The 57,948-nt window shown below is 41.8% G+C and overlaps 1 protein-coding gene and 1 pseudogene across 3 annotated transcripts; one reads left to right on the top strand and one right to left on the bottom strand.

The window, feature by feature from the left end:
* Window positions 1–344: 344 nt before the first annotated feature.
* Window positions 345–15,721, top strand: bsnd (barttin CLCNK type accessory subunit beta). 3 transcript variants are annotated; one of them, XM_041208695.1, is made up of 4 exons: window positions 345–757; window positions 11,255–11,358; window positions 13,214–13,318; window positions 15,384–15,721. In XM_041208695.1, exons 1-4 carry the CDS (start codon window positions 581–583, stop codon window positions 15,385–15,387), a joined length of 390 nt encoding a protein of 129 aa, XP_041064629.1. In that variant the 5' UTR covers window positions 345–580; the 3' UTR covers window positions 15,388–15,721. The 3 variants fall into 3 exon arrangements, 2 of the variants coding, with proteins under 2 accessions (XP_041064629.1, XP_041064628.1); XM_041208694.1 differs by lacking the exon at window positions 15,384–15,721 and having other exon boundaries at window positions 13,214–14,795; XR_005945545.1 differs by lacking the exons at window positions 345–757; window positions 11,255–11,358 and adding an exon at window positions 12,546–12,650.
* Window positions 15,722–35,878: 20,157 nt separating this feature from the next.
* On the bottom strand, window positions 35,879–50,873 carry LOC121288964 (annotated as a pseudogene).
* Between the last annotated feature and the right edge of the window lie 7,075 nt (window positions 50,874–57,948).

The raw sequence follows: 57,948 nt of genomic DNA, 5'->3' as shown, positions 1-57,948 counted from the left end.
GAAAGATTAAATATTTTGAATACAAATAGCTAATTAGAGACGTCAAGTTATTTATGTTCCTGAACACTATGCCCATTTTTCCTTTTAAATGTTTCACTCATTCCTGAAATGAATATATCCATAAACGCAGTGGTAAATACCACCTATTTTTTAAAATCTACCTGAAATCTGTGTTTGTGTAAACTAGAAAGTATTCATTTGAATGCTGCCATTTTATCTTTGTTATTATAATATGGAGAGTTATTGAATACATTCCTAATGGCTGAATGCCTGGAGGGAAGGTTATAGCTAACGGCTATAAAGCTGCAGTGATACGTGAGTTTATGGAGCTGTTTGTGTTCATTAAGTTCATTGGAGCTGACTGGAACAAACCTGAGCAAGACTGAACTGTGTTTAATCTAAATTAGAAACACAACAGATTTAAAGGAGGCAAATATCTGTCTACTGATGAAATTGCAGCAGGGCAGATCATACTAACTGATCTTAAACACAGAAGGAAGCAGGCTTTTCTGTGCATGTGAGGAAAAAATACATCGTCCCTTGAAGGGTTTCTGAAAGCATACCAAGTGGCCAGTTGGCGATGGAAGAGGACAAGACATTTCGCTATGGTCTCATTGTTCTGGGATTCTTTCTGATAATGGTTGGAATGTTCATCATGAATGTGGATAAGCCTGAGGTCTTTGCAACTTTCTGTTCCATCGGGATTCTGATGATCGTTGTGGGGATTATCTGGAGCATTTGTCAGTGCTATCCTAAGGTACAGGAAAGAAATTATCCTTAAGAGACAGGGATGTGTTTTTAAGGGAATAGGCAGGAGGGAGTGGGAGCATTTTCAGCACAAGAGGGGATAAATTTTGGAGAGAAAATGAATGAGAAGAGATGCAAAAAGAATGGGTTAAAAGACAAAAGCAGTAAGAAAATAGTGGATGCAAGGTTTTGTCATATTTATTTGACAGATAGGAAATTGCTACTGTTATGACAATTGATCTTATTGACACTATTTTTCATAGCTAAGGAGGGACTTTAAAAATGTTACTTATTGTTACCCCAAAGAAGTGAGACCAGCATTTATGATTTTTTTTAAAGGTGGTTCTCTTAAAGCGCTTTGAGATCTCTCATGGAGTTGCTCACGGTAATGACAGTGTGTAATTCAACTGCTAAAATGGATCCTTGTTTAGCCTAACCTGTCCCTTTAGGGCAACAAAGTTCAATTGCAAACACATTCTGGTAAGGGAACCTGGAAGAGTACCTTGCAGATGTAAAGTTTCTGGGCAAAATAAAAGGGAAGTAACTGCTTTGTTTTTTTAAAATACATTTTAGACCCTAAAATGTGACAAAAGATAGCACCTTTAATGTCACAAAACATTCCATGGTGTTTATGTTAAGTGCGTGTTGAATAGTCAATAGTGCGATCAATAGTCTCAAAGCTTTCCTATAGATATCAGTAATGCAAATAAATGTAAAGTACATAAGAAGCAACTATGTATACTTCATGAATGATGTTTAAAAACTGAAAATAAATCAATGCACAGCTTGTCCAAACAATACACAGCAGCAATCAACAAAGTTAATGTGATGTGAACTATATGGCCAAAACAATTGAATGCAAGTCAGAAGAAGTTCTGATGAAAGTATTCACTGCTCTCATAAGGCCAAACTTCAAATGCTGCAATTGGGGTGTTGGAGGGAAAGGGGGGGAACGGAGGGAGTGTTGGGTTTTTTTTGAATAGATGAATGAAAATGGACCAAATTACCTTTCTCATCCCGTAAGTATTTTGTCATCTTGCAAAATCTCACATGGCCCTGCTTAGTTGGAATAACACTAACACATTCCAGATCTTTTTGTTACAAGAGTTGTTACAAGAATTTTGTGTCCAGGTCTGTTTGCTGAGAAAGAAGAGAGATATTCAAATACTGGGGGCAGTATAGGAAAGAGCCACAAGGCTGATTCCCTAGGGCAGAACTTGCACTCCAATGTGGGCAAAAATGGCGGTGGGTGGGCATTTAATTTTGTGCAACCAGCATGCAAGCCAATTTGCCGGCACCATAAGGCCCCAGCCATTTTAGGGAAGGCCAAGTCAGGGGCAGAATGGCCTCCTGCCTGCAAGTGGCAAGTAACCAATTAAGGCCTTGGATCAGAGATGGATGGAATGTTTCAGTCAGCCTACAGGCTGGTGTAGAAGTGTGACAGCTGCCTAGAGGCAGCCTCTTAGCAGCAGACCAGGCGGCCAATTCTCCAGGCAGACTCTGAGACCACCTCTTTACACTGCCACCTGCCTACCTGGCCACAGCTATGGGTGTCAGCCGTTCTGTGACTATTTTATATCAATTTTTTTACTGTTGCTGAAAGGGTGCCTCAATTGAGGTGCCCTCTTTTTCCCTTACCTGCATCAGCAAGCTGCAGCTCCTTCCCTGCTGGTGGGTGTCCTATCTGTCCCTCCAGCTACAAGGGCCCGCTTGCCATCATTAATTGATTGGTGAGTGTGCCCTCAGGCCACAAATTGGCTAATCAAGACAAAATCACTGTCAGTGATTGTTTCCAAGACAGTATGGGGTCAAGACCTGCATTTCACCTGACTTTGAGGTCCCGACCCAAAACACAAAGTCCTGGTCCAGGTTTCGGCTCTGGGGTTGGGTGCATAGAGACAGGAGAGTTCCTGGCTCCACGCACCCGACCTTTAAAAATGGCTGTCCAGATGTCAGATTTTGGTCCTAGGGATTGGGAGGCCGGGGGTGCGGGGGGTGGGGGTGGGGGGGGTGGTTGGTGGGGGTGGTGGTGGTGCGGAGGGAGGGGGGAGAGAGTGAATCTGAAGTTGGGGAGAACAGAGGAGGATATGGATGTTGTCTGGGCAAATGGCCTGCCTTGAGGCTCCAACACTGTGTCCAAAGTTTAAAAATTAAAATTAAAACATGAAGCATCCCTCCAGCCCTCACCCCCTCCATCCCCAACAAACTCCCCATGCCCCTATCATGCCAACCAATGCTCACCACTCAACCCCATGGCCCTCTATAGCCCCATGCCAACTTAGTACTGACCTCAGCCTTCATATCCTATTTCTTCATCAATACTCCTATCTTCCAAGTGTTGAATAAACCGAACTCGACCGAAGCGGCAGATTGCTACAAGCTCAAACCAGCTCGGATCCTTAAAGAACGTCCCTTTCGCACTCAGGCAGGTTAGAGCTTCTCAAAGTAGCTTTGGGACCTACTACTTACTGAAATTTGACAGCTAGTGCACTGAAAAGAGGCAACTCATGCCCCCCCCCCCCCCGCCCCAATACACACACACCATCCTTTGCCCTTACACCTATCATGCCAAGTCACCTAATATCCACCAGATTTCAGGGCCCATGCAGCAATGAGATAAAATAAAATGTTATGAAATAAAGTTCTAAGTGTCTATTGCGGACTTCACTATAATGACAAAAAAATAACTCTTTCATAAAACCCATTTACTACATTTACATTCCTTCAACTAAATAAAGTCTTATAACAACAAACATTTCATTCAAGTGCACAATCCTTTATAAATACAAGCATTGGAATTCATTGTTCCACATTAGAGTCTATAATCACTTGTAGCTATCAATAAACTGGAAATAGCAGGCACCCTACTGTGATAATGGTTGGTTGTGAAATCAGTCATACAGCATAACCCAGTAAGGGAAACCTTCAGGCTTATGTCAACAGACAGAATGAAATGGCAAGCAAGCAATTTTAACACTCAAGCATTTGTTTCAAAGATTTAATGGGCAGAACTTTTAAAAGCCTTGACAGTTTTAACAGGTCCCTTTAACAGTTTCCTTTGACAGGTGCTTCTGACAGTTTTGACAGTTGATTTTAACAGGTCTGTTAACAGTTTCAATGAGCATGGCAGAAATGCACTTTTTAGTACACATTTATGCCTACTTTTAACAATTCCAAAGGGCACTGATCTACCCCAATGGGCACCTGACCTCTATCAGAGGTGTCCTGGGACCAGATCCAAAGGGCTACCCTGGCTAGCCAACGAATCCACAAAGTTCAGACATACTCTTACCTGGTCTAGTCTTCACAATCTAGGTTTCACGCTCCTGGCCTACCAAAATCCTACTTCAGTGGAGGCAACTGATGCGTTAAATAGCCCGCTGCCTCTGTAAAGTGTGTATGTGCGAAACATGCCCCCACCTCCATTCCTGCCTCCGCAAAAATGGGAAGTGCTATGTTTGGAGGCTTTATGATTTTCAGCCACTTCTGCCACTTTCGCCACAATGGAGAGGCTCTTTGTCATGGCAAAAATCTGGGTTCCTGTCTCTATTGTTAGGGTAGGATTTCCCGGTCAGTGAGCAGGGGGTGGGGGGGCAGGGCCTGCTCGCCGACGGGTAAAATGACACGGGATGACGCCAAACGGAATTCCTGACATCATCCCACATCACTTCAATTTTCAGGTTGACGGGAGCTCAGCAGAATCAGCTGTGTGTCTGCTGACCTGTCAATGGCCAATTGAGGCCATTTAAAAACTTATTAATATCATTAATGAGCCTGCCCATCCAACCTTAAGGTTGGCGAGCAGGCTGGGAGCCCTGGCGGGCTTCAGAAAAAGCATGAAACCTCTTCCAGGGGCGAGATGAGGTTTCATTTAGGTTTTTAAAAATTTAATAAAAGTTTAACTAAAAGAGATGGACATGTCCCAACTCATTCGGAAGAGTGCACTCTTGGTTTAGGAAATTCCCTCCCCCTGCCCACACAGGGAGCACATATCGCTTCCTGGTGGACGTCACGCTGGGTGGGCCTTAATCGGCTGGCCCACGTAAAATGCGGTGCGTCTCCAATTGGGGGTGCCGATCAGAGGCGTGCCTGCACGTGCCCGGTCCTGAACTACCCCCATCCCCAGCAAGGGGAAAATTCTGCCCTTAGTGTTTGTTCCAAGGGAGAAAGGTTACAGCGCCACCTCTGAAGCAAGTAAAAATGACAGGCATTCACATAACACTTTTTTTCAAGTGTGGCGCCACCTCTGGAGAAAGTAAGATCAAGTTTTACCATTACATCATTCCCACTGATTACAATAGAGGGGAAGGGGCAGCATCATCAACTCAAGGGCTGGGTTTTCAAAAGGCCTTGGAATCAGGAGCCTGTGAGGGGGGGGGCCTTTGAAAACTGTAGTTCCTGGAGGTCGTGTTGGGATCCTGATGTCTCAGGGACAGTCTCGAATTTTTAATTGGCCACTGGGGTGGGCTGGGTTGACGAAGTGGGGAAAGTGCTCGTTTCCAATTAACAGGCAGTAAGCTCCTTAAGGTGATTGTTAAGCAGTCCGTCGGAAACGGAATGAGATTTTAAAAACATTTCCTGGCAGCTTCAAACAGTCTTGTGCACATCAGTGCACCAGTGTCGGGTTCGCCCCACAGCTCGGATAACTTGCTTTGCACAACTTTTCAAATTTAATCAGTGGTTCCAACAAGCGCGGACACAAGAGCTGCTCCTGTTCTTCTCACCCATGGCCATTTTTAACTGCGTTCCACCTCATGAAGCTGACTGCTCTAATTGGCAAGGCTGTGGCAGCCCTCAACATAGCTGCTCCTGCCTTTGTCATTGGTATCAGCCAAGCAGTTCCCTCTATCTAGAGGTGCTCGGTGCCTCCAATTGGACATCAGGTTTGCCTCCTGGCCAATAACGATCCTGCTTCAAGAGAGACACAGCTCCAGAGGATTGTTGGGATCCAGACTTTGCTACCTTGTCAGAAAACAAATTGCTGGATGAGTACCTACAACTTTCTGGTGCGCTGCCTGTCCTTGGCGAATTTAGATCTGTACTTCCTTTGCTTTTGGATCGCTATGTGTGAAATACGACATCAGCGTAAAAGGGTAGTTTAAAATCCATCTTTCAAACTTCAATCAATGTTCTGTCAGCCACTAGGACCATATGTAACAGCAGCATGGTAGCTGACTCCTTTATGGGAAATACCAGGTTTCTGCATAGTGTCTTCCACATCTGGGATCAGATGTTCAGGACGTTTGGGAATATTTTAACTTCCAGTATGTTGGTAGATAACTGTCACTTTTCATACAGAATGAGACTCATTTTACCACAAGTAAAACTGAGCAACAGAGGGCACAAAGCTTATGTGGCCAAAGAAAGAAATTTATGTAGACCGCGTTCACTCCATTTTTCAAATTGAGCTGTCAGCTACAGAGTCCTAGCATATGTCCAAATGTTTACTCAATTTTTTTGATGTAGTAACAGCCACCCACTACAAAAAGTAATTCCCTTTGTGAAACATTTCAGGATTTATCAATAGGATGGGAATGCTGTACAAATATAAGTAACATATTAATTCTTCAAGCTTGAACAAAATAATTGCTGCATTCTGTGAGACGTTATCACTGGGGAAGGCTGTCGTTTGCAGGGCAACTTTCTTGTCCAGTTAAATAAATGGGGAAATTATGAGCTGGTGAATGTACAAGCGGAAAATTCCCCAAACAGAGGTACAGTGATATGTCAATTGATCAGGTCAGTGGAGAGATGGGGTATTTCGTGAAAGATCACTAGGAAGTCTAAACAGCGCTCAAAGTATTCATCATGGTTTGTTATTATTATTACAACAAGAACAAGCTGTTATTTGAACAATGTGGAAAATAATTAGCACCACTGCATGTCCAAGCACACATGGTATTAGATGGATCTCATATTTCAATAGTCAAGGTAAATGCTAAGTTGAGGAATAATTGACACACATATAAGTCTCTGATATTCAGTAATGATGTGGAACATAAACAATGGAAGACATGCAGCAGTTTGTATTGCAAACAGAGTAAAGTGTACAATCAAGACAAATCACTGAAAGGTTACCAAGGTAAGCTGCACAGAATGACATTTCTACAAATAGTCATGCTCGGTGAGGCAATGACTTCATTAAAGCAAGTGACCAAATAGTCTAAAGTTTAAATTGATATCAAACTGTTATGAAATTCTGGATGTACTGAAGGCTTAGGGTATTTTAAGAGACTTGTTCAGCTGGACCCCACATGCTGCCCTTATTGAACTTTCCCCATCATCACTGCCACATACCAGTTAAGCAATAGAAAGTCACGCTTGTAGTCATCACCCTTCACCCTTTTATCCACTACCTCAAAGTGAACTGACTCCAATTGAAATCAAATTTTGATAAACTGGAAAATTATTACAGTATGTTTGTATTCAATGCCTGTGTTAAATCTGCTTGGTTTGAAGTCTGAAAGCGATCAAATCAAATCATATATGAAATCATCTTCTATAATGGAACTTTGGTTTGTGAAAGTAAATTGCATTATCTAAATATATTTTCAATACGCATTGACACAAATCCTCAAACTCTCATGATTGTTTTCAACATAAAAATCGTATAGTCTAGGAGGGATTTGGGATGGAACCCAGTTTCCCTAGATTTTCATTGCTTTCTGGCAGTAATGCAAAATTCCATGGGGAAAGGCATTAAAATACTGGCAAAAGTAGAGTCATACAATGTTTGTTTCTGGACTCTAAGTAGGGTTTCAAGTTCTTATTTTATTTGTTTTTTCCGAAAGTGGCTTGAATCTGCCAATGGAATTAATGACAAATCTATCATGTGTTTTATTTCTCCTTCTATGGTCACAATTCTTCTCCCTCCTCCCCTACCCACCATGCCCCAGCCCACCATCATCCTCATCCATGGTGACAACCTGTAGCTAAAATCTCCCTGCATCTCCACGCCAATGCTAGGAAGGCAGAAAATAATCATCATAAATGGCCCTGCCCACTTGCCACCTTGAAGTTATTAGCCTTCCCTAGCATTTGAGGCGAGACCACTGATGGTCTTGACTGGCAAGTAAATGTTGTGCTTCACCACATATCCATCAGCAAAGCAATACATTGAAACCATAAACCATGAACGCAACTTAAGATCGGTTTCCGTTTAGTTTATGTCCGAAAATCAGGTCTCAGTTCATAGGTACAAACAAATGGATAATTCAGGATTTCTTTTTCAAAAATTGAGACAAAAGTAATCTTTATCGATTAATTGAAATGACAAAGTGCAGGAGCCAGTTTTAAAGAAAACAACTTTAATAAGCTTTTCATTTTGTGAATGGCTTTTAAATTCATTGCATGGCCCAATCTAACACAGAGTTGAATGTCCAGTTGTTCACAGAATGGATGTATCCTTGGTTCATTCCACAGCACATATAGTACTTGCAGAAACAGAAACTTGCCATCATGCTCCAGCACACCCGACAGATAGATTCTTCTCATAACTGCAATGGGGCAGTATTGAATTGGGTATAATATTCACTTAGCAGTTTTCCTTTTGCCGCTAACTTACTATAGATTTGACATATTTGTTGGATTCAGTAATTGTTTAACCATAATAATGTTTGAGTAAGCACTCCCTAAACCACAAAAAAAATACATGTAAAACAGTAAAAGACCAACAAATACAGTAAAAGACCAACAAAAACAAATTAAAGATCAGATCTCTGGGGCTGTGGGTTTCTCTGCCATCAGCAGAGGTCCCTTTTTGAGTTCAGATGGTTAGATAGATTGGTCCTATTCTATATGGTGATACAGCTAACAACATTCTTTTTTTAAATCTTATTTACTGGGGCCTTTTGTCTTTGGATTTTATAAACCAAACCAATATATAATTTAATTAGCAGTACATAAATAATAGTCCAAAATTGAAAGTATTTGCTTTACAATAATAAGACCACATATAGTAAAGATATCCCTGGTTTTGGCCATTGTTAGGACCTTCACCGTTTTTTTTGGTTTGTTGGTTATAGTATAACTAGGGTCAGAAACCAAGAGAAGTGGGGAGCATACATCTGTGCTCCTGAGCATTAGAGATCTAACATCTCATATCAGTGCAAGGAAATCAAGCCAGTCCTTTATTATTCTGTACCAATTATTAGGGAGAGAAAATAATCCTCACTGCGTTTATTTTACTAGTCTAAAATCAATGCAATGTAACATCTTATGTCCCAAGGCCACGCTGAAAAATATTGGACCCAAAATTGTACCTAGTGTCTGGGGCAGCCGATCAAAGCCATCATGAGTCCCTTGCATATGAGAATGAAGAGCTCTAACGTCTATTTAAGAATCCCAGGAGTGAGCGACGTTAGACCTGCTCCCTAGGTGATTAGGATGTGAATGCGACCTAGACAGTGCAGCTAGGAAAGGTATCTGAATATTTTTTTTTAATTTCTGTGCAGTCAGGAGGAGGCAAAGTGTGGGATACCTGAGACCCACAGCCAACAAAAAAAAACTGCATCAGGTGACTTGTGTATGGAGACTTTTCAGGTGTTGCTGCCCACTCTGAGTATTCAGATAAAGCCTGAGAGCAATATTTTTGTAATCCTCACGCTAACACCTTCGGCTGCATGGATCATTCTCTACACACATTTGGCACGTTAAAAATGGCCAACAAGAATTTCTAGGCCTTTTGCCTTCCACACCACAACCACATTTAAATTGAAATTTTCAAAACCTCTTCTCACTCTGCATAATCTTTAAACTTCACCACCCCCCCACCCAACACAACAATCATAATATTTTGCCCTGCCTGTGACTTTTAGTACAAATGGCTCTGCTCTCACTTATAGTGTTATATCCTTTTATACCAAGCTTGTGTTTAACCAAAGGTAATTTTTCCCTCCACAATCTGCTGATAGTGTGTGATCATTCATAGTATGGATTGACACACACCATGGGTTACAATTAGTTCTCCCGTGCTTTAATAGGAGTGTTCTTACAAAATTTGGCCCATGTTCATTGTTCTGCTGCAGGAACCCAGCACATCAAATAGGGATGTGAAATAAATCCAATCAATTAATCAATATTTCAGTTAAAGTATTAGATTTCATCATAACTGCCATTTGACTAAAGTTAATATTATGGCTTAACATTTCTTTAATTCATTCAGTAGTGCAAAAATAAATCCACCCCAATTGCACTAATGGAGGGTTGGTGGCATAAATTAAACAGAAAATCTCTCTTTTCTCATTCATTTTTCTCAGAAAATATGGGTAATGCTGGCAAGCTCCCATTTTTATTTCCTATTACTTGCTCCGTGAAGGCTATGGGCCTTCTCCTTGGAAGTTTGTGCTGATGGTGCTCCTACGATTGTGATAGTCAAGGGAATTCCAGCTTTATGGCATAGTAACAATGAAGGAATAGTGTAATAAAGCAAAATACTGCAGATGCTGGAAAACTGAAACAAAAACAGAAAATGCTGGAAAAGCTCAGCAGATCTGACAGCATCTGGTGAAATATGTCCAAATCAGGTTGGTGTATACCATGCAGAAAAGTTCCACATTGTCAACAAGGCAGGCAAGTTAACACACTGCAGACCGCTTCCTTTTCTTCCATATGCACCCTGGACATTAATACATTCTTCTTCCTTTTACAGAAGTACTTGCACAACTAATCCTTCACAAAGATCTTTAGTTAAGGGGGATTCCAACTCAGCATTTTGCACTATGTCTCCCTTTACAGCAATTACATTTACAACTCTAAATCAAACTTGTATCCACCATGTCTCCCCCATGTCAATTAGTACACCTTCCTTAATGGATAGTCTTACTTTTATTCGCTTTATTATCTTGCAGGACAAAACAGTGCATAATGCCCGCTACAGACCCTCGAAGGGAGCTTCCTCAATCTTAGGTACCTCACCCACTTAAGGAGAATGCTCTGCAGCTTGTGGGAGGCACTCAGCTCTTGCATTGGCCGATGGCAAGATTGGCAGCATTTTGCTGCTGCCAGGGTGCAGCGTAAATACCTGTGTTGTCATTCAGGCATCCCTGAGAAGCACCACACAGCCATAGCCTTCCACCCACTTCTCTGTCTCCTTAATCCCAAGAGGGTGATGATCACCAATTCCTAGCTTCTTTCCTAAGGCCAAGTATGGCAATGGGTGTCACAGGAGGAAGGCGATTTTGGTCAAGAAGATAAAGAGGGCCAAGTCACCCAGGACTGTGAGCTGCATGACATTGTTTTCTCAGGACAGCAGCACATGCTAGGACTTCAGCTGTCCCCCTCATAGAACGAAGCTAACAAGTTTCAAGAAGGGTTCAAGACAGGTCAGTTCACTCTTGTGCTACGTTGGTTAAATTCTGAGATCAGATTAAAAATTGAATGTCCCTGATATTCAGAGTTTTACTTCTACCATGTACTAAAATGTGAATGTTTTCTGATTTAATTGCAGTAATGGTTCACAGTGGATTTTTAAAAATGTGATTTTCTGATAGACAGATTTATTTTGTAGGTCACGCTCGTCCCACCCATCGAGTCAGACACAGAGCACTTGTTTCCACAGAAACATCAGATCTCAGTCTCCATGTCAGAATCTGGGGCTCCTCTCAAATCAAGGTAATCAATCCTGAATGTTGAGTTATGGATGACTGTTGAAATTCTTCAGTGGAGAGGACTTGTTACCTACCGCTTTCTCTACACACCGCTGATCTCATTGAAATTAATCTGGAATTTATGCAAATGAGAAATGTGGATCTTAGGCAAATACATTTTTTACATAGACTTTCAGGTTAAGGCACTTCAAGTAGCAGCACAAACAAAATGGTATGATGTAACAAAGCAGCTCATGGACAGGACTGGGGAGGAGGGATAGGTCATACAAAACTTCCATTGTATTTGAAAAGATTTGTTGATGACTAAAGCATATGATACAGTGAGAAGTTATGTCTATGGAACAAATAATACTGTTGTGTCCAATCTCTAGCCATAGTGTGCATCTGATCTGGAGCTTTGTGCCCAATTCCTGGCTATACTGAGAGTAGGCATTTGATTCCTGTTCTTAGACATTAGAGAAGTTGGAAAATTTAGCTTCGATTTCTGATGCTCTAGCAGCGAACAAGCATCTATGTCCCTGGAGTACTAATGACCTGTGTGAGGTCAATCCTTGGGAATATCCTGATACATAAAATGAGAAGATGGATAAGGATAAGGAAAGGCCATTATAGCTCAGCATTCCAGAAACTTGGCTTGTACTTTACCCGAGATCTATTTCTGATGGTGATTACTTTTTGTGTGAAGAAATCAATGTTAATTTTGCCTTGTCACAATTTTGGCTTGCATCTCTTTTCCTACTATTGTGCTTTAATTTAGATTTAACTTTACTTTTTTATAGTTTACCACTTCATTTACTTCTTTGAGGTCCCTTTTAAATCCTCTCTTTCAAAGCTTAAAGATTTTGTATCCTCATAATGAAAACTCAAATCTCTCACTCTAGCGACCAGTCTTACGACTCTTGTCGCAATACTTCCAGGTCTTAAAAAATCACCCTCGTTGCCTAGTGACCAGGACTGGACATAGTACACTGGGAGATAAACACCACTGAGCCCCTATAACTATTATTATACCTATAAATATAATGTTTATTTTTTCAGCTCCCAGAGTCCGTACACCTCTTGTGCAGAAGCTGAGCAATATGAGAAAACTCTCCTTTCTTATGGGCAAATCCAGCAAAAAGGAAGCAGCGGCAGAGACTCCCCTGGAGTGAAGTCTCCGCCCACCTCACTGCAGTCAGAACACGTGGATGTGGAAGGTCAATTTTCTGTCAAAGCAGAGGTGCTGGTCCATAGAGACTCTGAGAATGGTGGGGAGACCTGTTCCGGCTGCAATGACATAACCCTTTCTGGTGGAACGTGAGCTATCTTTCCTTTTTACATATACCTTAAATTTGATTTCCTCATCCTCTCACCAGATCTCCGATCCGTGCGCGTACAAGTTCCTGACTGGGATTGAGTAAACAATTGAAGGCGAACAGTTCAGAAAGAAAGTTTTTTTTTAACCTTCAAAAAACAAAGGTTATGCATGCACAATTTTCACAATTTAGTCACTCGAAGATTGGGGATTTTTATATACCACACTGATAATACTACTTAAAAGGAATAATTTTGTCAAAGTTTGTTAAAGGTACCTGTTTCAAATTAAGTCTGCCTACCTACTCAGTTTAGTAGCCTCAGTCACTCCCATAAGCAGTTTGTGTACTTTGTTGACTCATATTGACTCATATCGTACGTCTGTGCACGATACTGTAACAAAGAGGTGTGGTTGTGACACTAATACCCTCTGAAACACATAATCATCACGTCTTTCACATGCGTACTTATTTATTTAACTCCTATTGAGTTTATTGCAGCCTTACATAGAAATTGATAAAATCAGTGTTCAGCCTCATTAACCTCCTTTCTCTATCTTTTTGCAGCAAGGGAAGAGGATCCATTGGGGCCCCTCTTGCCACATTCCAGGAAGATTTCAACACAGCAGACAGGCCATCTTCCTCAAACAACCTGTCTCTTCTCAGGCACAGGTCAGTCCTCCCCTCTTGTTCCAGAAACAAAGGCCAGAGCCACCCAGCTAAGAGTGAAATCGTCACCTTCACTGATTCGGTGCCCTCTGACAGTCCAAATCTGTGTAACCAGCTGGCCGCCAGTGCCTCTAAGAGTGAGCAGAGGGATGTCACAAACCTTGCAATTCCACCGCCTTTTAAACTTGAACAATCAGCATCCAGGGAGAGTCAGAAGAAAGAGGGCCAGGTAGAAGGTGATATGTTTTATGGGATATGTGATGAAGTGTATGGAAGAAATCTTTATATTTCTGAGGAATCAGAAAATGTCGAATGCCGCTCTGATGAAATTTCTGTATAAAGTGCGCACCATCTTCAATATGTTATTCAATAATTACACAATGAAGACCTGTAACTCCTCCCTATTGTCTCTGAGTATTGAACCCTCTTACAAAAATACATGTAAAAAAAAATAGCTGACTAGACAGAAAGCTAATTACAATTCCTTGAATCATGACTTTTTTAAAAAAAAGCTGTGCAAATAGTGAGCTTCATTCTTTAAATTATTATTCAAAGATGTTAGGATATTCATTCATAATGCACATTAGATTGTGAACAGCAAAATTTCTACGTCCTCCCTTCTCCCATCCATTTTATTAATATACACAGGGGGTCCCAGCGATTTTTTTTGGGTGCATTTTCTGCCACATTTCTTGGGATTGCAGTGTCTAAAGTGGCAATAAATAGTCTCTAGCACCGCTGTTCCCTCCAGACAATTCCAATGGCTTACCTGGTGATTGCCTCAGTCTCACTCAAGATCTTCAGTGGGAATCTTCATTCCAATCTTCATGGGGCTTCCTTCCTTTTAAGGTCCCATGACTGATCTTCCCATGTCGCTGTGACACTGTCGGGATTCTGCTTCCTCTACTGGTAGGCTCCCTCTTAATGGTCGAGCCAGTTAGGTTTGAGCTGGAGTGGACATGGACGGGTGGCAGAAATACAGAGGCCCCAGATCTCTGCCCCAAAGGGGAGTGTCCAAGCCATGATGTCACTCCATTAGTACCAATTTGAATATTCCCCATCACATTTGGGTGTATCTATTGATCTCCATCATGTCTAGGGGAAAGTTCCAGAGTGATGACAGCCAGCAAGGAAGCGAAATGCATCCATAGCCAATTTTATGCCCTGCCCAACCCTAGACGTGCCCCAAATCAGATGGTATCTGAATAGAAAATTTCAGCTCTTATGTGTATTCTCTATATTCCATCTGTTTTGTATATTTACCACTGTGCTGCATCCTGCAGCTTACTGTATTCTGCTCATATCTTAGAGATAAAATGAAGTCCCCAAGCCAGTTTTATACTTTTTAAAGAATTATGCTGAACAACTAGGAAACATTTGCACACCAGGATAATTAATTTTTTAAAAAGCTATAACCAGGAGATGGTTTTGACATTAAAGAAGCTCTTTATATTTTCATGGTTGTTGTGCTGTAATTGTGCCTCATTAATCTGATAACTGCCTGCAATGGTGTTATTTATAGAAACAAAATTAAATATCAAAGATGTATTATTGACTTATGTATTATTGACTAGTAAAGCAGAATGAACTATTTTTCAGTAAAGCCACCACTTCATGCCAGCTACCAGCTATGCAATGATTGGCAACCAAAAACAACACGAGAGACACAAGATATCCAATTGGTTCCATTAGCCATCTCAATGGACCATATTTTAACCAATATTCACTTTGAGATAGAGGCTTGCTATTTTTCACCATTTTGCTTGAAAGCATTTAGTAGGTCTTCAGCTGAAAGGTAAATAACACATGCAATACCATGGCTATGGTTTCCAGGATGTAAGCAAACCTGTATTGGCAAACTATGAATGAGCAGGACAGCAACCAGATCAAGAAGATAGAGATTTTTAAATCAGACTTTAACGTACAAAGAAATAGCAGAGTAACTATAAATCATAGGAGAGCACAAGAGATTCAAAGACTGGGAAAACTTGACATTGTTCAAAAATAAAATGCATTTTAAAAGCTTTTGCTTTATTCACCTACAATTTTTCTGATGTTTGCTTTGCAGCTAGGGTTTCATACCTTTGGGATGTTCGGTTATGCTCTAAGGAACCATGGAATGTGTGAAAAGTTATGGGAGATCTTGTTCTGCATCTGTAATATAGAAAGAGCAATGCAAGAAAATGAAATCTTGCATTTGAAAATACAAAAATAATGGACAGGAAAAGACCAAATGGTCCATCCAGCCAGTTCCATTCAGAGTTGTTGAAGTCTCAACCTTGCTCTTCTCATTTAAAACCTTCCTTAAAAACTACCCTCTTTAATCAAGCTTTTGGTCATTCCAACTAATAGCTCCTTTTCTCAGCGGTGGTCGGATTACACCTCTGTGAAGAGCTGCAGGATGTCTTTCTGTGTTAAATGCTTTCTATAAAGGCAAGTACTTGCTTTTTTCAGATTTTATGCAGATGCCCCATTACCTTTCCCCCACAGCATTTCTCCCATCCGTATAGATCTTACAGAGCTTATCCACCTAACAGAATATATCTTTCACCATTTTAAAAAATTCAATCATGCCCACTTGAAGTCAACATTCCTCCAATGAAAAGGGTCCTGGTTCTGGGTGCATAGCCGGGTCACTAAGAGACCTAAAGTTAAGTATATTTCTTCTTCCCCTCCTCTGGACCTTCTCCAAGACTTCAAATTCCCTACCATGTGAGGGGACTAAAACTGCACATAGCATTCTGAATGCAGCAGACTATAGCCTTGTTAGGGTACGTATCACATTTGAAGATTTCTATTGAATGGCCCTAGATATAACATCCCAATTTTCTTTTCTTACAGCCTTGTAACATTAGTTGTTGACTGTCAGTATTTGATCTACTATAGCCTAAGCTCTCGCCTCACAACCTTAAGTGGGTATCCTAAATGATGGACATATAAATGCTATTACACTGCTTCACAGCCTGCAACCGTGTTAAACAAAATAACTTCCCTCGAACAGCATGCACTTCAAAAAACAAGATTCCCTTCATACTACTACAGTATTGCACCAAAACAATAAAGGCACCATGGGGAAGAAGTTAGTCCCCTTTGTACTCATTTTCTATGCACAAATCAAGTTGTGAGGACCAATTTGCATGCGCATTCTCCCACATCTGATTCACACTCCCCACCTCCGAGGACTTGACTGGTTCGCCATCTGAGACACTTAACTTTGAGAAAGTCCTGGCTGGTGAGCTGCATTGGAATGCCCAATTGTATCCGTTTGTTGGTTTTATGGAAATAAGGCCTGTGGTCCATTTCTGGGTTGTGTGCTTCTGTCTTTGGGTATGCATTCCTAACATGCTGTCCACATCTCCACTCAAAGCCAATGCATCAGCCTATGAATAATAGCACTGTACCAAAGTTTACCTAAGATAAAGGTGTATGGAATTCCTAGTTTGTGTGCAGTAGTAAAAATAAATAACATATTCAAGGTTGACACGTTCCTTGGTTCTCAATGGTTTTATAAAGCGTTTGAGCTTCACTTACACACTTCTGTATTATTTTCAGTCTTTACATGTGTCGGACGCCCTCAATCAATGGAATATTTAATTACCGCATAATTTCCTTGCTAGATAATCATCAACAAATTACTTACTGATCAGATTGTTTGATTCAGTTGGTAGCATCAGCCCCTCACGAACACCAACTTGCATTTTTATAGCACCTTTAACTATGTAAAACATCCCAAGACACTCAAGTTATAGTTTGGTTCAGTTGGTGGCATTGCTGCCTCTCAGTCAAGGGATTGTGACTTTGAAACCCATTTCAGGAATTTGAACTCAAACTCTAAGCTGACACTTGTGTAATGCTGAGTGAGTGCTGCATTGTCAGAGGTGCTACTGATCAAAAAAAATGTTAAATCTAGGTCTTGTTGGTCTGGTCATTTATTAAATTCCCACAACACTACTCAAAGAGCCAGAATTCTCTTGGGTATACTGGCTAGCATTCCTTTGGCACAAAAGAAAGAAATTAATTGATTGGTCTATTTGTACAATCTTACTGTATGAACACTGCATTTGCCTGCATATCAACAATCTCTACACTTTGAGCTGATTCACTCTATGTGAAGAGCTTTGGGACATTTCTGAGACATGATAAGGTGTTACATAAGTTCCCTTCTTTTTAATGTCATTTTAATTCTTCAGTATATGTGGCACAGAATGCTGCTGACTGTAAGATATGCTTGCAGAAAAATTACTCATTAAAACCAAGTAATGCTATCCCACAAAATTAATAGAGTTTGTGTAACTATTACAGGTGTCATTTAAATATAAAACAAAGTTGTTAATTATAGAAGCAAAGAGCACAGAAAGAGATCATATGGCCCATCATGCCTAAGCCAGCTTTTTGACAGAGCTATCCAACTAGTTCCACTAGTTTTAATTAGTTCATATAGTTCCACTAGATTGTTCTGCAACCAGAAACTCTCTAGTACATTTTCAAAAACCTATGTATGTCTCCTTGAATGCATGGGCACCCATGTCCCCGTGACATTAATGCAATTTACACGTAGCCTCACCTGTGGCAAAAACATGGTGAGTACTAATGTTTATGCAAAGCCAATGAAAACAACATGGAAAGTTCCAACTGTGCCCTTTCACTGGAATTGGAACTGTGACAAAGTTCAGATTTGTTCATGAATTCTAGGGAATTTGCACAGCACAATACATGCAGAAACCTAACAGAAAATGCCAGATTGATATCTCATTTTTGCAGCTGCTAAATTCACCTGAAGGTCAATTGGGAGCCACACATTAAGCTGATTGCTTACCAATTTCTCTAAACAACCTGCTTCAATTGGCTTCCTTTCACTTGGTCACCTGTGAGTTGCATAACAAATTATGCTGTGAACCAAAGTAAACTTCCAGTGCATGTTTGACTCCCTGCAGGCAGGTCTAAGGTCGCAGGTTAATTTGACAATTAAAATGAATTTAGAACAACGTACTTAGTGATTCAGGATTTTTCTAGGCTACAATCCAAATTGTATTTGATGTCTAAGGTTTTATCACTAGTCCTTGTTTTTATTCTGGCAATTCATTTTAATGAGGTATTAATGAAGCATCCCTTCCCAACAGAACTGTGGGAGTTCTTACAACACATGGAATGCAGAAGTTCAAGAAGGCAGCCCACCACTACCTTCTCAAGGGCAACTAGGGATGGGCAATGAATGCTGGCTTAACCAGTGATGCCCACATCCCGTGAACGAATATTTAAAAAATGACCACAGTGCAACCGCCTTCTGGTCAGTGTATCATTGTTTAACAACAAAAACATGATTTAAATGCTTTAAAGCATTGAAGATCCATTCATCCTTTCCTGTTCCGCAATAAGATTAGTGTATGAGAAAAGATTAAGAATCAGTCTCTTTATTATTACTCATAGTAAGCAGCCAGCCTACTTGTTATTGAGTTCCAGACAAATGCTATCGGACATATTGCAGCTGACATAACAACTGACCTGAAGCAATAGCACATTTTCTGGTCCCATTGTTCACTGAGATTCACTGTGGCCTTCATTGCCCTGTTATCTGCTCGCACTTCCAGCAACTTACAAAGCAAAATAAAAACAAGAACAGAAATACCTGGAAAAACTCAGCAGGTCTGGCAGCATCGGTGGAGAAGAGCACAGTTGACGTTTTGAGTCCTCATGACCCATTCTGTTGAAGGAGACCGGCTGAGTTTTTCCAGGTATTTCTGTTTTTGTTTTTGTTTTAGATTTCCAGCATCCGCAGTTCTTTGCTTTTACAAAGCAAAATATGTTGAGCTGAAGGGTGAGGAAAGAAGTCTAATTAATATGGCACACAATGGGATGCCCTGCTCCAGCAAATTTTGGGTTATTTGTGGAGGAAATGTACTATTTGAACTAGAGATGCTGCATAATGCTAAAAGCAAATAAATCACTGGTTGAATTTCTTGATGGCTAATATTTTTCCCTCTTGTTCATTGATATTGTAAATGATTCTCTCTGTTCAGATGTTGGCCCTCCTTTAAATCTGCCATCATCACCCCTCCTCAAAAAACAACAAACCTTGACTCCACCCCTGCTTATCCGACACCCAGTAATGAATGAGCAGAAATTTCCTCTTTGCAAATTATTAACCCATCTCCAAACTCCCTTTCTTCTCCAAAGTTCTTAAGCGTGCTGTCACCTTCCAAATCCATCCTCATCCTTCCGGGAACTCCATGTTTAAATCCCTCCAATCTGGTTTCCACCCCTGCCACAGTGTCAAAACGGCTCTTACCAAAGTTTCAACTTTCATCCTATGTGACTGTGACAAAAGTAAACTATCCCTCATCATCCTTCTTGGCCCACCTGCAACACAGTTCACCACATGGTCATTCTCCTCCAATGCCTCTCCACTGTCATCCAGCTGGGTGGGACTACTCTCGGCTGGTTCCATTGTTATTTTGCTAACCATAGCCAGAAAATCACTTGCAATGACTTCTCTTCCTGGTCCTCCACTGTTACCTCTGATATTCCCCAAAGATCTACCCTTGGCTTCCTCCTATTTCTCATAAAATAATGCACCTCAGCAACAACATCCAAAGGCACTGCATTAGTTTTTACATATACGTTGATGACACCCAGCTCTACTTCACCACCACCTCCCTTGGCTCCTACACTGTTGCTAAATTATCACACTGCTTATCTGACATCCAGTACTGGATGAGCAGATCTCCCCCAACTAAATGTTGAGAAGACTGTTTTTGCTCCCTGCTCCAAACTCTGTTTCCTGGATACCAACTGCATCCCTCTCCCTGACAACAATCTGAGACTAAGCCAGTCTGTTCACAACCTTGGTGTCACATTTGCTCCCACAGTAAGTTTCCAAACTCATAATTCGTGCCATCGCTAAGATCGCTTATTTCTACCACCGTAACATCGCTCAACTTTGCCCCTGTCTCCGTTCAATTGCTGCTGAAACTCTCATTTGTGTCTTCATTGTATCGAGACTTGACTATTCCAATGCATTCCTGGCTGGTCCCTCACATTCTACCCCCTGTAAACTTGAAGTCATCTAAAACTCTAAAACCTGTTCCCCTATCACCCCTGTGCTTGCTGACCTACATTAGCTCCTGATGAAGCAACATCTTGATTTTAAAATTCTCATCCTTTTTAAATCCCTCTATGACTTGACTCCTCCCTATTTCTGTAATCTCCTCCAGCCCTGCAAACCTCTGCGATGTCTATTCTCCTCTAACTCTGATCTCTTGTGCATCACTGATTTTAATTGGTCCAAATTGGTTGCCATGTCTTCATATGTCTAGGCCCCAAACTCTGGAATATCCTCCCTTCACCTCCCTGTCTCTTTACCTCACTTTCCTCCTTTAAGGCACTCCTTAAAACCAACGTCTTTGAACAAGCTTTTGGTCATCTGACCGAATATCTCCTTATAATGCTGCTGCAAAGTGCCTTGAGATATTTTATTACGTTAAAGGTGCTATGCAAATATAAGTTATTGTTCTTTGTTCACTTTTTTCCTGTATGCTCATGTGAGTCAGTACTATACATATTGCGTTATAATACATACATCTTATATCATGAAAATGCTGCCACTTTATAAAAAATAGGAAAGTGTGTCTTAATATTGCACAACATTTTATTGTGAAATCATGAAAGATCTGCAAAATATAAGAGCCCTCCTGTTGTTGGACATGCTATGAACAGGAACCAGCATGAAGGTATATGAGTCCTCCAGTATCTGAGTAAATTGGTCCTTCTATTCAATGTGGGCATATAGAGAAGTTAGCAATAAGACATACTCAACTCATTTATTATGCATTGTGAGCTAATTGCTCCTTACTTGCTCTGTATGTATCATACATATATCACAATTGACACAAAGACACTTATAAAGAATATAGCACAAGAGTTTTAATGTGATGCTTATTGTTCATGAACTGCAATGGGCACAAAGGGTAATTTTGCGAGGGTCCATACCTGGTTGAATTTGCCCTTTGGTACTATAGCCTTATGTCTGATCTGTGCTCCTGTCCAGCAAAGCTTCATGTTGGAGACATCTTTCTCATTACTTATATATCTTTCTGGGGTACAAAACTGTACATAATCATTTAATCATGGTGTACCTAAGGTTTGTACAGATTCAACATTATCTGCTATCTTTTGTATTCTATGCCTTGAGGTATAAAACTAAGGAATCTGTTTGGCCTTTATTAAAATCATCCTAACAACTTGGACTGCAACCTGTCATGGTGTCTTCATTTGCACACTAAGGTCCCTTTGCTCCTGCATTTCATTTCAAGTTTTACCATTTAAGGTACCTTTCTTTCCGAGATGCATCTGCCACCCATCAGTCCATACTGGGGCCCCACCCAATTCCTTCTCCCGTCATATACAATCCTCATCACAATTTACCATATCCTTCCAATTTGGTGTCAGACCTGATGGGGTGAATGGTACGCCCAAGTCCCTCCAAACATCAACATTTCAATAACTGGGGGGCATGGATTTAAAGTAATTAATTGTTAAAAGAATTAGAGGGGAGTTAATTAGAAACTTTTCACTGAGAGGGGTCTGGAACTCACTGTCTGAAAGGATGGTAGAGGCAGAAACTCTCATTGCATTAAAAGATACTTGGCCTGCACTTGAAGTGCGGTAACCCACACGGCTGTAGACCAAGACCTAGAGAGTGGGACTAGGCCGGATGGCTCTTTTACAGCTGGCACAGGCACAATGGGCCAAATGGCCTCCTTCTGTACCACAAATTTCTAGGATTCTATGAGCATCAGTGTTCCACCAGCAACAAAGTCAGGCTGGCTCTGGGGCTGTTTTCAGGGTCTTAAGTGGATAAGCGGAGGGCAAGGCTGGAGCAGCAGAAGCCTGGACTTGCCTTGTGGGGCCTGGTGGAGCAGTCCTGCTGGCCACACAATGACAATTTTTTTTTAAAACTTAGCTGATTTGCTAAATTGACCAATTAGCTAACATTTGCAAATTTGGGGTGGTTTTATGTCCTAGGATCACATCTGGTAGGAACTACGCTCAATCAGTGCAAGCTTATTAGTTGGAGTGGGTTCAAGTAAGACCTTGCTGATTTGCCAACAGCAGCTGGTTCAGAAGCAGCTTCACATGCCATTGGGACTGGGCTGAAATGACTGAGGCACTCGTCAATAGAAGTCTCCTCTGACATCACGAGCTGCAGGGCTGAAACTGCAATTCGGCGGAAAACGGAGCTGTCCGATTTAACTGCTCTCTGCTCTTTCCACATTGATGGAGGAGGGTTAAAGCCGACCCTTCGAAATTTTGTAAATCAATCATTTAATATTTAAAATTTCAATAAATCAGTTACCAATATACAAGGTAAAGGAGATAACTAGTTACATTTTAATTGACAAAAAAAGCTTGTGCATCTGCCTCAAAGATCGGGTCAAAAATCAAGCTCTTTAAAAAACGCTTTCGATTTTACTCATGCTTTCAAGTATTGTAAAGTATACAATGCCTTTCATCATCATCATGAGCCATCCCGTGATAAGAGGATGATGTCTACTCAAGGTCACGAGTTTCTGTCATGGGTCTTCATGTGAACGGAAATGTCATCAAAATTTCTTTATATTTAGCATTTTCATCAGTTCCAGTAGGATGATGCCTACCATGCTGCTCTGTCCCCATTTAAATGTGCCATCAGAAGACTGACTTGTACAAACTTGTAAACCTTTGCTGCAAAATATGGCAATCTAATCATGGAGGGACAATGCTGCTCCCTGTACTTAGCTGGCAAGACAAGAAACACTTAACTGGCAATTTGGGTCTACAGTGCTATTTCATCGAGGCTATACTTAGGAGAAGAGCCCTTCATGGGAGACCTCTATGGTTTGCTCCCAGTGTTTGTGTTTGCTCTCAGCTGCACTCTTATGATGTGGATGTGCCCCTATGTCCACAAGCAGATATATTTTGCAATAAAAGCAAAGTACTGCGGATGCTGGAAATCTGAAACAAAAACAGAAAATGCTGGAAAAACTCAGCAGGTCTAACAGCATCTGTGGAGAGAGAAAAAACAGAGTTAACATTTCGAGTCCGTATGACTTCTTCAGAGCTGAAGAACTCTGAAGCTCTGAAGAACTCTGAAGAAGAGTCTTACGGACTCGAAACGTTAACTCTGTTTTTTTTCTCTCCAAGGATGCTGTTAGACCTGCTGAGTTTTTCCAGCACTTTCTGTTTTTGTTTTATATTTTGCAATGATTGTGAGATGATTGCCTTGGTTTTATTACAGTAATGCTTTTGCAGCTAAAACATTTCTGGCTGAGTAAAATTTCCAGCTTTTCTTCTCACTGACTCTCTATTCTTCAAGGAGAAGGAGGCTCCTGATTAGGGAGGTGTGGCCGTTCACGGAGTGTAGTTATTTGAAGGCATCACTGAAGAAAAGGTTTATCGTACAAAATGAAAGCAGCATGTACTTTCCACTTTCAGGATGTCTGCACATCTATTCCTTCATCTTGCCCTCAAACAGTACCCGCCATGGTGCAGAACAAATCTGCTGGGCTTTGTGTGATTAACAGCTAGCTGGGCATTCATCGGAAGGCAGTGATTTCTAAATACAGATGTGGCTAGCTGCTAGAGTGATGCCCTAATGGTAACGTGTGTGCATCAAGTGATGCCCTCCTTACATGTAGGGAAAGCCAATTATTGCTGCAAATCCCATGTGTTGACTGTTAAGGTCAATGGGGGAGATGACGTACGATTCAGTCCTGGTGAAAGGGGCATCGATGGCTGGCTTAATGCAGCTGTGTATTGCAGACTGGGAATTGCAGTTGGCATCCACTGTGGCAGAAATCAGGGGTAAAGAGGTTAAGGGCTGTCGTGACCTGGAAAGCCACAGGCAAGACATGGCCTCCTTGTCTATCAGGCCCTGGTAAAGGAAGACTAACTGGAGAAGCACAGCTTCCTGATTCATTGCCCTGCAAACGGCCTAATGAGTCTTGGCCTGTACATCCTGACTGCTGGGTATGGCCTCCTATCAACAGCTCCTCTTACCTCTTGTCTTTTTATAGGTGCTGCTGCTGTTGTTGGATTGACTGGGAGAGGAAGAGGTGTTGGTGGGGTGAGGTTAGGAGTTAGAGAATGAAGGTATCAGGTTGGGGTGAGGTTGGGGGGAATGAATGTGTTGGGGGGGAGGGAGAGCAGGGGGAGGAGGGGTAACAGGGGGAAGACAGCAACTGGGGAGGTAGGTGTAATGGGGGGCGGAAGGTGCAAGGGTAGGAATGCAGAGAGGGAAGGAAGGGGTGCAGAAAGGGGAGGGTGTCCGGTGGGGGGGGGGAGGGGGGTGTGGGGTGCGAGGTTGGGGGGAGGAGGAGGAAGGGATGCGGAAAGGTAAGGGTGTCTAGGGGGAGCAAGGGATGCGGAAAGGGGAGGGTGTCCGGGGGGAGGAAGGGATGTGGAAAGGGGAGGGTGTCCGGGTGTAGGAAGGGGTGCAGAGAGGGGAAGGAGTAAGGATGGAGAAAGAAGTGAGGCTGGAGGAAGAAGTGAGGCTGGAGGAAGGAGTTGGGCCGGGGGAGGACTAAGGGTGGCAGAAGAGATAAGGGTGGAGGAAGGAGGAGGGATTAAGTGGGATGGAGTCTGGGTGAATGGGAGGTCTGGCAGGTGAAGGGATTCCGACAGGGGGTGGGGGGGGGGGCGGAGGTGGGGGTGGGTAAGGGGGTTCCAGTGGGGAAGACCGGAATGTGCAGGTGAACATGCAAAGGAGAAGTTAGAAAGGTCCTGGGGAGCGAATTGAGGGTGGGTGTGGTATGGAGGAAGGGTGAGAATGACCGAAGGCAAAGTGAGGTGGGAGGTTGAGGGTTTAGTGGTAGCGGTAGAAGGGACTGTGAGGGTGGTTGATGGGGACTCAGAGGCAGACACGAACCCTGGGGGTGGGAGGGAGGAGGTTGGGGAGGTGAATGTGGATGGGGGTGGGATTTCTGGGAAGGAAGGGAACGTGCACGTTCACCTGGACATCCTGAAAGGAAAAGGGTTGTGGCTGGAAGGTATTGGAAGGGAGTGGAAGGTGATGCCGGCGACGTCAACTGTGATGGAGGATAGGAAACGGGTGACTGAGGGAGGGTAAAAGACAGAGGAGTGCACAATGCAGTGAAACCATACCATGCTTGTTAAATCGAAAGTGAAACCAGAGTCGTGGTTGGCGAGATCATGTGCTGCATGGGAGTGTGATCAGTGAGTGGGCAGAGATGCAGGTCAGCTCAGATGGACAACTGAAAATGAACCCCTGTAGGCAGCATTCAAGCTGCTCAGGACATTGAGATGAGTGTGAAACATGAAGGCTCCACATGTGTGGGAGAGTGCTTGCACGAGGCTCCGAAAGGCCCTGCCACACATACACTTTTCCCTCCTGAGTCACTCGTGGGCTGCCTGCTTCCTCTGCAGTGACAGGTTTTCCAGGCTGCTTATTTCCATGTCTTCACTGGAGGAGGAGTCTTCCTGGATGCAGGTGAGGATGCGGATGGAGCTGAGGGACTGGCTGCCTGAGAGTGTCAATTCCTTGGCAGAGCTCCCTGTAAACCAAAGTAGAGATAAGTAGTGCATGGCAGCAGAGTCAAAAGCAGGAGAGAGATCACACACAATTGCGTTGAGGAAGGGGTGATCTGGTGCAAGATCCTCAGGTTGGTGTTCACCGATGACCACACCATTACTGCAAGCAGGGTCCACTTTCTCACCAGTCAGTGTGACGGCATGCCCCTCAAAGTGGGGGAACAGCCTAATGTGGGACATTCCACACATGGTCTGGGACCTCTCCTGCTGATGTGAACAGGTTTCTCCTACATGGAAACAGATGGAGAGCGTGTGAGCAGGGTACATGGCACTGCGTGGAATGATTGTGTGATGAGTGGCGCCATGGACAGGATGAGGATGTGAGCTCAAGAGAATATGAGCCTGAAGGTGATGTGAGGGAGTGTGTGTGTGCGTTAGTGGTGTTGTCCCTTGGGATGTGAGATCCCTGTGGATGTGTGATGGGTTTGTGAGTGTGTGAATTGAGAGTGATGAGAAAAGTGAATTACCCTGTCGGAACGGATGAGACCTGTAGTGGCACTGGGCAGCTGTCGTCTTATCGCAGGGCATTGGCACTGACCACTGCTGCCACCACCTCCCAAGCCTGGTTAGTCACGCCGCTGCCCATCCTGCGGCCAGAGCTGGGGTAGAGAACATCACGGCAGTCTCCACAGCATCCAAAAGTGATGCATCGCTAAACCTGGGGGCTGCAGTCTTTTTGCCTATCATGGACATCTTCCCTGCAGTAGTTGTGGGCTGAAAGAACTGAGATGTGTGCATGCAGCTGGACTTTAAAAATGGGGCCCAGTGTGATGAAGCGGCGGGGTAATGGCAGGCGGGTGACTGAGAGCCCGCCCATGATGGAATTGACGTGTTTCCCAGGAATGCTTAAATAATATGGCAGGATTGGGACGATACAGCGTGAAAACCCATCATCGCAGCTGGCAGGCAAAATGTCGTTTTATCCACCCTCCACCACACTTAGTGCAAATCTGGGGCAATTCCACCCATAGAAACCCCAAAGAAAATGGTGTTTACTCCATTTATGTTCTATTTTTTCATAATGCCTTCATTGAAATTATGGTGGAAAAGCAAGAGAACATCTATGAAATTTCACTGCTTTTAGTCCATAATCTGACCTAGGAAGTTCACTCAACAGAAAGTCTGTTGCTTCCACAGAACCTGGAAGAAATCTAATCATTAGAGGTGGAGATTCTTGTCCCTTAATGCAGGTAACCATATAATCCAGTGCCCTAATGTGTAAGGTGGTCTTCACTAGACAAAAAGTGAGAAGCTTCTTTATTAGGTAAGAAATGGATGCTCTATGCTCTAGTAGTATCTCTATAAACACTTGGAAGTCCTTATGCCTTCCCTCTGGGCTTGTTTAGGTGGAGTGTATTCCCTTAGGGAAAGAATATGCAGCTCCACAGCTGGCAAACTGAAATTCTCTCTTACATAAAGGCAAAATACTGCAGATGCTGGAAATCTGAAATAAAAACAAAAAATCCTGGAAAAACTCAGCAGGTCTGACAGCATCTGAGGAGAGAAAGACAGAGTTAACACTTCAAGTCCATATGACTGCTCTGAAGAAGAGTCATACAGGCTCGAAACGTTAACTCTGTCTTTCTCTTCACAGATGCTGTCAGACCTGCTGAGTTTTTTCAGCATTTTTTGTTTGTGTTTGAAATTCTCTCTTATCTGGATGTCATGCTAGATTGGTTATAGAGGTTTAGACTTCTGTCAACATCCAGTTGACCAGAAAAAAATAATTAGAATACATAACTGCTTAATCTAATTTTAAATTCAATTATATGGCAGATGAAACTTTCCAACTGTAATTAAAAAATTATTGTATTATATTATGTATTGATGCAACAGTTTTGAAGTCACACTGCAATTAATACAATCATCAATAAAAATCATGAATCATACTGACCTAGCAAAAATCATGGTCACGCACACCAATATTTGACAACTCATTGACAACTGGACTCAAACAGTTTTTAATCAATCATTAAGATTTATTGAAGAAGAATAACTTAAAGGAAATAATTGAACTGTGATCTAAGGCACACAACCGTGCCATTTATTGGTATTTCTTTAATCCATTGCACTGCTACTCATTTAGCAGCACTCTCACCTCTGAGTTAGAAGATTGTGGGTTCAAGTCCCACTGCTGAGACTTGAGCACAAAAACCTAGGCTGACACTTAAGTGCAGTACAGAGAGAATGCTGCACTGTAAAAGGTGTAATCTTTCAGATAAGGAAATAAACCAAGGCCCTGTGGATGTAAGAGATCCCATGGCACTATTTAAAAGTAGAGCAGGGAAGTTATCCCTGGTGTACTGGCCAATACATTTGCCTCAATGAACATGACTAAAATAAATATCTGATCTGGTCATTAGCCCACTTCTGTTTGTAAGACACAATGCTGTGTACAAATTAGCTGCTGTGTTTCTACACACTACACTTGAAAAGTACTTCAGTGCCTGTAAACTGCTTAAAGTTGTTGTAAATTGTTCTATAGAAATGATATATTTAATTTAAATTTTTTTTAAAAGGGATAGAAAGAGAGCGGAACAAAAGACTGTGGTTGTACCATTCAATCATTTTGCAAATTACATTACCTACTCATTATTGATCTACTTAATCACTTATTGATACAGGTTAAATTACCCAAACATATGGACAAATGAATTAGGAGCAGGAATAGGCCACTTAGTCTCTCGAGCCTGCATCACCATTCAATAAGTTCGTGGCTGATCTGATTATAACCTTAGCCCCACATTTCTGCCTACCCCTGATAACCTTTCAGCCCCTTGTTAATCAACAGTCTATCTAGCTCTGTCTTAAAAATATTAAAATACTCTGCTCCCACCACCTTTTGAAGAAGATAGTTCCAAAAACTCACGACCCTCTGAGAGAAAAAATTTCTCCTCCTGTTTGTCTTAATTGAGCGACCCCTTATTTTTAAACAGTGACCCCTAGTTCTAGATTCTCCCACAAGAGGAAACATCCTCTCCACACTGTCAAGACCTCTCAAGATCTTAAAGGTTTCAATCAAGTTGCCTCTTACTCTTCTAAATTCTGGTGGATACAAGCCTAACCTGTCCAACCCTTTTTCATAAGACAACACGCCCATTCCTGCTATTAGTCTAGTAAACCCTCTCTGAACTGCTTCTAATGCATTTACATCTTTCCTTAAGTAAGGAGACCAGTACTGTACACAGAACTCCAGATGAGGTCTGACCAGTGCCCTGTACAACTGAAACATAACCTCCCTACTTTTGTAATCAACTCCTTGCTAATTACTTGCTGTACCTGCATCCTAGTCTTTGGTGATTCATGCACTAGGACAGCCAGATCCTTCTGAATCTCAGACCTCTGCAATCTCTCACCATTTAGATAATAAGCTTCTTTATCATTCTTCCTGCCAAGTGAACAATTTCATATTTGCCCACATTATCCTCCATTTGCCAGATCTTTGCCCACTAGCAATGTCCCTTTGTAGCCTCCTTGTGTCCTCTTCACAATTTACTTTCCTACGTACCTTTGTGTTGTTAGCAAATTTAGCAAACAGTCCTTTGGTCCCTTCATCCAAGACATTTTTATAAATTGCAGAATGTTGAGGCCCCTGTGATACACCACTTGTCACATCCTGCCAACCAGAATCTCTCTGCCAACTCTCTGCTTCCTGTTAGCTAGCCAATCTCTTATCTATGCCAAAATGTTATCCCCTATACCATGAGCTTTGATTTTCCACAATAACCTTTGATATGACACTTTATCAAATGCCTTCTGACAATCTAAGTACAGTGCATCCACCAGTTCTCCTTTATCCACAGCACAGGTATTGTACTTAGATTTCCAGAAGGCATTTGATAAAGTGCCACATCAAAGAACTCCAATAAATTGGTTAAACATGATTTCCCTTTCATAAAACCATGTTCACTCTGCCTGATAGCCTTGAATTTTTTGAAGTGCCCTGCTATAATATCTTTAATAATAGCTTCTAACATTTTCTTTATGACAGATGTTAGGCTAACTGACCTGTAGTTTCCTGCTTTCTGTCTCCCTCCCTTTTTGAATAAAGGAGTTACATTTGCTATTTTCCAATCTTTGGAACCTTCCTTGAATATAGGGAATTTTGAACAGTAAAACGAATGCATCAACTATCTCACTAGCTACTTCTTTCAAGACCTTAGGGTGAGGTCCATCTGGACCTGTGGATTTGTCAACGCACAACAACCCAGCAATTTGCTGAATACCACTTTCCTGGTGATTGTAATTCTCCCAAGTTCCCCTGTCTTCCATTTCCTGATTTACAGCTACCCCTGGGATGTTACTTGTGTCCTCCATAGTGGAGACCAAAGCAAAATACCTCCACAAACACAAACACAAAAAATGCTGGAAACACTCAGCAATCTGACAGCATCTGTGGAGAGAAAGACAGAGTTAACATTTCGGAGCTTCTTCTTCAGAGCTAAAGGGAAGTAGAAATATGGTGAAATATATACTGTTTAAGGGGGGTGGAACAGGTGAAGCTGGATAGAAGGCCAACGATAGGTGGAGGCAAATAAGAGATTGCAAAAGATCTCATAAACAGAAGGTCAAAGGGTTGTTAATAGTGGCGGTACTGGCTAAAGGAAGTGCTAATGGTGACATTAAGAGTGGAAAGCAGATTGTGATAAAGGCCGGACCAGGGTAAGCGTTCTGGGAAGTGACAGATAGCCCAGTGGGGGTGGGTTAGGGGGAGGGGGAAAAAGGATCAAAAATAGGCTAAAAGCTGGGGGTAAAACAATGATTAAAAATGGAAATAAATTTTAAAAATAATAATAATGAAAATAAGTGGAAAAAATAAAATAAATAAAAATTAAAAAATAAAAATGAACATAGAAAAAAGGGGGATCAAAAAGGGGTGGAGGAGAGGGATGGGGGTGAAATGAAGGTGGCCTGTTCACAGAAACAGTCAGCAGCAAGTCCTGCACTCCTCACTAATTGCTTTGACAAGGCCATTGACTCCTCTTATCCCGCCCATGGATGAGGTTTTGCAAATTGTGACCTGCCCACCTGCCCATTTTGCCTGTGTGACAGCCTAAAAATCACACAGGCTGCATAAGGTCCGAGACAATAGGTGTCTCAAGGGCCTTAATTGGCCTCTTAATTAATGACGAGTGCACCTCTGTCTTCATCGCGCAACCGCCTAGTGAAATATCACGAGTGTGCACGTTGACATCGGCACACTTGGCCGACATCAATGCACTTTATTTAACGTTTGAGCGGGTCAGGCACACACCCGCCCACCAGGCTAAAAATTCTGCCCCAGATATAATTAAAAGTATAGCACACTATCTACAGTTGGAAGTGAAACCTGACACCAGATATATGGTGTCAGATGATTATGAGTTACAGCTAGAGGTAGTGAGACTTCAGTTATAAATGAAGACACTTGAATTTGAACAAGCAAAGGAACTGAAGAAACTTGAATTAGAAGCAAAGGGCAGAGAAATGGCTTTTAAAAGAAAACAGATAGAAAGGCAGGGGTGAGAAAGAAACTGGTAGAAAGGCAGGAGAGAGAAAGAAAACAGGAAAAGAATTTAGAAATTTTGAAGATAGACAGGGAAGAAAGAGAAAAAGAGAGAGAATTCCAATTAAAATGTTGGCAGTTAAAAACAAGGGGCCAGTAGGTGAGGAAGGGCTTATTTCCAGAGTAGAACGCAATGGGGAGATGTTTAAATTTGTTCAAACTCTTCCAAAGTTTGCCGAAAAAGATAGTGAAGCATTCTTTCTTTCATTTGAAAAGCTAGCTAAACAGATGAAATGGTCACAGGAGAACTGGACATTATTATTACAGTCTAAGTTGCTGGGTAGAGCGCATGAGGTATAGTTTTGCTATCTGAAGAAATGTCAGTGAATGATGATGTGGTGAAAAAGGCTACATTGACTGCTTATGAATTGGGTCCTGAAATATACAGGCAGAAATTTAGGAATATGAAATAACAGCCTGGTCAAACATATATCAAGTTTGAAAGAATAAAACAAAGTAATTTTGACCAGTGGATATAGGCGTTAAAAATAGAGACAACATATGCAGCTCTTAGGGAAGTAATTATTTCAGATGAATTTAAAGATTCAATCCCTTTGGTAGTGAGAACTCATATGGAGGATTGATTCTGTAAAACAAGCAGCAGATAGCTGATGATTATGAGTTAGCTCATAGAATTAAAGCTTTTATCGTCACCCTTTCAAATTGGAAAAGGATAAAAAATAGGAAGATTAAAGGAAGGTAGGTAGTCAGGGAAGAGAAGGAGTAGCTGGAAGTTCCCAGGAAGTTTTTTCTCAGAGTAAAAAGGAAGGTACTGAATGTAGAAGTGACATTCCAAAATTGAGGTGTTTTCATTGTAATAAAGTGGGGCACACGAAGTCAGTGTATTGGAAATTGCAAGAAAAATCTGTTGGAATTATTGGGGTACAGAAAGACTCTGGAAGTAAAAGTACAATGGGTTCTGAGGTTCAGGCACAGGAGAAACCAATGGTTTATGTACAGGAAAAACAGGGAGTATCAGTGATAAGTGAAGAAGTAGGAATGTGTTCACACTTTACTCAAGAGAATTCTGAGGAGCAGGGTTGCAGAAATGTTTAAAGATTTTGTGTCTGAAAAGAAGTCTTTCCATGTGTTGAGGGTGGAGTAGGTAAAGATGTTAAAATTTTAAGAGACACAGGGGCTAGTCAATCCTTAATGTTGTGGGATAGTGATATTTATTGTTCAAAAGGAGTATTGCAGGAGCAGGTAATAAGTGGGATTCATGGAGATGCTAAATCTATTCTATTGTGGAAGGTAAATTTAAAGAACAAATGGAGGACAGGTGAAATTACAGTTGGAGTGGTGGAAAAATTGCCCATTACAGGAGTTCAATTTATTCTGGGTAATGATATAGCTGGGTCACAAATGTGGGTGATGCCTATGGTAGTTGAATAGCCTGTAGAAGTGTTTTCAACAGGGATGCAGCAGAAGGAACATTCTGGATTGTTTCCTGATTGTTTTGTAATGAGATCAAAGGCTCATAGGGAAGAACAAGACAAACAAGAAGGGCAAAAAAAACAAAAAACTGCAGATGCTGGAAATCCAAAACAAAAACAGAATTACCTGGAAAAATTCAGCAGGTCTGGCAGCATCGGCGGAGAAGAAAAGAGTTGACGTTTTGAGTCCTCATGACCCTTCAACAGAAGTAGGTGAATCGAAGGAAGGGGTGTAATATAATCTGGTTTAAGGTGTGTGTGGGGGGGGGGGGGGCGGTGAGGGGTGGTTGGGTTGGGTTGGGGGAGAGAAGTGGAGGGGGGTGGTGTGGTTGTAGGGACAAGCAAGCAGTGATAGAAGCAGATCATCAAAAGATGTCACAGACAAAAGAACAAAAGAACACATAGGTGTTGAAGTTGGTGATATTATCTAAACGAATGTGCTAATTAAGAATGGAAGGCAGCCTTCCGGACTGAATATTGAATTCAACAACTTTAGGTCTTGAACTCCCTCCTCCATCCCCACCTCCTTTCTGTTTCTTCCCCCTTCCTTTTGTTTTTTCCAATAAATTATATAGATTTTTCTTTTCCCACCTATTTCCATTATTTTTAAATATTTTTAAATCTTTTATGCTCCCCCCACCCCCACTAGAGCTATACCTTGAGTGCCCTACCATCCATTCTTAATTAGCACATTCGTTTAGATAATATCACCAACTTCAACACCCATGTGTTCTTTTGTCTGTGACATCTTTTGATGATCTGCTTCTATCACTGCTTGCTTGTCCCTACAACCACACCACCCCCTTCCACTTCTCTACCCCCACCCAACCCCAACACCCACCCCCCCACACACACACACACACACACCTTAAACCAGCTTATATTTCACCCCTTCCTTGGATTCACCTAGTTCTGTTGAAGGCTCGTGAGGACTCGAAACGTCAACTCTTTTCTTCTCCGCCGATGCTGCCAGACCTGCTGAAACAAGAAGGGCAGGCTGTTCAAAGGCAAGAAGAAGGTGTCGAAATCCAATTAGCTAGCACTGTGTTTGATAACATTGTTCAGGAGGAGAAACTACAGGATAATGTGTTTAACTCAAGGAGGATAATGGAGTTACAGAAAAATGATTTGCTATTAAAGCAGTTATATCAGAAAGCTCACTCAGAAAAAGAAGCAGAATGTATTCCAGTATGTTATTACCTTCATTGAGATATTTTAATGAGGAAATGGAGGTTGGATCATGTCTCAGCAAATGAAAGCTGGGGGGAGGTGCATCAGATTGTTATCCCAGTTGGGTATAGAAATGAGATTCTGAGAATTGCTCATGAAATTCCAATGGGGGAACATTTAGGAATTAAGAAAACAAAGGAAAAGGAACTGAGGTTTTTTTTTTGGCCAGGATTGCATAGGGATCTAGTCAAATCCTGTAGAACCTGTCATACGTGTCAAGTAGCATGAAAATCACGAGCAATGATTAAGCCGGCACCTTTAATCCCAATACCAGCATTTGAAGGACCTTTTACCAGGGTCATGATTGATTGTGTAGGACCCCTCCCTAAGACTAAAAATGGAAATCAGTACTTACTGACAATAATGGATGTATCTACCAGGTTTCCTGCAGCGATATCTTTAAGAAATATTACAACTAAGAAGGTTGTGGAGGAGTTATTTAATTCTTTTTACAAGATATGGGGCCGAATCTTCTGTTTGGCATGTGGGGTAGGCCCTGCTCGCTGGCGCGTAAAGTGATATGCAGTGACATCGGGCATGCATCCCAACATCACCATGCATCATTCTGACCTTCCGTTGGGTGGGCGCGCAGCGGGAGTCGACTGCGGGCCCGCCGAGCTGTTAAAGGCCTGTTAAGGCCATTAAATGAACTAATTAAGCCTATTCAGAAAACTGCCTGGCCAAGTTTAAGGTTGGCAGGCAGGCGAAGAGCCCAGGCAACCTTCGCATTTTTCATGGAACCTCATCCACAGGGGGAGGATGAGGTTTCATGAAGGTTTCATTAATTAAATATAAATTTTTGTGAAAATTCATAAACATGCTCCAGCTCATATGACGCTGTCACATATGGGGATGTATCTGAATAATTTTATTTTTTTATTTTTCCGATGTTTAAAACTTAAATTAATCTCCCTGAGACAGCTCCGTCTCTCCCTCCTCTCTCCGCCCATACAGGTAATGCTGAGCGTTTCTGGGTGCGCATCACGCTGGCCCATCCACGTAAAATGGCGGCGCACAGCTGTTCGCAGGCAGGAATGATATAGCTGTGTCACAGATGTTGATGATGTTTACTGTAGTTAAACAGCTTGTGGAAAAACAATCCACAGAAAGGTTGCAGGATGAACATCCTGGTTTGTCTGTGGTAACATGATCGTGGACTCTTAAGTTGAGACAGGAGGAAGAGGAGTATAGAAGACAGGGCAAATATACTGAGGTGCAATTAGCGGATACTGTCTTTGATAAGATTGTTCAGGAAGAGAGAATCGAGGAGAATGAAGCTTAAGTGTTTGGCTCAAGGAAATTGATAGAGTTACAGCAAAAAGACCCAAAAATAAAGCCATTATATCAAACAGCTTCCTCAGAAACAGATGTGAAGTGTATTCCAGAATGTTATTATCTTAAGGATAATATATTAATGGGAAAGTGGAGACATTCTCATGTTCCGGTGGATAAGAAGTGGGCAGAAATACATCAGGTAGTAATACCATCTGGATACGGGAAGGAAATTCTGAGAGTAGCTCATGAAGTTCCACTAGGGGGTATTTAGGAATAAAGAAAACCTAGGCTAAAATACGGAAACAGTTTTACTGGCCTGGACTGTATAAAAATCTAGTCAGGTTTTGTCAAACATGTCACACATGTCAGGTGATAGGAAAACCCACAAGCAGCAATAAAACCTGCACCTTTAATTCCTATTCTAGCATTTGCGGAAGCTTTTACTAGTGTCCTAATTGATTGTGTAGGATCCCTCCCTGAGAGAAAAAGTGGAAATCAGTACTTGCTGACAATCATGGATGTATCCACTAGATTCCTGGAAGTGATACCATTGAGAAATATCACAGCAAAAAGGATTGTAGGAGAATTGACCAAATTCTTTACGAGATATGGTTTGCTAAAAAGAAATACAATTGGGTCAAGGTTCAAATTTCATGTCACGGTTGTTAGGGAGCTCATGAAAAGCCTTGGGATAAAGCAGGTTAAATCATCAGCTTATCATCCTGAATCACAACGGGTGTTAGAAAGTTGGCATCAAACTCTAAAGACTACGATGAGGGCATTTAGTCAGGATTACCCACATGACTGGGATAGAGGAATTCCATTCTTATTATTTGCTATTAGAGATGCACCTAATGACTCAACAAAGTTTAGTCCTTTGAATTAGTCTAGAGTCATGAAGTGAAAGGACCACTCAAACTAATTCAGAAGAAGTCAGTGAGTAAGGATTCAGAAACCACACACTTGGACTATGTATCAAAGTTCAGGGAAAGATTTAACGGACCCTGTGAATTAGCTGAAGAGCATTTAAAATTATCACAGCAGGTGATGAAGACAGAAACAGATAGTGAGGAAAAGACTCGTAGCGTTTGTAGCTGAGGAAAAAGTGTTAGTTTTGTTGCCAGTGTCATGCGAACCATTAAAAGCCAGGTTTAGTGGGCCCTAACAAATTGAAAAGAAATTAAGTGAAGTGAATTATTTAGTAAGAATTTAGTAAGTAATTCCAGATAGATGAAAAACCCAGAGGTTATGTCATATAAATATGCTCAAAAAATACTTTGATAGGGAGGATAACCAAAAAGAAAGATTAGTAGTGATGAATCAGGAGAAGTAGGGATGGATGATTCTGAGATTGATTTTCCTTAAATTCAATTGGACAATGAGGAAGTGCTTAAAAATTTGAATGAAATACCAAGTTATCTTCCAGATAAGAATCAAAGCGATAAAAGCAAAATACTGAGGATGCTGGAAATCTGGAACAAAAACAAAAATACCTGGAAAAATTCAGCAGGTCTGACGGCATCTGCAGAAAGGAATACAGTTAATGTTTCGAGTCCGAATGATGGTTCTAATGAAGAGTCATTTGGACTCGAAACATTAACTGTATTCCTCTCCGCAGATGCTGTAAGAATCAAAGTGAGTTGAGAGAGCCATTGCAGCGACATAGAGCTATCTATGGGGATAAATTGGGAAAAACAAAGGTAGCTTATGCTCAAGAATGACATTATTGAGTTGAGTTGCAGCAATTGGAGTTCACCTACTGTGATGGTACCAAAGCTGGATGGAACAAAAGACTGTGTGGGGATTATCAAAAAGTGAATGCAGTGATGAAAGCAGTTTCATATCCCATTCCATGTTTGGAAGACTGCATTGAGAAAGTGGGACAATCAAAGTTCATTACAAAGATTGACTTGCTGATAGGATATTGGCAAGTACCACTATTGGAAAGGGTGAAAGAGGTTGCAGTTTTTGTAACACCATTTGGGCTCTATCAATTCAAAGTCATGCTGTTTGGTATGAAAAATGCACCAGCAACCTTCCAGAGACTAACAAATAAGGCTATTGCTGGACTAAGTAACTGTACTGTGTACATTGATGATCTGGTAATATTCAGTCAAACAAGGGAGGAGCACCTACAGCATCTGGGAGAACTATTTGATCATCTACAAGAAGCTAAGTTGGTGGTGAACTTGGCTAAGAGTGAATTTGTGAAAGCACAGGTCGCATATTTAGGCCACATTGTTGGACAGGGTAAGATGGCCCCAAGAGATGTAAAAATAAAGGTGATTGACGAGTATCCCAGTGCCTTCAACGGAAAGGGAAGTTTTACGATTTCTGGGCATAAGTGGTTTTTACAGGAAGTTCATGCCTGGGATTTGAGCAGCTTAGAACTTATAAGACCATAAGACATAGGAGCAGAAATTAGGTCATTCAGCCCATCAAGTCTGTTCAGCCATTCAATCATGGCTGATTTTTTTTTCAACCCCATTCTCCCACCTTCTCCCCGTAACTTTGATCCCCTTACCAATCAAGAACCTATCTATCTGGGTCTTAAATACACTCAATGACCTGGCCTCCACAGCCTTCTGTGGCAATGAATTCCATAGATTCACCACTCTCTGGCTAAAGAAGTTTCTCCTCATCTCTGTTCTAAAAGGTCTTCCCTTTACTCTGAGGCGGTGCCCTCGGGTCCTAGTCTCTCCTACTAATGGAAACATCTTCCACATATCTGAGATAAAAACAAAAAAAAACAAAAAAACTGCGGATGCTGGAAATCCAAAACAAAAACAAAAACAGAATTACCTGGAAAAACTCAGCAGGTCTGGCAGCATCGGCGGAGAAGAAAAGAGTTGACGTTTCGAGCCCTCATGACCCTTCGACAGAACTTGAGTTCGAGTCCAAGAAAGAGTTGAAATATAAGCTGGTTTCCACATATCTGCTCTATCCAGGCCTTTCAGTATTCTGTAAGTTTCAATCAGATCCCCCCTCATCCTTCTAAACTCCATCGAGTATAGACAGATTGATTTCATAAGGCATAAGTTGGCTAGCCAACCACACCCAAGTCGCCCAAAGAGATCCCCAGCTGACCAATAAGACATCAATAAAGCTGCTTGAAAATCCGGAATCCCAATGTTTTGAGCATGAGGAATTAAATAGATGGCAGGAATGAAGAATTCCACAACAGAGAAAAACCGAAAGAAGACCATACAAATAAACTTTGGTTGTTTCAGAAGGGGTAAATCAAAAAAATATGCAAGGTTCTTCTTATGATTTGGACTTGGCTACACAAATCTTTCCCAGAGGCAGTGGTAGATGATGATGTAGAATTCAGGCATTTCTTTTATGGCTGAGATGGTCTCATCAGAGCTCCACAGATACAGAGATTCAGATGGATACCAGCAATGATCATCATTGCTTGCCGCCATGACATTTGATCGACAAGCCACTGGTAGAATGGTGTGAAGATGAAGGTGAAGACACATTCTCCACAACTGGCAAGGGTGTTGGCCAATGGCCTCCATTCTGTGAAGTACTGGGTGACCAGACTTACTGAGGGGACCCAAGCAAATCCACTACCCAAACTTGAAGGAAGAAAAACAAAAATAAATTAATAAAAATTTTACAGATTTGAAAATCATTAACTGACAGTCGAGGAAAACTAAAATTATCACAAAAGCTACAACATTAAGTTTGGAAAGAAGATTTGGTCATAACATATATATTCAGAAACATCCTACTATCCTCCGATCATGGCTTCCAATTGCTCTGTAAATGACTCTGAGGTTTTTACTGTACTAATCTATCACACTTCTGTGTGTTGATAACTTTTTGTATGAAGAACTTCCTGATAGTCTCTTAATGAGCTCATCATTAATTTGTATCCATGGTCCCTTGTCCAACTGTCATGGTTTAATCTGAAGTTGTTTTCCAGATTTAACTTGCCTTTATCATTTATTGATTTAATGTACCTGTAGTAGGTCATCTGTTAGTCACCATCTCTCAAAACTGAAAAGTCCCAAGTTTCTTCAGATCTGTTCTCAGCCTCAATTTAGGCTTGAATGTTGCCCTATATCTCAACAGCCAGCAGTTAACACAATATTCAAGGTGTGTCTGGCCAGTGTCCTGGCAATATAATTCCACATTCTTTGGTTGATTACATGCATAAAAAAAATTAAGGAAAATTCTTCCTCTCTCATGCACATACAAGCAAACATTCAATGTCAGAATTATTTGAAAAAGAAATTAAATTAACTCGCGCACACAAAAAAATCTTTTGGGTAAATTTAGACACACCGAAAATTGCAAGGTAACCTGAGGAGACATCCCACACTGTTCACTGCCCAGCTAAAGGAACAAAAGAATATATTTAAAATGATCATTTTTTTATGGCCATTGGATTCTTCATTGAAAGTCAGTTTTCAGCTTAGGGCTTCAGCAAAGATCAATAATATCACCTGCAATTCACTTGACGGTTCTCCAAGTCAACCACTGTGAACTTGTTGGAAGATTGTCAGTTACATATCAATTTGAGCTTTCCATCAATCTTCCTCTGAAATTACAGCAAGCAACCAGGAGAACCAATTAGGAAAATCCCGATGAATATTTTCAATTGAAAGGTCCATTGCTTCTCACAAAGTACATTTACCATTACTTATTAAGACTGGAGTTAACTTAAAGTTATAGTGTTACCAAATAGGGAGATTGAACAATGCTCAGTTCCTGGAACAGCCAGAAATGACTGTCCTGTAAACCTCTGGAATGTCTGCTACATTATCGGTCAGAAAATATTTTACGGTGGCTATATTTTTTCTCTCAATTCTTAAATGGAAATTTTAAAATTTGTTTTTACATAGGCCAACATAGGCATTAGAATGTTAACATGCACAAACGTTCTTCCTTATGAGTGTACACTTGGCCCCATCTAAGATTTGAAAAATCACTATGAAAGGAATAGCATCAATTCTAATGAATTTAAACTTATGACTTATGACTTCACTACAAACAGCAAACAGGAAACATTCTCCCTCAGTTACCACTTACTTAAACTATATAGTTAAAAGAATGAGATGGAAGTGAAAGTGAAAGGAAAAAATACTAAGTGAGACTGAGAGGTGTGTGAGAAAGAACAAGAGAGGAAGGAAAGGAAAAGGGAAAATATAACACTCAGAAATGACTCAAAACACTTAAGGTTACATGAAACTGTTAAGTCTAGCGACTATTAAGGAGATAGATGCTTTGTGGCTACTTGTTTTTAAATAAAAAGGAGGAAGCAATGATTGGGTTGACATTCTCATTTTTTCATCATGTTGCTGACTGCATTTGGCATTACTAGTCTATTATTTAAGTCTAAGTTACTTTGAGGCATATTTTCCTGTTGTCACTAAAGTGGACATTTTTTTAATATTCATTCATGGGATGTGCACTTCGCTGGCTGGATCAGAATTTATTGCCCATCCCTAGTTGCCCTTGAAAAGGTGGTGGTGAGCTGCCTTCTTGAACTGCTGAAGTCCATGTGGTGTAAGTACACCCAGTGCTGTTAGGAAGGGAGTTCCAGGATTTTGACCCAGCGACTGTGAAGAACCGGCGATATATTTCCAAGTCAGGATGGTGAGTGACTTGGAGAACTTCCAGTTGGTGGTATTCCCATCTATTGGCTGCCCTTGTCCTTGTAGATGGTAGTGGTCATGGGTTTGGAAGGCGCTGTCGAAGGAGCCTTGGTGAATTCCTGTAGTGCATCTTGTAGATGGTACACACTGCTGCTACTGTACATCAGTGGTGGAGGGAGTGAATGTTTGTGGATGTGGTGCCAATCAAGCGGGCTGCTTTGTCCTGGACTGTGTCAAGCTTCTTGAATGTTGTGGGAGTTGCACTCATCCAGGCAAGTGGGGAGTATTTCATCACACTCCTGGCTTGTGCCTTGTAGATGGTGGGCAAGCTTTGGGGAGTTAGGAGGTGAGTTACTCATCGCACGATTCCTAGCCTCTGACCTGCTCTCAAGCCACAGCATTTATATGACTCATCCAGTTCAATTTCGGGTCAACGGTAGCCCCCAGGATGTTGAGAGTGGGGAATTCAATGATGGTAATGTCATTGAACATCAGGAGGCGATGACTGGATTCTCTCTTGTTGGAGATGACACTTGTGTGGCGCAAACATTACTTGCCATTTGTCAGCCCAAAGCGGGATATTGTCCAGGTCTTGCCGCATTTGGACATGGACTGCTTCAGTATCTGAGGAGTGGCAAATGATGCTGAACAATGTGCAATCATCAGCGAATACCCCCACTTCTGACCTTATAATGGAAGGTCATTGATGAAGCAGCTGAAGATGTGTAACGCAATACAACTACAGTGGTATTAATGAACTATTTGCTTTGTAGAGCTAATAATAATGAATGCCAGCCAATTTTTCGAAATTCTGTCCTCTTATAGAATTTATCAGCACAAAAGGGGCTGTTTAGCCCATCAACCCTGTGCTGGCTCTCTGAAAGTGCTCTCCACTCCTCAGCAAGAAGTAAAACATAATGAAAGGTCATTGACCTGAAACATTATTCTATTTCTCTCTCTACAGATGCTGCTACACCTGATAAGTGTTATTTCAGGCATTTTTTATCTTTTTTTCAGATTTCCAGTATCTTGCTTCCATATAAATACAAGTCTCTTTAACTGAATTTAAAGACCTCAACTGCTGTCATGGGATTTGAACTTATATCAATGCATTAGCAGGTCTCCAGTCCAGTAATGTAACCATTATGCTACAGTCCCCAGATCCCAATTAGTGATTTAAGCAAAGACATCTAAAAAAGCACAAGGCATTCTGGCTGCAGCCTAAACAAAGATTTGTATAGTTTATTATCACTTCAATGCTTTGTATGCAACGCACCTGTTTGAAATAATGAAGTTGATTTTTAAGTTGTGTTTGAAAGAATGAAGTTCATTTATTTTTGTTAAATCTTAACTAACATTCCTCTAAACTTGTACCACATTCAGGCTAACTGAAGTGACCATGGGCATCATTCTCTATTTTGATTCACTGGGTGCTGCAGCACATGCTGCTCAGAATAATGGAATCAACTGAGTGGATATAATCATAGCTACAATGCATTCAGCTCGACCATTCTTAAACATCAAATCATTAGGATATCAATCCACTTGAAGTTACATAAGATGAAATTAAATTTTAACTGCATTTTATAACGAGAATTACAAAGTTATTATGGATTTATATGTCATGGGGTTCACAAAGCCTTACAGACCTTGAGAGTTTTGAGTGTTTCCTAACAGGGCTACAGAACTTCACTTTCCAGGTCTCTGCTTAAACTCACTTCATTACCTGTGAGAAAACCTGTTGTGAGATACATCCACAATAGACTGAAACTAAAGGATCCAAGCAGCAGCCCGAGCATGCACGGTATGCCACTGATGATGATGCTAACTGTGTGTGACAGTAGGAGACTGAGAGCACTGGCTACTGGGGCTGCAGGAGCAACAATGAAACACAGTTAAATAGCAATGTTTATTTTCACTGCAGTCATTTCAGGTCAACGAAACATTGATTTTGAATGAGATTAGAATTAATAATAAAGTTTAACATAACTAACAATCAACTTAATTGAGTTGGTGTGAACTAATGTACAGTAAAAGATCGGAGAAAAATCGTGGAATGTTCTAGGTTATTTTGGTTATTGGATCTTGGTGGTGTTTTTCTCCACATCAGCCATTTAGACAAATCTCATTTTCCTCCTTCTTCATCCGTATACATATTGGAACAACATATTAAAAGGACCACAAGTGTTTCAAGGTCACAGTCATACACCCACAGGTTCTCCTGCATATACACTTGTACTTTTTGCATAACTATTTGAAAATTAGATGTAGCAACTTGGAGGCAAAATTGCACACATGGAAGCAAGTCATGAATAAAATTACCAAATGACTTAAAATGTTGAAAGGTCCCTCAAATTTTTCAAGGGGGTTTAGCTATTTATTTGACCCAGTACTCACTGGAACCTGTAGCCTCAAGTTTTGCTTGGTCATAACATTAATGATCCTTTAGAAGGAAGTTAATGAAATGTGAGTGGCCCAGGGAGAGAGGATTACATTTGGAAAGTTATACCAAGATAGTGACTGATATTTGCAAGCCACATGAAACACAGCCACGGTGATCAAAGTGATCCAGGAAACCTGAAAGGCGAGTATGTCAAAGTACTCCTGGATATCAAGGAAAAAGATTCCGAATGATTTCACAAAAGATGATGACAGCCCAATTACAACGAAGCACTATGCTAATATAACCCATCTGTGTCCACCATCTGTATCTATGTATTTTGGAGTTGGGAGCTGGGGAGCTGTTAACTGTCTTCTCAGTAGTAGAGCCAGCAGCTCCAAGTTCCTTTGACATTGTAATTTCCTTTGAATCTAATAAATAAAAATATTTGTAAGGCAATCATTCAGTTCTACCGAGTTGGTTTTTAATGGAGCATCAACCCAAGACATATTTCTCTGTTCGATCCTGACAGGCCTGCTGTTCATTCCCAGCATTTTCTGCATGTTTTTTTCTGATTTTTAATGTTCACTGTTTTTTCTTTTTATTTCATTTATGTAATATTCGCCTTGAACTTCCTTGATATCAGTTATGTCATTGTTACACCGGAAAATTGTGCCATTCACCTGACAGATTTACACACACTTTAATTGTGTCAGCATCACAGACCAACATCCATATTCCACCAACATTTTATGTAAATTATGAATGCAGTTAACAATGTGATAACAACCAGATAATCTTTTTTTGTGATATTGATTGAGAGATGGATATTGGCCAGGACACCAGGGTGTCCTGCTGTTCTTCAAAATTGCCTTTTGCATTCACCTGAACAGGCAGTTGGGACCCTGGTTTCACATCTCATCCATAAGGTGGCACCTCCAATAGTGCAGTGCTCCATCAGTACTGCACTCGAATGTCAGCCTTGATTTTTATATTCTCAAGCCTGGTGCGGAACTTGACCCCAGGGCCTTGCGGTTCAGAGGCAAGAGTGCTACAACTGAGCCATTAGCCCTCTGCCTAGAGTAGGTTAGTTTAAATATTTTTGCTGCTACTCTGGTGTAAATGGAGTGTAGAAACTAAATAAGTTACTGACAAGCATCCCCTTCCACTCCCCACCTCTTTTTCTAGGAAATGTCTGTACAAAAACAGAATAAATCTTCAAAAGTACTATTCAGATCCAACAGAACACAGTCCAACAGTCAGATATGGAGTAAACAACAAGAACATAAAAAATAGGAACAGGAGTAGACCATTCAGCCCCTCGAGCCTACTCCATCATTCAGTAAGATCATGGCTGAACTTCTTGTGTTTCGATTTCCACATTCCCATCTAACCCCAATACCCTTTCATTCCCTTGCCTAACAAGAATCAATCTAAAACAAAAACAAAAATACCTGGAAAAACTCAGCAGGTCTGGCAGCAACTGCGGAGAGGAACACAGTTAAAGTTTCAAGTCCGCATGACTCTTCAACAGAACTAAGTAAAAATAGAAGAGAGGTGAAATATAAGCTGGTTTAAGGGGGGGGTGGGACAGCTAGAGCTGGATAGAGGGCCAGTGATAGGTGGAGATAGCCAAAAGATGTCATAGACAAAAGGACAAAGAGGTGTTGAAGGTGGTGATATTATCTAAGGAATGTGCTAATTAAGGGTAGAAAGCAGGACAAGCAAGGCACAGATAGCCTTAGTGGGGGTGGGGTGGGGAGAAGGTATTGAAATAGGCTAAAAGGTAGAGATAAAACAATGGATGGAAATACATTTAAAAATAATGGAAATAGGTGGGAAAAGAAAAATCTATATAAATTATTGGAAAAAAAGTGGGGCAGGGGGTGGCGGAATCAGAAAGGGGATGGGGATGGAGGAGAGAGTTCATGATCTAAAATTGTTGAACTCAATATTCAGTCCGGAAGGCTGTAAAGTGCCTAGTTGGAAGATGAGGTGCTGTTCCTCCAGAGCTTCACTGGAACAATGCAGCAGGCCAAGGACAGACATGTGGGCATGAGACCAGGGTGGAGTGTTGAAATGGCAAGAGACAGGGAAGTCTGGGTCATGCTTGTGGACAGACCAAAGGTGTTCTACAAAGCAGTCACCTAGTCTGCGTTTGGTCTCTCCAATGTAGAGGAAACCGCATTGGAAGCAATGAATGCAGTAGACTAAATTGAGGGAATTGCAAGCGAAATGCTGCTTCACTTGAGAGGAGTGTTTGGGCCCTTGGACGGTGAGGAGAGGGGAAGTAAAGGGGCAAGTGTTGCACCTTCTGCAGTTGCATGGGAAGGTGCCTTTGGAGGGGGTTGAGGTGTAGGGGGTGATGGAGGAGTGGACCAGGGTGTCCCAGAGGGAATGATCCCTGCGGAGTGCTGCCAGGGGGGTGAAGGGAACATGTGTTTGGTGGTGGCATCATGCTGGAGTTGGCGGAAATGGATCTACCTCTGTCTTAAAAATATTCAATGACTTCTCCTCCACCACCTTCTGAGGTAGAGGATTCCAAAATCCCACAACCTTCAGAGAAAAAGTGTCTCATCTCTGTCCTAAAAAGACGATCCCTGATTTTAAAACAGTGTCCCCTAGTTCTGGACTCACCCACAAGAGGAAACATCCTTTCGACATCCACTTTGTCAAGGCCGTTCAGGATCTTGTGTACTTCAATCAAATCACCCCTCACTCTTCTAAACTCCAGTGGAAACAAGCCCAGTCTGTCCAACCTTTCCTCATAAGACAACCCATTCATTCCAGGTATCAATCTAGTAAACCTCCTTTGAAATGCCTCCAATGCAAGTTTTGTCACCAGGTCACTTGATAGCATCTCTCACCATATCAGTTCAAATTGGCACCTTCATCCTCAGTTAGGTGTTAACTGTGCTCATGGACAGCACATTTGGGCAGCAGGCAGAAAAGCATAACTGATTTCTCTGACGAAGCCCTCCCTTAAGAGGTACAAGACAGGAGCTTCACAATCCTGGACCTTTCACCAACTCAGATGCCGTATTTAGCCTTCAGGAAGTTGGGCACTCCCAATTTCCTCAAACACAGGACTGATCAACATTGCAGAAAGAAATGAAAACACTTCGCAAGAGAGGTATGGCAATCATATCCACTACACTCTCCCTTTCCTCCCTCCACTCTGGGAAATCCAGGACGAGTACAGGAGTAGGCCATTCAGTCCCTCAAACCTGTTGTTTAATTCAATGAGATCATGACTGATCCATATCGTAACTCAATCCACCAGCCTTGGCTTCACATCTCGCAATACACTTGGCTATGAATCTTAGGTTGAAAATGATTAATTGAGCTAATTTCTACTGTTTTTTGCAGGAGAGGGCTCTGACCTGGTACTTCTACAGATGCATTAGTAATCTATAGATTCTTGGTGGTGCACAGTTCAGGGGCTTTTTAAGTGTAGCTTCCAGAGGCTTATGATCAGGCTCTACCTCCATGTCTTTGCCATAGACAAACTGATGGAAGCGTTTTAGGTCAAACACAATTGCTAGGATTTCTTTCTCAATTTGCGCATACCGCTGCTGCTTTTCAGTCACTGCCTTTGAAGCGTATGCCACTGGTGCCTCATTTTGCAATAGAACAGCTCCCAGGCCAGTCTTTGAAGCATCCACTGAGATCTTGACTGGCTAACTGACATTGTAATACTTTAACACTGGTGCTTGGGTCACTGTTTTCTTCAGATTGTTCAAAGCTTCCTGGTGACTTTGTTCCCAGTGCCATTCCACATCATTTTGTAGAAGTTCTCCGAGAGTTGCTGTTAGGTCTGACATGTTTGGAATGAATTTCCCAAGATAGGTCACCATTCTCAAAAACCTCTCCAAGCCTTTCTTACATTCTGGAGGTGGCATGTTCACGACTGCTTCGATTTTACTCAGGTCCAGCTTCAGTCCCTCACTTATTAGCACATGTCCCAAATACTTGATTTCATGAAGACCTATTTTGTACTTTTCCTTCTTCACCTTGAGGTTCTTTTCTCTAGCTCTGGTCAGTACCTCAGTCTGTGGTCGTGCTCTTCTTGTGAGGCTCCCCAGACCAGCATATCATTGATATTGGTTTCCATGCCCAATAACCCTTCAAGCAGCTGCTTCACTCTTCTGTAGAACACCTCCGGAGCTGAATTAATACCAAAAGGTAAGCGTAAAAACCTGTATTGCCCATATGGTGTGTTGAAAGTTCAGAGGTAGGAGTTGCATTCACCCAACTTGACCTGTTAGAAGCCTGAACTCACATCCAAGACCGAATAGTATTTAGCATCAGCTAGCTTACACGTGATCTCTTCTCTTATGGACAGCTGATAATGCTCTTTTTGTACTTCCTGGTTTAGGTCTCTGGGATCCAGACAAACTCGCAGATTCTCATCTGATTTTTCTGCAAGTACAATTGGATTAACTCACTTTGTTTGTTCTTCTTAATGATGTGAAGTTTCTCCATTCTGTCAAACTCTGCTTTCAGTCGGTCTCTCAGCATTACTGGTATTTTCCTGGGAGGGTGCATTTTGGGTGTCACAGTTTCATCAATCTTGATGGTGTGTTCTCCTTTTAGGCAACCAATCCCCTGGAACGCATCTTTATACTCACTCAGGATGTCATCAGTGGTGACAGTCATTATTCCCTTGATTAGCTTCAGATTTTCACAAACTTTGAATGGGTTTTGCATCAGTTTTCACCACTATGAATGGAAGTGCTTGAGGCTGTTTTTTGTAGTTCACTTTAAGCGTGCGCTTGCCTCCTACTGCAATTTTTTCACCTGTATAAGTAGACAGCTTCACTTTTGTTTTAGTCAGCTGGTTTTCTCTGCTTATCTTACGATCCAGACTTATAGGGGAATGACATCTGCTTGTGCACCTGTGTCAAGCTTGAAATTCACCATCATGCTGGCAATTTTAAAATCAACCTTCCATTCACCTTCTTTGGAATTTGTTGTTGCTGCATCAACAAAAACTTCAGTTTCAGTGTCAATCATCTGCAATTCTTCAATTTACATATCTTAGCAAAGTGATTTAGTTTTTATCACAGTTCTTACACTGCTTTTTGTAGGCTGGACAGCTACATGATAAATGCTCTGTTCGGCATCAGCTGCATTGAAATGTTTTAATAGCAGTTTTTTTCTTTTTTATGTTCAGACTATCTATTTGCTCTTTCCTGGGGCTGTTGCTGTTTAACTGCATCCAAATGCTTGACCGTCTGCGGCTTATCATCTCCTGTCATTTGTTTAATCTGGCATTTCATTGTCTCTGCCACTCTGCAGATATTTATTGCTTTCTGGAGCGGGAGATCAACTTCTTTCAAAAGCTGTTTTCTCAGAGTGTCGTTTGCAATTCCACAAATTATTCTGTCTCAGATGAGTGATTCTTCAAGCTGTCCAAGTTCACACGATTTAGCTCATTTTCTCAGCTTGGTTATGTACTGACTAATGTTGTCACTGCCTTGCGTAAAAAATAGGTATCTTTCATACATGTTTTTTTTAGAGCTGCAGTAGGCTTCGAATTTTTCCATTATTTCTTTCAAGTCATTTTGTTTCTCATCACTTTCGAAAGTGAATGTGTTATAGACTTCGAGGGCTGCTTCCCCTGTTAGGTGGAAGACTGTATGTGAGCGGTTTTTTTTATCACTGCCCGTCGCTGTGAGGTGCAGTTTGAATCGTTGCCAGAACCTCCTCTAGTTTTTGGTCTGATTGCCCTTCAAATTAAGCTCTGTCAGTGATTTCAGAACCTCCATTGTTGCATTTAGTTTACTTCTGACACCATGTCTTGTTTTTCATTTCAATGATGCACACAGGCCATCGACATTGTAGCTGAGCTACTTTATTGATAACACATTTTCCTAACATAAACACATATCAATGCAGTAATTGAATTCTATCAAGACAGGTTCCAACATGTGCTATCTGACCTTCAACTCCCAGGTCAGGTTACCCCCATCTCCAGTAGGGAGTACCATATAGTATCTAATACTGGAGTCCATTACCACAATCAACTATTATCACCTTATGTGGGTGTTCACTGCCAACCTCACCATCGCAGTAGGCATGGTCCATGTCCTCACCAGTCAGTGCAATGGTATGCCCTCAAAGTGAATGAGGGGTCTGTCAGTCCCTCCACCCCCTCTCCCTCCTATTGTGAGCCAGTTTCTCCTGCATGAAAACAGATGGAGAAAGTGTGAGCAGGATGCATGGCACTGCGTGGAATGTTTGTGTGGTGAGCGGAGCCATGTACGGGATGAGGACACGAGCTCCAGAGGATATGAGCCTGATGGAGATGCGAGGGTGTGTGTGTGTGTTAGTGGTGTTGTACCTTGAGGTGTGAGATCCCTGTGGATGTGTAATGATTTGTGAGCGTGTGAATTGAGAGTGATGAGATGGTTGACTTACCTGGTGGAATGGAGGAGAATATCCATTCTCTTCGTGCACTGGGTGGTTGACCCCGCTCCTCCCACCCCCCCCCCACCCCCCACCACCCCCCCGTACTCCGGTGGCGCTGACCACCACTGCCACAGCCTCCCAGGCCAGATTGGTGACTCTGGTGGACCGCCTGCAGCCAGAACGGGGTTAGAGGGTATCACAGTGGCCTTCCACTGCGTCCAGCAGGAGCCCCAGAGAGGCGTCACTAAATTTGGGGACTGCGGTCACCTTTGTTTTTGGGGCCACCTGTCGCCTGAAGCAGTGCTGGTCTGAAGAAATGAAGTAGGCTGCGGTGTGGTGCACTTTAAATATGGTGCCTGGAGTGAGGAAACACTGAGGTCACGGCATGGCGGGCAAATCCGAGCCTACATGCCAGCGATCCAGCATGTTTCCCATTAATACATTATTAATGAAGTGGGACATGCCCAGAAGGGGACAATACAGCACAAAGATTTGCCACTGGAGCCGATGGGTAAAATGTCGTTTTTCATGCCCACTACCACATTTAGTGCAAATTTGGGATGATTCTGCCCTATATTTTAGTGACCTGTATACACATGGACCCCTAAGTCTCTTTGAAGCTGCAATGTTTGTCTCTTTTCACCATTTAAAAAGGCCTTGGAGCTATTCTTTTTTTGATCCAAAATAGACGTCCTCACACTTATTTGCAATAAAATCCATAGGCCGCAGTACTGTCCACTTATTTAAAGCAGCAATGTTTCTTTGTAAATTTATGCTCCTCTTTACACTACTTGCTATGCCACCAATCTTTGTGTCATCAGCAATCTTCAATCTTCGGCAATCTTCACGCTCTTAAAAGCGACACTCACACTTCCAAGGCCTTCATACTGCACTCAATGTAAGGCACCCACAATCCCCCCGATACACTGCCTTAAATGCAAAACCCAAAACATTTCCGTCATTCTAATATCCTCACATCTTCACAATTTCCGTTCAGCTTTTCCATCATAATTGCCATATTCCTTGTCGACAGTCTTGGGAGGAACATGGGACTTTCGATCTCCATCATTGGAGGTTTTCCGGGCGTCATGTCCGAGATTGATTGCTTTATTAGTGAATAACTTTACTCTCTTTATATCATGCAAAGAAAAGGATATTGAATATTTTAAAACTTTAGCTTGTGCTTGCTTTTTGTGGGGAGAGTAGGGTAGGCATTTGGTTGCTTTTACAACCTAGCGTTAGGGGAGTGGTGGGGATGCAGCTTTCTTCTTGTGTAGTATCTGTAAAGAATGCGATAGCCAACTTCAAAATGGAGACAGCTCTTTGTGAGATTTCTTAAAAAGCAACAATTCAGCAGCTTTATCAATATAAACTAAAATGTTCAGATTTGGTTTTGAAAATACTCAAATTTCAGTGGAATAAAATTCACATATGTCAGGAACACAAAATAGATGTAATAGAGTGCCCATTATACATCCTACCTGGCTCTACTTTTGACATCACTGCCCATGTTGTGACCCTGACCAGCACAAAAATAATCTCCCAAACACCAAATAAACATGAACTCTCAAACTTACTATGCATACAATATCCTTTTTCAGTGGTTTACTTATTTATATATTCATTCTCTGAAAGATGCAACAAAAAATGTACAAGGCTAGAGATTGCTGTTGCTGATAACATTGGACAAATGTTTAAAGCATTTATATGACAGCAGTCTTTCCATATTTTAATGGAGACATAATCTCAATTTTCTTCAAGCAGTGGGCATAAGTTTATCTTGGAGGATGTTTTGAGCATTTGTCTGCTATCCCCTGCCACAATAATCTTAGCCTATAAACCTTTACAAAATAATGTAATGAGCTGATAAATCAAACAGCAGAGGAAGAGACAAAAATTGTTTCTACTATTTGCACTCAAACAATCAAATAAAATTACCATCCATTCCCTCATTGCCTCTTGTGGAATAAACTGTTTAGTTGAGGATAAAACCAGATAGTGTGGATGGGAACAGAGATAATCCTCCCAGGTCAAAGCTTGGAAATGGTTATTTTGCAAAGTGTAGAAATACATGAATTATCTCTGAAGCAGCTTTATTATTCCCTACCTACTAAAAAAAACCCACTGAAGTATTTGCCAAACATAGTCACTGTACTATGCACTTGTCTTTCCCCTTACCAGCTGTTACTGTCACTCAAGTTAAAAGCTTTGATCTACATCAAAGTTCTTGTTTATCAAATGTCTGTGTTTGATTCTAAGCAGAATTCCAGCTTTGAAATGTTAATTGAGTTGTATTTTTGTAGTGCCTTTTGCAATCACCCAGAGACTCAAAGCACTTCAATTAAGTATACTTTGAAGTGTCATCAGCATCATTCTATCCACGAAAGATGATGGGCACGCAGCTAACAATCCATTTCCGATGGGGTCTCTACATATGGTGCACCTTTGCTGCTGGCTGAAGAGACCAGTCCTTGAGGGGCAGAGTCTGCCATGAGTGCGGCACATGAAGCTACTAAGTGTTGTGGGTTGTTGTTTAAGGCATTGGTGTCTGTTGCCAAGCTGCTGTAGCCACTGGTCATCCTGGTGCTGGACTCAAGCCCACAGGTGTCGCCATTTTCCTCTGTTGTCAGCTACCGTCTCCCAGGAGTGATAATTGATGTTTTGGGCTTTCATGTCACGCTCGCAAGCATCCTTTAAACAATGACTTGGGCATCCCAATGGTCGTCTGGTGGCTCTGACTAAGTCCTTGGGCATGTGACTGTCTTCCATCCTGCGGGAGTGCCCAAACCAACAAAGCTGCCCCTGTTTGGAAAATGCCAATGAGCTTGGGAGCTCTGCCTTTGTGAGGACTGCTGCATTCATGGTTTGCCCTGCCAGGATATACCCATAACGTGACATAGAGAATGAAGATGGAAATTGTTGAGCTTCTTTTAATAGCTGTAAGTCATCCATGTTTCACAGCCACACAGCATGATGCTGAGAATACAGGCCTTAGAAACCATCAGCTTGATCCTAAGGGTCAGCTTGATGTTATCCCTTGCGTGTTTTAGAGTTGGCCAAAGATGGTAGCTGCTTTCCCTGCACATGTATCGAGTTCTGCTTCAATGGACAGATTGTCTGACACCATGGGCCTGATGTAGCAGAATTTTCTAACCACTTCCAGTAGGTCTTGTTTAGCATAATCAGGGGTTTCATGACCACGGTTTTATTGATGCTTATAATCAGTGACAACACATCACAGCATGGAAAGACAAGCCATGAGTTTTCATGTGAGCCACTAGTGCAGCATCACCAGCATAGAGGAGTTGTCTGATCAGGACACCAATGTGTTTTTGACTTCACTTTCAATTTTGAAAGATTATAGACCTAGTGTGCAAGTAGGTTCCTTGAATTTCTGCAGGGAAGGCAAAGGTCAGGAGCATGGAGAAGAAGATGCCAAACATAGTGGGGGCTAGGACATAGCCCTGTTTCATTCCATTCTTCACTCTGACAGTTTCAAACAGGCATCCCCTGGACTGTGCTTGATGCCTTCCTGCAGCTTCCTGTCATTTTGAAGTCTAGTCACTGTTGTATTGTAGGAAATGCAGCAGTCAATTTGCGCATATCAAGCTACCAGAATCACAGAATGGTTACAGCACAGAAGGAGACCATTCAGCCTATTGTGTCTGTACTGTCCTTACAAAGGAGCAATTTACCTACTGCTATTCCCCAGCCTTCTCCCCATAGCACTGCACATTTTCCTATTTCAGATGATAATCCAATTTCCTTTTAAATGCCTCAGTTGAACCTACCCCCACCACAGATGCAGGCAGTGCATTCCAGATCCCAAACACTCGCTGTGTGAAAATGTTTCTCCTCATGTCTCCATTGATTCTTTTGCCAATGACCTTAAATCTGTGCCCTCTTGTTCTCAATTCTTCCACCAACGGGAACAGTTTTTCCCTTACTGCTCTTTCCAAACACCTCATGATTTTGAATACATCTATCAAATCTCTTCTTAACCTTCTCTTCTCCAAGGAAAACAGTCCCAACTTATCCAATCTATCTATATAAATGAATTCCTCATCCCTAGAACTACTTCTGCACCCTCTCTAATACCTTCACATCTTTCCTAAAGTGTGGCACCTAGAACTGGACACAACACTCCATTTGAAGCCAAACCAACATTTTAACAAAACCTCGTTGCTTTTGTACTCTATGCCCCTTAGATAAAGCTGTGCATGCTGTATGCTTTATTAGCTCCATGCTCTCAAACTGCCTTGCCGTCTTCTGCTGCTGCCCCCCACTTTAGAATTGTGCCCTTTTTTTATATTGTCTCTCCGCATTCTTCCCACAAAAATGAATCACTTCACATTTCTCTGCATTAAATTTCATCTGCCACTAGTCTACCCATTCCATCAACCTGTCTATGTCATTTTGAAGTTCTACACTATCCTCCTCATTGTTCTCAATGCTTCCAAATTGCATATCACCTGCAAATTTTGTCCTGTACATCTTGGTCATTTATATCAGGAAGCACAAGGGTCCTAATGCCAACCCCCAGGGAACTCCATTGCAAACCTTCCTCCAGTCTGAAAACTTCCATTAACCATTACCCTCTGATGCCTGTCACTCAGCCGATTTCGTATCCATGTTGCTACTGTTCCTTTTATTCCACGAGGTATAACTTTGCTTGCAACTCTATTGTGTGTCATTGTTTCAAATGCCTTTTGAAAGTCCCATGTCCGCCACATCAACAGAATTACCTTCATCAACCTTTTCTGTTACCTCATCAAAAAATTCCAAGTTAGGTGAACATGGTTTGCCCTTAAATCCATGCTGGCTTTCTTTAAATTAACCCACATTTGCCCAACTGACTATTAATTTTGTCACGACTTATCATTTCTAGAATTTTCCCCACCAATGAGGTTAAACTAACTGGCCTGTAGTTGCTGGGTTTACCTGTACACCCTTTTTTTGAACAAGGGTGTAACATTTGCTATTTGCTCCCACAAAAGATAACCCAATTAAAATAGATTATCTGGTTCTTTATGAATTTTGTTGAAGAATAAACATTGGCCAGCACACTGGGGGGAATTTCCCTGCTCTTCTTCAAATAATGCATGGGATCATTTACATTCACCTGAGACTGCAGACTTGCTTTAACGACTCATTCGAAAAACTGCACCCCTTGACTATGCAGCACTCCCACAGTACTGGAGTGTCAGCCTCAATTCTGACTCTCAGGCAAAAGTCACTACCAACAACGCTGGAGCTGACACCAGCTTTGTCAGTATCACTAGAGCAAACAAATAAAGAGAAGCCATTGAAAGTGTAGTCCAGATGCTATTTGGGCTAATCAGACCCTTCCATATATGGGAAGTGGTTCTGTTCCAAGTCTGTGCAATATCTGAGGAATCAGTCTCACTGGTTTTGAAACATGCTCTTTCACTGAATACTGTTCATGAAAAAACTCTGGGGGAGAAAAAAACATTGCCAAGAGGGATAGGAGGTGAGGGCTAGAGGTAATGGTTGGAGCAAAGAACAAATCACAAGAAAGATATCCTATGCTAAGTGGCAGAGAACAACTCCTGTTGCTTCCAAATTCCACCCTTCTCTCACCTTCACATGGTCCATCTCAGACCTTCCTTGACTTCTCTGTCACCCTTTCTGGGGATAGACTGTCTACCAATATTCGTTACAAGCCCTTTGATGCCCACAGCAATCTCAACTACATTTCCTTGCACCATGCTTCCTGAAAGGACTCCATTCCATCCTCCCTGCTTCTCTGTCTCTGTTGCAACTGTTCAGAAGGTGCAACTTGTCACAATGGCATTTCTGATAAGTCTTCCTTTTTCCTGAGCCAACGTTTCCTCCAACCCTACACTGTGGTTAACAGGGCCCTCAACCTTGCCTGACCAATTTCCCGCACTTCTGCCCTCACGCCTTCCCCCTCCCTCCCAGAACAACAATACAGTTTCTCTTGCACTCACTTGACCTCACCATCTTCCGTATTCAAAGGATATTCCTCCGCCATTTCCGCTTACTCCAGCACGAAGACCTCCCGTCAGCATTCGGAAGGGACTGTTCCCTCCTCAACACCCTGGTTCACTTCTCCATCACCCTTGACACCTCATCCTTCCCAGAGCACCTCCGCACACAATCACAGGTGGTGTAACACCTGCCTTTTTATCTCCCCCCTCCTCACTGTTCAAGGCCCCAAACATTCCTTCCAGGTAAAGCAGCGATTTACTTGTACTTCTTTCAATTTGACTTAGTGTATTCATTACTCACAATGTGGCCTCTTCTACACTGGGGAGACCAAACGTTGACTGGGCAATGAGGAACTTTGAGGAACACCTTCACTCAGTCTGCAAGCATGACTCTGACCTTCCAGTCGCTTGCCATTTCAATTCATCATCTTGCTCTCATACTCACATTTCTGTCCTCGGCCTGCTACAATGTTCCAATGAAGCCCAACACGAGCTGTATTAGCACCTCATCTCCCAGTTAAGCAATTTATAAACTTCTGGACTCAACATTGAGCTCAGCAACTTCAGACCATGAATTCTATCCTCTATTTTGAATCTTTTTCCCCAAGTGCCAGTAGGTATCTTGTTCTCATGTCTTTGCTTTCAGACAGTGCTGATCTTTATTCTGCTATTAACACCTTCTCTGGACCAATGCTTTGTGTCTTTAACACTATTGTTATCACTCCCTTTGTCTTGTGTCCTATGACATCTTTGTCATTTAATATCCCCCGCCCCCTAACCTACCCCTCACCTTGTATTTTGCTCCACCTGCCCCTCTCCTCTTTTTCAACAGCATAAGACCGATCACATTTCTACTTCTCTTCAGTTCTGAAGAAGTCACATTGGACTCGAAACATTAACTCTGTTTTTCTCTCTCCACAGATGTTCCAAGACCTGCTGAGTTTTTCCAGTTAAGTCCTCTCACTTACTGTACAATGCTGGTAATTAATTGTTGGGAAACTCTATTTCATTCTGATATTGCTTCCAGGCCAGAAACATTTGTGTAATCTCATCTACCCAAAGCCAGTTTCAGAGTTAATATTTTCCCATTGCTGACAGCACCATCAACTGTTCACACTTGTCCTGATTAAGTGCGAATGTCAAACTTCTGGTTAAAATCAGGGTCCAACTACAAATGTAAGCAAATAGGCAGACCTACATCAGAGCTATTGCACACCAATAAAACAGGCGATTTCAACACATGCCACAATAGACACCATTACCTTCTACAAGCTACAGAAATGTAAGGTGGTTAAAAACTGAAAAAAAACAGAATTACCTGGAAAAACTCAGCAGGTCTGGCAGCATCGGCGGAGAATAAAAGAGTTGACGTTTCGAGTCTTCATGACCCTTCGACAGAACTAGGTGAATCCAAGGAAGGGGTGAAATATAAGCTGGTTTAAGGTGTGGGGGGTGGGTGGGTTGGGTGGGGGGAGACAAGTGTAGGGGGTTGGTGTGGTTGTAGGGACAAACAAGCAGTGATAGAAGCAGATCATCAAAAGATGTCACAAACAACAGAACAAAAGAACACATAGGTGTTGAAGTTGGTGATATTATCTAAACGAATGTGCTAATTAAGAATGGATGGTAGGGCACTCAAGGTATAACTCTAGTGGGGGTGGGGGGAGCATAAAAGATTTAAAAATATTTAAAAATAATGGAAATAGATGGGAAAAAGAAAAATCTATATAATTTATTGGAAAAAAAAACAAAAGGAAGGGAGAAGAAACAGAAAGGGGGTGGGGATGGAGGAGGGAGGTCAAGACCTAAAGTTGTTGAATTCAATAGTCAGTCCGGAAGGCTGTAAAGTGCCTAGTCGGAAGATGAGGTGTTGTTCCTCCAGTTTGCGTTGGGCTTCACTGGAACAATGCAGCAAGCCAAGGACAGACATGTGGGCAAGAAAGCAGGGTGGAGTGTTGAAATGGCAAGCGACAGGGAGGTTTGGGTCATTCTTGCGGACAGACCGCAGGTGTTCTGCAAAGCGGTCACCCAGTTTACGTTTGGTCTCTCCAATGTAGAGGAGACCATATTGGGAGCAACGAATGCAGTAGACTAAGTTGGGGTAAATGCAAGTGAAATGCTGCTTCACTTGAAAGGAGTGTTTGGGCCCTTGGACGGTGAGGAGAGAGGAAGTGAAGGGGCAGGTGTTACATC

This window comes from Carcharodon carcharias, chromosome 16 (assembly GCF_017639515.1).
Source record: "Carcharodon carcharias isolate sCarCar2 chromosome 16, sCarCar2.pri, whole genome shotgun sequence".
In the NCBI taxonomy this organism is placed as follows: Eukaryota; Metazoa; Chordata; class Chondrichthyes; order Lamniformes; family Lamnidae; genus Carcharodon; species Carcharodon carcharias.
The sequence above is the reverse complement of the archived record's forward strand: the minus strand, read 5'-3'. Positions and strand labels throughout refer to the sequence as shown.

What these genes read in the sequence shown, in the direction of transcription:
- bsnd (XM_041208694.1), top strand. Translation starts at nt 581, where the DNA reads ATGGAAGAGGACAAGACATTTCGCTATGGTCTCATTGTTCTGGGATTC. An exon ending in TTTGTCAGTGCTATCCTAAG is followed by an intron (nt 758 to 11,254) that starts GTACAGGAAAGA and finishes TTTATTTTGTAG; the next exon opens with GTCACGCTCGTCCCACCCAT. An exon ending in GGGGCTCCTCTCAAATCAAG is followed by an intron (nt 11,359 to 13,213) that starts GTAATCAATCCT and finishes ATCTTTTTGCAG; the next exon opens with CAAGGGAAGAGGATCCATTG.